The sequence below is a fragment of the Panthera uncia genome, chromosome X (assembly GCF_023721935.1).
Source record: "Panthera uncia isolate 11264 chromosome X, Puncia_PCG_1.0, whole genome shotgun sequence".
Lineage (NCBI taxonomy): Eukaryota > Metazoa > Chordata > Mammalia > Carnivora > Felidae > Panthera > Panthera uncia.
Window position 1 is genome coordinate 19,157,470 of NC_064817.1, and position 72,089 is coordinate 19,229,558.

The 72,089-nt window shown below is 38.6% G+C and overlaps 1 protein-coding gene, 1 non-coding gene and 1 pseudogene across 2 annotated transcripts; 1 reads left to right on the forward strand and 2 right to left on the reverse strand.

Annotated features, from left to right (window-relative positions):
- The first annotated feature begins 1,048 nt into the window (after window positions 1–1,048).
- Window positions 1,049–19,634, forward strand: EIF2S3 (eukaryotic translation initiation factor 2 subunit gamma). Its single transcript, XM_049643608.1, has 12 exons — window positions 1,049–1,153; window positions 1,690–1,753; window positions 3,642–3,769; window positions 3,857–3,978; window positions 5,372–5,466; window positions 6,754–6,912; window positions 8,344–8,478; window positions 9,549–9,643; window positions 10,193–10,337; window positions 11,537–11,706; window positions 12,111–12,283; window positions 18,489–19,634. Exons 1-12 carry the CDS (start codon window positions 1,085–1,087, stop codon window positions 18,550–18,552), a joined length of 1,419 nt encoding a protein of 472 aa, XP_049499565.1. The 5' UTR covers window positions 1,049–1,084; the 3' UTR covers window positions 18,553–19,634.
- A 40,952-nt stretch (window positions 19,635–60,586) lies between these two features.
- On the reverse strand, window positions 60,587–60,681 carry LOC125932454 (uncharacterized; annotated as a pseudogene).
- Window positions 60,682–68,780: 8,099 nt separating this feature from the next.
- On the reverse strand, window positions 68,781–68,882 carry LOC125932422 (U6 spliceosomal RNA). The gene has a single exon (XR_007460593.1). It is a non-coding gene; the product is annotated as a U6 spliceosomal RNA (small nuclear RNA).
- Window positions 68,883–72,089: the final 3,207 nt, after the last annotated feature.

Sequence of the window (72,089 nt, forward strand, 5' to 3'; positions counted from 1 at the left end):
ACAGAATCGGAAACAGGCTCCAGGCTCCGAGCCATCAGCCCAGAGCCTGACGCGGGGCTCGAACTCACAGACCACGAGATCGTGACCTGGCTGAAGTCGGACGCTTAACCGACTGCGCCACCCAGGCGCCCCTGGGTAATCTAGATTCTTATTCACCTCTCCTTAAATTTTTTGCTGGCTAAACATGAACACCTGTTCATGACGGAAAACTTGTAAAGTGTAGACGTGAATGGAGGTAAACAATTACTCGACTTTTTGATACACCATAAAAAAAAAAAAAAAGGAAACTCCCAAAAGTCTTTACATTTCAAAACACCGATTTAGTGGTAATCTTTCCATTAAGCAAGTGGGTTTTCCTGTTTGAGCTTAAAAAAAATAACCTCTTTGGGCGCCCTTACAATGCTGTGCAGTTTACAGCCACCACGGACCGCCTCCCAGGCCCTAGAAACCTGTGAGAACAAGTTAGGGACTTTGCTCTTGCCATCCCTGTGCCATGACCATTTCAACAAACCTCCGCGCGAGGGCGCCCTTCCCCCCACCCACCAGGTGACGCGTGGGGCCGTAAATGTGGCCAGCGTGGCCGTCACAGTAGAGCCGCACCCCCAGCCGATCTCGCCTTATTTAATTATGGAAGTCGGTAAAGAAGGACAGCCCCACTGTCTGTCCCCACACCCCAAAGAACATTCCCAGGCTCCGGGAAACTCTTCCGGCCCTCCCCCCGGGAACCGGAAATGGCTTCTCCCTCGCCAGCGCGCGCGGCGGTTACATCACCCGCCTAGCAAGGGGGGCGGGGGTGTCTTATTATGGGGCTGCCCTCAGCGTTGCCTGCACAAATATGTATCAGGTCTGCCACGAATAGATTCCGAAACTTTGCCTCCTGGTTTATAGTCAGTCGGCCGGCAGGCACTGTGTAAACCCAAGCGGAGAGAAGTCCAAGCAGCGAGGCCCCGGCGGCACTGGCCAGCCTCCTTTCCCAGGCGTGAGCCCTAGTCGGCCTTCCCGCCCCCGCTTCCCCCGCCCCTTACAAGGGGACCTGCGCTTGGTCAGGCAGCCACTGGTGCGACTTCCTTCCTCTCGGAGCAAGATGGCGGGGGGCGAGGCTGGCGTGACTCTGGGGCAGCCGCATCTTTCTCGCCAGGATCTCGCCACCTTGGTAAGGTTTCGTGCTGCAGGGATACGGAGGGAGCTCAGAAGTGAGTGATAGAGCCTCCCGGGAGGCGTTGAGATCAGGCAGTGCCGGGATGTCGGGAGCATGCATTAGGAGGGAGCCTTGGAGTCGGGCGCCCTAAGCTGAGCTCGCGCCGCCGGCTGTACCCCGGCAAGTCTGCGAGCTGTGCATGGGGGTGTAAGATTGTGGGATTTCGAGCCCCCCGAAGGATTCGGCTGGAAAGTGATGGTGTTAAATGTCACTAAGGCTTTTGCTTCTGAAGGTCTGGGGAGGGAGTATCTACATAGTCCTTAGCCCTAATACTGTCAAGTTTGGGGGGCCTCGGGCCTTCACATCTCCCATAGTGAGTGGAGTTGTCTTCTCTAACGATGAAGGACTCTTAGGGCATCCCAGCCATCAGAACAGAAGATTGCTTTTTCAGGAAAAGCGCTTTGGAAGCTCTGTGGAGCAAATGTAAAATCAAAGGAAAGTTGTGATTGGTCTTATGTACAGCGACTTAAAATAAAAATGTTTGGTTGTAGGATGTTAGCAAGTTGACGCCACTTTCACACGAAGTTATCAGCAGACAAGCCACGATTAATATAGGTAAGATAAGAGTAACTTGGTGGGGTGCTTGGGTGGCTCTGTGGTTAAGCATCCGACTCTTGACTTCGGCTCAGGTCATGATCTAGCAGTTTGTGGGTTCCAGCCCCGCATCAGGCTCTGTGCTTACAGTGCAGAGCCTGCCTGGGATTCTCCTTCCTCCTCCTCCTCCTCCTCCTCCTCCTCCTTCTTCTCCTTCTTCTCTCTCTCTCTCTCTCTCTGCCCCTCCCCCACTCACACGTGCTCTCTTTCTCAAAATAAGTAAACAAAGCCTTAGTCTTTTCGTGACCTGACTTGTTTGATCTCGACAAGTAATTTTTTAACCTCTTCCTTTGTGTGATTACCTGAATTATATGAGGACACAGACTTTCAAGAAATAGACTTTGAGCCCTTGTGAGCAAAGCACCTGTCAGATTTTGTGGGAAGCACATATTGTTCCTGCCTAGTTTACAGACTAGGTGAGAAGATACATATAAAAAGTTTAGTAGCATAAGGCAATATGTAGTCGTATGTATCAGAGGAGTTGAAAATGTGGTGGTATTTGCCACACAGGGTTATTGCAAGGGCAGAATTTTTAAAATTTTTATTTGGTATATAAGCTGTTATTAAGTAGTTTCTCTCCCTGCCCATTGCCATCTAGAACTTTAGAGGAGAAGGTATGTTGACTGAGTGTCAAGTTAGAGTATCTGACAGCCTGTACAAACAGCACAATTAAATCTAGTTGAAAGTAAAGCTCTACCATCAGGTTATTAAGAAATTATAAGATATATGTTACCTTTGCTAGCATTACCATAATTAAACCTGGGTGGTTTGCTTGTTTTCATGGATTCTTTTTGGTTGTTTCAGGTTGTTTCATACCTGTTTACTTCACTCTGGATATACTGGAAAGTTTCTTAGTATATAGAATTTTATGTTCTTGTTGAGTGTTTATTTTTGTATTTAACCTAATTTTTTTTAAGTGTTAATTTTATTTATTTATTTATTTTAAAAATTTATATCCAAATTAGTTAGCATATAGTGAAACAGTGATTTCAGGAGTAGATTCCTTAGTGCCCCTTACCCATTTATCCTATCCCCCCTCCCACAATCCCTCCCGTAAACCTCAGTTTGTTCTCCATATTTATGAGTCTCTTCTGTTATGTCCCCCTCCTTGTTTTTATATTATTTTTGTTTCCCTTCCCTTATGTTCATCTGTTTTGTCTCTTAAAGTCCTCCTATGAGTGAAGTCATGTGATTTTTGTCTTTCTCTAATTTCACTTAGCGTAATAACCTCCAGTTCTATCCACATAGTTGCAAATGGCAAAATTTCATTCTTTTTGATTGTCGAGTAATACTCCATTGTGTATATATAGCACATCTTTATCCATTCATCCATCGATGGACATTTGGGCTCTTTCCATACTTTGGCTATTATTGATAGTGCTGCTATAAACACGGGGGTGCATGTGTCCCTTTGAAACAGCACACCTGTATCCCGTGGATAAATGCCTAGTAGTGCCATTGCTGGGTCGTAGGGTAGTGCTATTTTTAGTTTTTTGAGGAACTTTCGTACTGTTTTCCACAGTGGCTGCACCAGCTTGCATTCCCAGAGTGTTTATTTCAGATGAAGGCAGTCTTTCATGTGATTAGAAACATAAAATGAATAGCTTTTACTATACTGACTGTAGTTTTTGAACAAGATTGTCTTTACATGGAAGGTTCACTTCAGACCTGTATCAGCATAAGGTTTGGGTAGAAAAGAATATGAAGGAGGAAAAACTGAAGTCACAGTTGGTTTTACATTGATATTTATAGGGAGTTACAGCTTTGGGTTTTCTCCTCTGATGCTATTTGAAAAAGTATTTGGTATAATTGAATGCATATGAATTAATTTCTTGTACTTTGTCTGTAGGTACAATTGGTCACGTAGCTCATGGGAAATCCACAGTTGTAAAAGCTATTTCTGGAGTTCACACTGTCAGGTTCAAAAATGAACTAGAAAGAAATATTACGATCAAGCTTGGATATGCTAATGCTAAGGTGAGCTGTGTATACTGTGGAACTAGAAATAACTTTGTTGAATGTGCACGTAACAAATTTGAATCTTTTTTTTGTTGGAACTTTTAGATTTATAAACTTGATGACCCAAGTTGTCCTCGGCCAGAATGTTATAGATCCTGTGGAAGTAGTACGCCCGATGAGTTTCCTACAGACATTCCAGGGACCAAAGGGAACTTCAAATTAGTCAGGTGAGCTCTTTCATGCTAAAAACACTTTATATGTCATATTCTGTTGTCTTCTAATTATCCTTTTTGAAGTATTTAACTGAGATATTAAATAATGAAACTGCTGAATGTTTTTGTTTTTATATTTTTTATTGTTTCGGTTGTCTATTATGACAGTAATTTGAAAAGTCAAGTATTTCAACCTCCATTTAGATACTTGAGTGCAAATTCTTCAAAGGAAAGGTATCATGCAAGCAGGTGGAAACACAGCTGTTTGGATTTAGGGGATGCTTTTTGCCAGGCTTCCTAAATTTCTTTTAAACAATGTTGTTTCTGTTTTTTAGATAGTGGATGAACAAAGCAATATTTAATTACCTCTCTTAAATACATGGTCTTGTTACCCATCTGTTTTCTGAATATGATTCATATCCTAGTTTTTTATCAGAGGATACAGACTTTTGCCTAGTGGTGTTAATGTGGGATTGGGAATGGCCCACAAAGAAATTTTAGATTGGGGCAAAGCTGGAACTAAGGAGAGATGAGAGTGAGGCTCTTGCTTTGGGCCCCAAATATAAGGGGGAATATCCCCCCGAACACCTCAGTAATCAGGGTAAATAGTATTTTGAGACAGTGCTTTTTGAAATTAATGCAAAGAAATCTTAATAAATAGAATGTTGTTTGTTTAAATTAGACAATTACAGATTTTTTTCTCTTCATTATCACTGTTTTTGGCTCATTGTGGCATTATTAATTTTGATACTTTGCTCATCATGGACTTTTTTGCATTAATTTTGTTTTAACAATCTTAAATTTAAATATTATTTATTTTGATTAGCGGGTTTTTTTGGCACCGTCTTAAACTTTGCACCTGAGGCAGATTCCTCCCTTGGCCTTACCCTAGTTCTGGTCCTTGATCAGAGATCACGTTTTTTTATAAATGGCCAAATTGTAAATATTTACAGCTTTGCAGACCATAGGTTCTCTGTGAAGAGGCTACTCATCTCTGCTCTTGTGTTATGAAAGCAAATACAAATAATATGTGCTTGAATGGGTATGGGCCAGGTTTGGCCTAAGGGCCTTAGTCGGCTAACCTCTGAGATCATGTCATTGTGAGCCTACACTTTTTGGATATAGTGATTCTGAATGAGTAGTATAGTTTTATTAAAATAGTACTGCTGTCTCTACTTCACATTAGCAGTTCCAGCTTTTCAAGGTGTTAGAGGAATTTTTGGCAAGTTATTCTTTCAGATGGCAGTGCCTGTTCTGTTAACACTGTTTTAGCTTTCAAATCAATGACATTTCCAGCATATACTCTGTACCATACTCTATACCCTATTCCTTTTGATTGGATTTGGGAATTTCTGTCTGCGGAAATACAGATTGATCTTAGGACTCATTGTTACTTCTTAATTATTAGACACGTGTCCTTTGTTGATTGCCCCGGCCACGATATTTTGATGGCGACTATGCTGAACGGTGCAGCAGTGATGGATGCAGCCCTTCTGCTGATAGGTAAATACATCAAAGCTGCCTTGGACAGATCAGTGTGGAACGAATCCAGGGTGGGATATTGAAACGAGAACCAAGGCCATTAAGGGCCATTTCCCTTACCCAAGGGTGACACCGACGGGAGGTAACATGTCAACTAGGATGACATCCCTGCCTACCAGCTGTCACACGATAGTAAACAAGATCTGGGGCTGACAGGTGAATCCTTACAGTAGTATATATTTTGAAAAAGTCGATAGTGCGTTTTTCCCGTCTAGATCACGTGAAATGATTTCTTATTTTAGTTTTAAATTTAGTTATAAATGTGCCTTTTTTTTTTTTTTGGTCTGTGCGTCGTCCACTGCAACATTGACACATAGTGGTTTTATTTAGATGCAGATCTCCTAATAAGTGCTAAAGTGTAGACCTCATTGGGGTTTTCAAAGCTAGGGTTTCTTATGTGAGCTCTTAAGAGATTTCATTGACATGGAACATAATTTTTAAAAGCATGCCACGTATATACAGTACAGGACATCTGAACATCACTGCTTAGGGAAAATGATCATTGGAGTGCACAACAAAACGTGCTCATTTCTATGTGATACACTGTTGGTTATCTTCACGTTTAGTGTTCTTCCCTCCCTTTGTTAGAGAGTACCCTTTGATGGTAGTTGAAATTCACAGAATGTAATAAGCGTCTTCCCTTCTGAATTACTCTCTGCCCCTCAGGAGCTGGACTGGGCCAAAACATCTCTAAGACTGAATAGAGCCAGAGGGCTATGACTTACCCTTGAACAAAAGCTAAGGGCAGACCCTAAATGCCAAACTTGTTGATTCCAAGCTTCTTGCTTAGGATCAGGGATGAGAGCCAAATGATTTGGAGGCTGTAATGAATGCAAGCACAGAGAGTGAAGCAAGGGCAAAAGGTGGACGCCTGGCAATAATAGTCAGGACTTTTGCCTTGAGTAAGGATAAGACCTGGACAAATTTTCTTTATTAGATGCCAGGTAAAAATTTTTTTGGTAGTAAAATAGACATAAAATAAAATTTACCATTTTAGCTGTTTAAACTGTACAACTCAGTGACATTAAGTACATTCACAGCGTTAGACGAGCATCACCATCTTCTAGTTCCAGAATATTTTCATTGCCCCAAAAGGAAAACCACATGCCCGTTAAACAGTCACTGTGTACCATATCCCTCCCTCTAGCTCCTGGCAACCATTTATCTGCTTTCTGTCCCTGTGGATTTGCCTGGTCTTAATATTTCCAGCTGATTCTCATGGCATCTTTCTGATTCTTTGTCATCTAGCTGGTAATGAGTCTTGTCCTCAACCTCAGACATCTGAACACCTGGCTGCCATAGAAATCATGAAACTGAAGCATATTTTGATTCTACAAAATAAAATTGATTTGGTAAAAGAAAGTCAGGCTAAAGAGCAGTATGAACAGATCCTTGCATTTGTACAAGGTAAGAAGCCGTGATACTTAATAAATCTGTGAATTGTTTAGACACGTATATAGTCCAGATACAGATGTTAAATTACCTTTTAGTATAATAGACTATCTGAAATAGAATACATTTATGGATTTTAAGCCTTCTTTCTCTCCCTAGTATTTGTTAGCCACCTAACACAACTAGTGAAATCTTTGTTTCTGAATTTAATAAACTTGGTTTTAATGTTTATTTTTGAGAGAGAGCAAGCGAGTGAGCACGGGAGAGGGGCAGGGAGAAAAGGAGAGGATCTGAAGCAGACTCTGTGCTGACAGTAGAGAGCCTCATGTGGGGCTCGAACTTACGAACCATGAGATCATGACCTGAGCCGAAGTTGGATGCTTAGCTGACTGCGTCACCCAGGCGCCCCTGAAAATTTTTTTTATTGAAGTATAGTTGACCTCCTATTACATTAGTTTCAAGCATACAACATAGTGATTCAACAGTTTCGACAATTTTATACATTATGCAATGCTCCACGTAGTAAGTGGAGTCACCAACTGTCTTCGCGCACAGTTCTTACATTATTACTGACTACATTCCCCATGCTGTACATTTCATCCCAGTGATTTTTTATTTTATAATTGGAAGGATAAACCAAAGTATATTTCTGCTGACTGAAAGTTAGAGCTGAAGTTTGTATCCTGGAAACTATCAGATTTAAAAAAAATAATAACTCACTTTAAAGAACAAAAGCATTTTTTTTTATACTTAGGTCTTATACTATTTATTCTTACCAGGTAGTTACTTTGATCATTGGAACTGACAATGATTTATTTAGCCTTTATAGTGTCTATTTCTCTAACAGCATGGTGTTTTTCATTTCACAGCAGACATGATGCATGTTGTTGACAATTCTCTCTTAGCCTTGTTGGTGGAAAGGTTGAGTTCCTGTGAACTCAGTTCTGTTGTTATGAAAAAGAATAAGTCCTTTTGATGAAAATCTAATTATGTTTGGTTCATTTCTTTGCCCAGCCTGTTTGACATATAATTAATAAGGAGGAAATATTATATGAGCCAGTAGTCTTTGATTAGCACCGAGTCTGTAATTTTACTTTGACATTTATTGGGAGGTTAATTACATATTATTAGAAATCTTTCAACTAGTAAAGTGCTCTTTCCCAGGAGTGTTAGTATTTTATTCCTTTAGACAGTGTTATCATTTTTAGTATATTAAATATATATGTTAATATATTTTAGCAGTTTTTTTCTGTAAAGGAACTAGTGTTCATTTTCAGGAATAGAACAAACAATACTGCCACCTTTCTAAACAGAATTATCACTTTTATCCTGTTGCTGGCATTTGTGGGGGGATGTTTAGGCATTTGTTTGAGCAATCTTAAGTGTTTCATGTAACACAGATGAAGTTCTGTTAAACTAAAGAATCTTAATCTGAATTTCCTATAGGTACAGTAGCAGAAGGGGCTCCTATTATTCCAATTTCCGCTCAGCTGAAATACAATATTGAAGTTGTCTGTGAGTACATAGTGAAGAAAATTCCAGTACCCCCAAGAGACTTTACTTCAGAACCCCGACTCATTGGTAAGTGACAGTATTTGTCTTTATTTTTATTTTTTTTTGATGTTTATTCATTTTAGAGAGAGAGACAAAGCATGAGCAGCGGAAGAGGGCGAGGCAGAGAGGGAGACACAGAATTGGAAGCAGGCTCCAGGCTCTGAGCTGTCAGCACAGATCCCCACATGAAGCTCGAACCCATGAACCGTGAGATCATGAACTGAGCCGAAGTCGGACACTTTAACTGACTCAGCCACCCAGGCACCCCTGTCTTTAACTCTTAATTTGATCTTTTTCACATTAGTGATTTTCCTCTAAGGGTGTTTATTAATACTTTTTCTTTCTACAGAGGTGATAATAAATTACCATCCTTATAAAAAAATTTTTTTAAGTTTATTTTGAGAGAGAATATGAGCGTGAGTGGGGAGGAGCAGAGAGGGGGAGAGAGAATCCCAAGCAGGCTCTGCGCTGTCAGCACAGAGCCCAACATGGAACTAGATTCCATGAACCGTGGGATCCCAGAACCTGAGCCAGAATCAAGAGTTGGACGCTTAACTGACGGAGCTGCCCAGGAGCTCCTTAAACATTGTTTTTTTTAATAACTGCGTGATATTCCATAGTATGGGTGTACCATCATATGCCCCCTATCAATTAACTTTTAACTTATTTCCCCTTTTTTCATCATAAGTAAGGCTGCAATAAATGTAGGAGTAATAATAATAGATTTTGTATAAAGTCACCCCTGTGTGTATAAGAATTATGTGGCTGCTGTTTTATTTATTTTTTAATTTTTTTTCTTTAAGATTTATTTATTTTTGAGAAAGAGAGGCAGAGTGCGAATGGGGGGGGGGAGGGGCAGAGAAAGGGAGACAGAATCCAAAGCAGGCTCCAGGCTCTGAGCTGTCAGCACAGAGCCGGAGGCGGGGCTTGAACTCACATATGGTGAGATCCTGACCTAAGCTAAAGTCGGTGGCTTAAGTGACTGAGCCACCCAGGCATCCCTGTGGCTGCTATTGTAGAAGTTAACTTAGAAAAGAACATTTCCTTTAAAGTTAAAACGAGCAGAATTGGCTTTAATTTGTTTTGTTTTCTTTTAGTTATTAGGTCCTTTGATGTCAACAAACCTGGCTGTGAAGTTGATGACCTTAAGGGTGGTGTAGCTGGTGGTAGTATTCTAAAAGGAGTATTAAAGGTGAACTGGATTTTTATTGTCTTTGTTTTGTTTTTCCCTTGTCTTTTTTTTTAATGTTTGTTTATTTTGAGAGAGAGATACTGAGATCTCGAGTAGGGGAAGGGCAGAGAGAGAGGGAGAGAGAATCCCAAGCAGGCTCCATGCTGTCATCGCAGAGCCTGATGTGGGCTCAGTCTCATGAATCATGAGAACATGACTTGAGCCAAAGTCCAGAGTCAGATGCTTAACTGATTGAGCTGTCCAGGAGCCCCTGTTTTTCTCTTGTTTTAATCATAAGGTGGATAGTATGGATACTCCAAACAGAAAGTACTATTTTCTGAGTATGGAGAGAGGTGTGTGTGGTATGTAGCTAGCAACAGTTGGATGAATGGTTCTGGTTTTGAAACTCTATGTCTGTTTTTTGTTTTGTTTTGTTTTTTAACAGCAGTCTTTGACATAGAAAAAGAATTGCCTTTTCAGTTATGGGGTCTTCCTGTTAGGACTTTTGATATGTAAGTGGTAATTGTATCATCCCAGGGTGATTCTAATTACAAACTTACATGTTTACAGGTGGGCCAAGAGATAGAAGTCAGACCTGGTATTGTTTCCAAAGATAGTGAAGGAAAACTCATGTGTAAACCAATCTTTTCGAAAATCGTGTCACTTTTTGCGGAGCATAATGATCTTCAGTATGCTGCTCCAGGAGGTCTTATTGGTAAGGATTTCTTTTCTTAACCTTACGTTTTTAATTTGTGGTATTTTTCGTGGGAAAAGGAGTACCCAAAAAGGTGTATTGTAGATTTTTAATTGGGTATTTTAAATGATTGGGTTGGGGGAATGTTTGTGTGGTTAAGCTGTTGATTTTAGTTCATAAGATGGTTTCATGTGTTGATAAAAATTATTTTAAGCATAAAGAAGAATACATTTTGGTTTAGTATATAAAGGAATGCCTTTTAGCAATAAAGTAAGTTTTATGACCCAGTGTTAAAACACCCAAGTATACTTTTTTGTCTACACAGTTATGGCGGTAGAGAGTGGTTGTTTTTGTGTGTGTGTTTTGCAAATGGAAAGTTACCCACAAATGTCACTTGAATCATGTCAGATCATATTTACTCTGAGGTGAGACTAAAAAAATAACTCTGATTATATAGGAATTACTGAGATGATTTATGGATTTCCTGGTCACTTATAACTTATTGTTATTACCAGATACCCAGAAAAAGATAAGATTTAGTAAGAATTAGACCTATTGTACCTTTGGATTAAAGAAGAAATTGTTGGATAAAGAAGGAGTTTGTCTTTTGGTTCTCTGGTCTTTAGGTATATAATTCATTTTTTTATCCTATCTTGTAATTAATAGTTTATTGTATATAATTTAACGATAATGCTCATGTAGCCACCACCCAGCTTGAACAGTTGTCAATACTTTATTTTGCTTCATCTTTATATCTTCTTCCCTCTCCTCATACACAGCTAAAGTATTTTGAAGTGGATCCTAGGAATCAGATAATGAAGTCATGAAGTTTTTTTTTTTTTTTTTTTTTTCTTTTGATTAGCCCTCCAGGGGAGAATTGGCAGGCAAATATTCTATAAATTACTCATTATGAATTTTGTATCTTCTTACTCTTTATTAAGTGTAGTCACACTCACTTTTGAGTTAGGCTATCATTTCTGTCCTTTGTTTAGAATTTAAATCAAACGACTGTCTTCAAAGGCCCAACAAATCCGTAGGTTTATGATTCTTTCTTCAGGTAAGACATATTTTGTCATACCTATGTAGCTATTACATGAGTGTGGAAGTGTAAATGTGTGTTAAAACGTACAGGTGTTTGCTTTACTTGTTTGACTAAGTTTTGGGTAGACAGCTTAATGGGAAATAAAAAGTTGGACTTTATGTATCTTGTTTTATATCAGGAGTAGGAACAAAAATTGACCCCACTTTGTGCCGAGCTGACAGAATGGTGGGACAGGTACTTGGTGCAGTTGGAGCTTTACCAGAGATCTTCACAGAATTGGAAATCTCCTATTTCCTACTTAGACGGCTTCTAGGTGTACGCACTGAAGGAGACAAGAAAGCAGCAAAGGTAAGTGCTCTCTGTAATTCCTGTTTCAGAAAAGTGGCAGTGATGTTAAGACCAGTTTTGAGGTTCACTCTTTGACAGTTAACATGGGATTAAGAAAAAGAAAATGTGAGTAAATTTGATTTTCTACTTTCAGAAAGTCATTTATTGAGAACTTAGATATGGTTATCAGTTTAAAGTAAAAAAGCCAAAAAAAACCCAAACAAAAATGTATGTCCCATATGTCAGTGACATGAAACTGTTACTATCCGTATGATTTTGATTTTTAAAGTTTTAGGTTAAGTCAGCAGAGATGGACAGTTGCTGACATCTCTTGTTGGCAAGGATGTAGGAGAATAATAAGCGTGCCTTTTTGGAAAGCATTTTCTTGATTTTAGGGTTTATTTTTCCCCGATTTACTTCCCTAGGTGCAAAAGCTGTCTAAGAATGAAGTGCTCATGGTGAACATAGGATCCCTGTCGACAGGAGGAAGAGTTAGTGCAGTTAAGGCCGATTTGGGCAAAATCGTTCTGACTAATCCTGTGTGCACAGAAGTAGGAGAAAAAATTGCTCTTAGCCGAAGAGTTGAGAAACACTGGCGGTAAGTTTATTAGCCTCTGTCACTAATAAAAAAGTCAATTCCCTTAAGTTCTTGGTGGTGTATGTGCACACTTTACCTTGAACATAACAGTTATTGAGGCTGTAGCTCAGCTCTTCTTTTGGATGGCTTTGAAATCTTTATCTCTAGCCCTGATCTGTGATACACACAACCTATGAAAGAAACCGGTGAATTTAGATTCAATGTTTCTCTTATCTTTAGCTTTTTAAAACATTTTATTTGGAGATAATTTCAAACTTAACAAGAAAGTTGCAAGAATTGCACATAACCTCCTGTATTCCCTTTTCCCAGATACACCGTTTATTTTTACATATGCGTGTAAGTACTCTTCTATATGTATATACTTTTTGCTCAACTGTTTGACGAGCAGGTTGTATGTATCATACCTCTTGATCTCTTAACAGTTGGTGTATATTTCCTAAAAACATGGACATTCTCTTATATAATTGCTTCAAGAAGTTAGCATTGATAAATTACTGAAATCTCCAGTCACTAATCCAGTTATACGGCTTTTCCCAATAATGTCCTCTAGTCCCTTCATTCTAGGCTCATGCATTGCATTAGTTATCATGTCTCTTTGATCTCTAATCTGAAACTTTCTTAGCTTTTCTTTGTCTTACTTGACATAGACTATTTTGAAGAATATAAGCTGGTTTTTAGACTCTTCCTCACTTTATCTGAAATTTCTTAAGATGAGATTCAGGTTATGTAGTCTTGGCTGGAATACTTTATATAGTTGGTGATGCCTCCTCAGGGAATCATAGCCAGAGGCACATGAGATCTGATTGCTCCTCGTTAAGGTTAATTTTGATTATGCACGTAAGGTTTTGTTCCCATTTTCTATATAGTTACTCTTTTTTTTTTTTAACTTTTTAAAAAATAATTTTTTTATTTTTGAGAGACAGAGTGCGAGTGGGGGAGGGGCAGAGAGAGAGAGGAAGACACAGAATCTGAAGCAGGCTCCAGGCTCCAAGCTGTTAGCACAGAGCCCAACATGGGGCTCGAACCCATGAACCGTGAGATCATGACCTGAGCCAAAGTCAGACACTCAACCTAGCTACCTAGGCGCCCCTATAGTTACTCTTTTTACCTATGCACCTCATTTTGTGGGAAGACTAGTTGAGACTATGTGATTAGTCTCCTCTTCATCCACTGATGATTCTTGTCTGAATTGAACTTGATTATGTTATTAAAATGATGACATCCCTCCCCCAAACCTGCCACTTCTCATTTATTATTCTTCCCTATTATTTACTTAAGTAGTTATAATTTAGCCTCGTGAAGTCCTATTTTATTCAGTAGGTTATGATTCATTACTGTCCTTATTTATTTTGATACCCAGATTGTTCAGGATTCATCCAGTAGAGACTCTTGAGGCTGGCTCCTGTGTCCTTTTGATACGTCCCCACCTTTTTTTTTTTTTTTTTTTTTTTTTAATAGTTCCTTACTTGCTGGCACAAAATGTTCCAAACTCCTCTCATACCTCCCATGCTCCAGTTTTAGAATTGGCCGTTTTTCCAAGCCTGGTTTCTTTTAGTGGGAAATGGTATTTAGAAATGAAGATGTAGGTGCCAGGTGTGTTCATTGTTCCTAGGGTGCTATTCCTTCTAGGTCTTTTGAGTGGATAGAGCTAGGAAACACACACACATCTTAGACTTCTCTTTGCTTTTAGTTACCTGGTTAGTTACTGCAACTACCCTTCCTATTCTTTGTGACCTCATTATATCCCTGTAGCCATTCTTTCACACCTAAAAGTTACTGCCAAAGATTCCTAATTTACCTCTTCCTTTGTTAGTTAAGAATTCGGTCAAAATTAATCTTCCTAAAACATCTTTATTATGATATGTTCAATAATTTTCAGTAGCTTCTCATTACTTTATGATATTCAGGACCTTTCTGGAAGCCTGCTTCAATGCATTTTATGTTTCTTCCTTCTTTGTCTCATATAAACCCTCTAAATTACATTGTTCTGTGTCCTCATTGTTGTCATAATTATTCATATCTTTGGCTGTCTGTTTTTTCCTCAGTACTTCCCTTATTAAGGCTTTCCTGATACCGTGCCCCATGAAGGTTTCTCATCACTTACTGTTCAGAAAATCGATCTGAATCATTATTCTCTAATTGAGACAGAGTTTAACTTTTGGTTGAATTTTAAATAAATAATCCTGCTTTGTGGTGATTTATGTCATTTGATTTTATTCTTTGGTATGATTATACTATTTGCTATTATAGACGTAATGATTTCCGGGGTATTTTAAAATAGGCTTAAATAGTAAACTTTGAAAAACTCACAGCATGGAGTGTATTAGTCTCAGAATGGTACAATTTCTAGATCAGAATAGATTTAAAATAAAAGGATTTTTTTGTGTCTGCCCGCTAATCCTTTAAGAGATCTCTGTCCAAATGAAACTTTAGATTTTGCTTAAAAATTAGCAAGACTCCACCATAAAACTGTTAAAACTAGTAATAAATGGGGGCGCCTAGGTGGCTCAGTCAGCTAAATGTCTGACTTCGGCTCCGTCATGATTTCATGGTTTGTGGGTTCGAGCCCCACCTCAGGCTCTGTGCTGATGGCTCAGAGCCTGGAGCCTGCTTCAGATTCTGTGTCTTCCTCTCTCTCTGCCCCTCCCCTGCTTGCGCTCTGTCTCTCTCTCTCTCAAAAATAAATAAACGTCGAAAAAAAAATTTAGGGGCACCTGGGTGTGTCAGTTGGTTAAGCATCTGACTTCTGCTCAGGTCATGATCTCACATCTCATGTTCGAGCCCCACATCAGGCTCTGTGCTCACAGCTCAGAACTTGGAGCTTGCTTCACATTCTCTGTCCCCATCTCTCTGCCCTCCCCTGTTCACTCTGTGTCTCTGTCTCTCAAAAATAAATAAACATTAAAATCCTATTTACAGTTGCCCCAAAAAGAATAAAATACCTGGGAATAAATTTAACCAAGGAAGACCTATACTCCTTGGTCTGTAAGACTTTGGTGAGAGAAAGTGAAGACAACACAAATAAATGGAAAGATATACCATGCTTATGAATTGGAAGAATTACTATTTACAGAAAAAATTTAACATTTATTTATTTTTTAATGTTTATTTTTGAGAGAGAGAGACAGCAGGGGAGGGGCAGAGAGAGAGGGAGACACAGAATCTGAAGCAGGCTCCAGGCTCTGAGCTGTCAGCACAGAACCCAATACGTGACTTGAACTCACAAACTGAGATCATGACCTGAGCCCAAGTCGGGCACTTAATCAACTGAGCTAACCGTGTGCCCCTGTGCTTATTTTTGAAGGAGAGAGACCATGTGTGACTGTGGGAGGGGCAGAGAGAGAGGGAGACAAAGAATCTGAAGCAGGCTCTAGGCTCTGAGCTGTCAGCACAGAGCCCGACACGGGGCTCAAACCCAGGAACCTTGAGATCATGACCTGAGCCCCAGTCAGACACTTAACCGACTGAACAACCCAGGCTTCCCTTCTTTGGATTGGAAGAATTACTATTAAAATGTCGATACTGTCCAAAGCAATCTACAGATTCAGTGCAATTCCTATCAAAATACCATAGCATTGGGTTGCCTGGGTGGCTCAGTCGGTTAAGCGTCTGACTCTTGATTTTGACTCAGGTCATAATCTCACAGTTCATGGGATCAAGCCCCATCTGTGTAGGGCTGTTAGCACAGAGCCTCCTTTGGATTCTCTCTCTCTTCCTCCCTCCCCTTGCTTGTATGCTCGTTCTCACTTTCTCAAAATACATTAAAAAAATACCATATCATTTTTCATAGAACTAGAACACACAATCCGAAGATTTGTATGGAACCACAAAAAATTCCGAATAGCCAGAGTAGTCTTGAGAAAGAAGTATAAAGCTGGAGATATCACAATTCCAGATTTCAAGCTATACTGCAAAGCTGTAGTAATCAAAACAGTATGGTACCGGCACAAAAATAGACGCATAGACGAATGGAACAAGATAGCCAAGAAATAAACCCTCACTTAAGTGGTAAATTAATCTATGACAGAGAAGGCAAGAATACACAGTGCGGAAAAAAGTGTCTCTTCAATAAATTGTGGTGGGATAACTGAATGACTACACACAAAAGAGTGAAACTGGACCACTTTTTTACACCATACACAAAGATAAATTCAAAATGGATTAAAGACCCGAAACCACAAAACTTAAAACATACTGATCTTTGATATTAGCCTTAGCAACATATTTATGGTATGTCTCCTCAGGCAAGGGAAGCAGAAGCAAAAATAAACTATTGGGACTATACCAAAATAGAAAGCTTTTGCACAATAAAAGAAATCATCAACAAAATGAAAAGACAACCTACTGATTGGGAGAAGGTATTTGCAAATGATAGCTCCAATGAAGGGTTAATATTCAAAATATATGAAGAACTTGTACAACTCAACACTGAAAAACCCCAAACAATTCAAGTAAAAAATGGGCATCTGAATAGACATTTTTCCAAAGGCATACCGATTATCAACAAACACATGAAGAATGTTCAATATCACTCATCATCAAGGAGATGCAAATCAAAACCACAATGAGATATCACCTTACATTACTCAGAATGGCTAGTATAAAAAAGACAAGTGTTTGGCAAGGATGTGGAGGAAAGGGAACCTTCATGCATGTTTGTGGGAATGTAAATTGGTGGCAAATACCGTGGAAAACATTATGGAAGTTCATCAAAAACTTAAAAATACCAGTAATTCCACTACTGGGTATTTACCCCCCCCAAAAATGAAAACACTAATTTGAAAAGGTACACCCCTATGTTCATTGCAGTGTTATTTACAGTAGCCAAGTGTCCATCCATAGATGATTGGATAAAGTAGATGTGGTATATGTACACAACAGAATATTACTCAGCCCAAAAAATATTTAATCTTGTCATTTGTGACAAAATGGATGGAGCTAGAGGCTATTACACTAAGTTAAATAAGAGAAAGACAAATATTATTACTTTTAAATGTTACTCATTTTTTGAGAGGCAGAGTGTAAGTTGGGAAAGTGCAGAGAGGGAGACCCAGAATCCAAAGCAGGCTCCAGCACAGAGCCTGATGCGGGGCTCAAACCCACGAACCGCGAGATCATGACCTGAGCCTCAGTCAGACGCTTAACCGACTGAGCCACCCCGGTGCCCTGAGAAAGACAAATATTATATGCTTTCACTTGTATGTGGAATCTAAAAAAACAAAACAAGCAGGCTCGTGAATACAGGGACAGATTGATTTCTGGTGGTGGAGTGAGGTGGGTAGGGGGATGGGTGCAATGGGTGAAGGGGATTAAGGCTTCCAGTTATAAAATAAGTAAGTTCTGGAGATGAAAAGTAACAATTGAAGGAGCATGGTCAATAATAGAATGTGTGGCACCAGATGGGGAGTACACTTTATGGTAAGCATTGAGTAATACAGAGAATTGTCCAATCGCTATATTGTATACCTGAAACCGATACAATATATACCAACTATACTTCAATAATAAAAGTATTTAAAAATCAAATTTAATTTAGCAAGTGTGTTAATATTTTTAAATGAGAACATCTGAATGATTTACATTCTTTAGAGTTGTGGTTTTACCCCATGAGATGGGTTTTGTTCTAGAAGCTATTGCTGAGGTAGCAATCCAGCCTACTCATTGATTAGAGAAAACACCAAAAGGGAGCAGAGGTTCCTCTGCTACTGAGAGTAATCTGCTACCAGACTATATATTCTACTTCCTCTCTAAGTTTTCTTTACCAGCCAAGGTCATGCTAAATCCTTTGTGATCTGTCGAGTGCTGTGAATGGTAAAAAAGCATTTTTCAATGAGGAAAGGATAGAGAATGAGATATTTTAGAAAATCAGGCTGTGGTAGATTGTGTATCAGCATGAATACTTTGGTGGACTAGACTGGTGGTTCTGGAGGGATTAGTGTATCCCTTTATTCTAAGGATAGAATAAAGACAAGCATATTTGTAGTAGCAACTTTTTGTTTGCTTTTTTTGGTCATTTATTATCGCTGGAGCCCATCTTTGTGAGCCTGAGAATCTACGAAGATAGCGTGAGCTTTCTTAATGGAGCGCAGGTTTTGGAAACATTCATAGCAGATAGGCAAGTAAAACCACTTACGTCATATGATTGTGTGGTAATGATAATGAAAGAGGTGTAAAATTCATGATTTAAAAATTTTGTTTTTTGCAGTTTAATTGGCTGGGGCCAAATAAGAAGAGGAGTGACGATCAAGCCAACAGTAGATGATGACTGAAGAATTCCAGTTAAATAATACATTTGGATGGAATCAGAATTTGTCTTTACAACCTAGGGGTATATTTTCATAGCAGTACTGGGAAATTAATTTCACAGCTCATTACCTTAGTGTCAGCTCTAAGGTTATTCTCATTTTTTGGTCATGAAAATTTAACCTCTACTGCTAAATTAGGATCTACAATAAATGTAAAAATTGGTATAATGTTGGATTGAATCTACATTTTAGCAGAAATTAATCATTCCCAAATAATGTCTAATTTATACATGATCACAGGTTTGAAATGAAATTGCTACAACCAGCCTTTGCTGTAGCACACGTACCAAGAAACCTGTTTGAAATAAAGGTTTTCTTCTTATTTTGCATGATTCATCTTTGAATAGTTCCAGGCTTGAAGAACGTTATACCAAGTAAAAACTTGAAGGCACAAATTCTTGGAAACCAGCTTTCCTTTGCCCCATATTTAATGTTGCTTTATGTTTGAAACTGTGAGTGAAAAGGAAATTAATAAAACATTACCCTTTAGATCATAGGAGCCCATTCTCCTGGACGCACCTTTCCATCCCCTTCCTCGTTTCCTTAACTGGAACACAGGAAACTAGAGCTGCTTCTCCTCATCCTCTCCCTGATGCCCTGCAGTTGTTTCTGCATTGCTTATTACCTGAAACCCTCTAGCTTTCCCCCATTGCAAAATGCTCTTACACCGGATGATTCTAGATGAGTAACAGAGATCTTTCTAGGCCTTATTTTGTTTTTTCTTAACTGATTAATCAGGCTGTAATGTAGAGTCTAGTATTAGTAACCGTTGGACCTTTCAAGATGTCATTTTCCATGTTCTGGCACTTTCCCTGTGCTGTGCTTTTTTATTTTTATTTTTATTTTTATTTTTATTTTTATTTTTATTTTTATTTTTTTGTCTCTAAGATTCTCCTAGAGCAGTAGCTCCCAACTCTGGCTGACATTAGATTTGCTGGAGAACCTTTAAAAAAAAAAAAAAAGTTGGCCTGCAGAGATTCTGATTTAATTCACTAGGGGTAGAACCCTGGCACTGATATTTTTAACTCCTCCCCCCACCCCCCACCAGTGTTAAGAAACAAGTTTAGAGTTGAGAAGTAGGCGTATCAAATAACAGAATTGACTGAGTTTTGCTGATCATAGTCTCTAGTTTGCTTTTCTTAAATTTGTACTTACCACGGGACTTGATGCCACAGTCATAATATTATGCCTTTTTAGGCATTGAAATTGCCTTGTAGAAATTGAGAAGATATGACTATGAATTACAGGTTTTGAAGAAGGATATAATGTTACATACTTGATTGACTTGGAAGGGTTTTGTTATAGCATGAAGGACACTTAAATAAAGCAAGGTTCTAATCCAGACGTATGTTTTATATTTAGAATGTCCCCATGTGTTTTATAAGCCCCTTTCACCAGAAATTCTGAAATAACATAAGACCCAAAGCTTCAATAGTTGACTAAATTTATCTTCATATCGTGTCACAATTGAAAGCACAATTGGTCATCCGCATGAATTTTCAACAAATGTGCAAAGCACTGTGCTTAGTGTACAAAGATAGACAAATAAAAAACAGTGGGCCTGACCTGATTTTCTTAAAACTTGAAGTCAGTGCATAGATTCTTAGCAAAAGCTATACCTGGTTGAGAATCTGCTTGTAACGCAGTGTTGCAGATGAAAGCACATTGTGTGTGTAAATCCTGTTGGCTCACCTGTCAGGCAGTTTTCAGAGTCTGACTAGTTCTCATCCACTCCACTGTTAACAACTTAGTTGAAGCCACCCTTAGCTTTCACCTACAATAGCCCTGTAACTCCTTCCTACTTCCACACTTGCCCCATTGCAGTCTGTTCTCAGCACAACCCTATTAACCTTTTTGTAAGAGAATGATGTATGATAAGTTGTAAAGCTAGTCTCACAGAAATGGGGGATTTGAGGGCAATCTTGCTGTGACATCACGTGATTTCCAGACTGACCTAGAAGGTTCTCATGATTTCACTCTTTGTAACCTCCAAAGATGATGATGTGTGTGTTTGGGCTTTGCAGAGGAAAAAGAATTTTCTTCTAACAAGAGTGCATATAACTGTACTCCTAAAACTTCTGAAATCTCATTTCTAGAAAAATTTAATATGCTGAAGCTTTCAGTGAAATAGATGCTTTTCTAGAATTAACAAAATTTTTATAAGTTATTGAAAATGAAGCAGATATCCTTAAAATACTTACAATCAATTAACTTGAAATATTAAAAAATTGCCTCTGCAAAAGTTTCCACAAACTCAATATATGTTTTGTCAAATTTCACAGAATAGGTAATTTTTGTTTAAGAATATGGGAAATGAAAGGACAAGAAAGGAGACCTCATAATTCAAAGTAATGTCCCTGGTGTCCAAACCTGGAGAGAATACTACCAAAAATAAAAACCACTAGAGTTTATTCTCACCCAAGTTATAAAATCCATACTAAAATATTAGTAAGTTAAGTCCAGCAGTATATTAAAAGAATAATGCGTTCTTGGGTACACTTGGATGTTAAAGAGATTGAAAGAGAAAAGCATACCTTGAAGATGTATTTAATACAATCCACAATAACTTTTTAAATGTAGGTAAGGTAGAGAAGGAAACTATTAACTTGATTACAGTGTACTTGTTAGTAGAGAACTATCAGAATCATGGTTTTGAATGATGAAATATTGGAGTACAGTAACATCCTCCATAATGCCATAAGTGGGGTAAAAAGTTTTGGTTGGGTAAAAACACGGAGTTGTAAGGTTAATGAAATAACTAGGATGACGTTCAGGGTGGGAAGCAGTTATCAGTGGCATGACACTGGAATTCACATTTTTTTTTTCTGGATATTCTTCTTATTAAGGTCTGGAACAAGTCAAGAATGCCAGCTAACACTTCAGTTCTACGACAGTGTTTTCTGAGGCTTAGCAAATGAGATACAGATATTGGGAATGGGAGCAACAGAACATTACTTACAAGGTATAAGATTGTTTAGAAATACAACCCAGAAATTGAAAAACAGGAACTGCGCAGAGAGTTCAGTGAGGTGAGAGAGTTAAAGATAAGCATGCAAAAATTACTAGTTTATTAAGTAGTTTACTAATTAGCTTAAAGCCCTCCACCCCACTTACATACAGACAGATCAGAAAATGCAATGGGTATAAACTATCCAGGTGTAAATTTAACAAGACTGCAAGATCTATATGAGTGAAACATTTGCTGAAGGACAAAAAAGGAGATAGGAATAATGAGAAAATAGGCAATATTCTTGTACGCAAATACTCAATATTGTATAGATGGCTGCCATTTTTCGTTGTAAATTCAGGGCAATCTGAATAAAAATTTCAGTGAGACTTTAAAGAACTTGTCTAGCTGATAAAGATTTGGAAAAGTAAATTCGCAAGAATGGTAAATAAACTTTAGGAAAAGAATTATTATAGGAGAATTGACTTACCATGTTTTAGAACTTTATAAAGCCACAATATCAGAAATGTGATACTGGGGCACCTGGTGGCTCAGTTGGTTGAGCATCCAACTCTGGATTTTGACTCAGGTTATGATCTCGCGGTCATCAAATTGAGCCCTGCATCAGGACTAGGATTCTCTCTCTCCCTCTGTCCCACTCCCCCACTTGAGCTCTCTCTCTCCAAAAAAAAATAAAAATAAAAATAAGTGGTAGTGATGCAGAAATAGACCATTGGAATAAACTTTACAGCCACATAAAATTTTAGTAATACATGCTATAGGTCACATTTTATGTCAGGAAAAGGAAAGATATTTTTAGTCCAAATGGCTAGGCATTTGGAGATAAAAGGTCTTTTATTTAAAATCTTACCTAAGGTTTCATTTTAATGGGACAAAATTAGGAATAAAGAAAAAAGTTTATTTTAATAATTTGTATGAGGAATGCAAAACAAACCCAAAAACCATGAAGGAGAATTTGGCAGATCTGACGTCTAAAAATTCAGAGCAAGGCCAAAGATAAGATGTAAAAGCTGATAGATTGAGAGAAAATATTTAAAACTTAAATGACCTGTGAAAGATTAATACATATCTGGAACAAATTGGTAAGATACAAAAGTAGAAATGGGACAAAATATTTATCGTGTCCCTTTAGTTGAGCTAAAGACTGGCAGGAAGAGAGGTCATGTTGATTCATGAGCACACTGATTTGACTTGGGTGAAGACTGAAGTTAGTGGCAGTCAAGTCCCACAGGTAGGAGCCAATGTGGCATCTACTCCATGGAGTTTTCTCTGTGCCTCAGACTTAACAGGAAGGGGCTGTACTGCTGCCAGTGACTCTCTCTTTAAAAATTTTTTAAATGCTTATTTATTATTTTTGAGAGAGAGAGAGAGAGACAGAGTGCAAGCAGGGGAAGGGCAGAGAGAGGGAGATACAGAATCTGAAGGAGGCTCCAGGCTCTGAGGTGTCAGCACAGAGCCATACGCAGGGCTTGAACTCACGAGCCATGAGATCATGCTCTGAGCTGAAGCTGGGCGATCAACCTACTGAGCCACCCAGGTGCTCCTCTGCCAGTGACTTTCTTAAAGGCCAGGTCTTGCTGGATCAGAGAATAATGAGTTTTGTCCTGGGCGATTGTGCTTTTATACTTAGGGATTGTGTCACTGTTCAGGAAGCACTTATACAAATACTTAACACTTTCATTTAAGGGAATGTTCACAGGGGCGCCTGGGTAGCTTAGTTAGTTTGGTGTCCAACTCTTGTTTTTGGCTCAGGTCGTGATCTCACAGGTTGTGGGTTCGGGCCCCACGTCAGGTTCTGTACTGACAGTGCAGAGCCTGCTTGGGATTCTCTCTCTCTCTGCCTATCCCTTGCCCTCTCTCTCTCTCTCTCTCTCTCTCTCTCTCTCTCTCTCTCTCTCTCAATAAATAAATAAACTTTAATAAATGTAATGGAATGTTTACAAATATCGGGCATTAGGGAAATAACACTGCATTCTGGGGGATAGAACACCACTGTTGAACAACATGTCTGACTTCAGTTTCTGGCAACAGGGAAAATCCATGTTGCAAATATGTCTGGGCTATTTATACAAGAAATACATATACCCAACACAGATTTGTAAAGTGCTGAGTCTATCTAGTAAAAAGAAATGTGCAAACAACATGATTCTTTTTCACTCATTAAAATTGGCAAAAATTGTGTCAACTATACTAAAAAAAAAATTGGCAAAAATCGAAAAGATTTATACCAGTGTTGGTGAGGATATATTGTTGGTGAAAAGTAGAAACTGGAATGTTCTTTGAAGAGGGCAGTTTAATTATACTTTTATTTTTTTAATGTTTATTTATTTTTGAAGGAGAGAGAGACAGAGCATGAGCGGGGGAGGGGCAGCGAGAGAGGGAGACAAAATCTGAAGCAGGCTGTAGGCTCTGAGCTGTCAGCACAGACCCCGCTGTGGGGCTTGAACTCACACACCGTGAGATCAACTCACAAACCGTGAGCCAAAGTTGGATGCTTCACCAACTGAGCTGTCCTGGTGCCCCCAGTTTGATTATATCTGTCAAGATTTAAAATATCTCACCCTTTGACCCAGAATTCTTTATCTGGGAAAGCCTCATAAACAAATATTTGCTCATGTTCATAAAGATCTACATAGGATGTTTATTCCAGCATTGTTTGTTGTAGCAACAATTGTAAGACACCTAAATGTTAGAAGGGAATGATTAAGTACATTTTGTGGTACATTTGTTCTGTTATGAAATAAAACCATAATCCACCTTTTGATTCAGCCCTGTTTAAAATTAAAGGTGAAAATATTGGTCCCAAAAGTGTTTTATGAAAACCCTGAGAGGAAATCATGTCTTTAACTTATAGTGCTTTGAGAATTCAAAATGCATTATTCGTTGTTCATCTTAGCAAAAAGAACAGTGTCAAAGGAACAAGCTCTATGTCAGTGTTAGCTTTGACTCTGTTAGAATCACAAGTTTGTTTTCTCTGACAAGTTGATAGGGAGAAAGCCAGGGCCAGTCTCTGGATTCATGCCACTCACACAGTAGTGAAATTATACATCAAAGTGTATCACTGTCGGACTGGTATATTTATTACAATCTATATTCCTACAATAAATACTTTCTAATAAATATGATTTTCTACTACAAGCGTACAGTGGGTAATTCTCTCAACAAGCATAAAAATGTAGCAGGATTCATAACTTTCAGTATCACATTCCAAAAGAGTTAACAATAAATCTTTCATAGATAATATGTATGTCAAGAATGTCACAGCAGGAGTTTCACCAAACAGGAACACATTTTAGTGATGGCAAGGTACTGAAAATGTGTAGCTCAAACTTAAATGAGACCTTCATCCCTTGAGAATCATCTTCAACCTTCTCCAAAGGATTGTAAAAATACAACAAAACCCATCAGTCCAGTGGTTTGCATTCTCAAACTCATTCAACAATCTCTGGCACTAATTCAAGAATCTTTTGTCTTTAACTTTCTGGTCAACTACTATCATGATTCATGGCCTGTTTTTCTTTTTGCCAAAGACCATTTTTTGGCTTTTTTAGTCTCTCGTTTTTATTTCATTGATTTCTTACCTTTGTTTCTTTCTTTCTTTTACTTTCTTTGGATTGATTGTCCTATTTTTTACTAAGTACTTCATTAATTTTCTTTCGGCTTTTCTCATTTCTAAAATATTGAAGACCAGACACTTCCCACTTGGGACTTTTATAGCAGAATCAAACAAGGTTTTATTAATTTATTTAGACATAATCTATATTCAATAAATTGCCCAAATCTTGAGTATTCAGTTTGATGAGTTTTGGTTATTTTATACACCAATGTATCTATAGCCCAGATAAGATGTAGAACATTTCCGTCACTCCAGAAAATTCCCTCATGCCTACAATATGTAGTCTTTTGGCATCTGAATTCTTCCATATAGGGTGTTTTTGAGATTCATCTATTTTGTAGCATGTATCAGTAGTTTGTTTCTTTTTATTGCTGAATAACATTCCACTGTAAAGACAGTACATTTTGTTTATCCATTCACCAGTTGATGGACATTTGGATTGTTTCCTCTTTTTGGCTATTAAGAATAATGCTGCAGTGAATATTAGCATTCAAGGACACATGTTTTCATTTCTTTCTCTTCATTTCATTTCTTTCATTCTCTTGAGTAGATTCCTAGGAGTGGGGTGAATGTTAGGTTGTATGGTAAGCCTATGTTCCACTTTTTAAGAACCTGTTAAACTGTTTCCCCCAAAGCACCATTTTATATTCCCATCAGCAATGTATGAGGGTTCCACTTTTTCCACATCCTTCTCAAAACTTTGTATTGTCTCTTTGTTTTTATTACAGCCAATTTAGTGGATATATCGTGCTATCTCGTGGTTTTCATTTGCATTTTCCTAATGACTAATGATGTTGAGCATCTTTTCATGTATTTATTAACATTAATATTTCTTTGGTGAAATGGTATTCAGATTTCTTGCCCATTTGAAAACTGGGTTATTTTGTTATGAGTTGTAGCAATTCTTTATATATCCTCAGTACAAGTCTCTTATCAGATATATGATTTTCAAATATTTTCTTCTGTTCTGTGGCTTGTCTTTTACTTTCTTAATGGTATCGTTTGAAGTGCAGTTTTTAATTATGATGAAGTCCAATTTATATATATATATATATGTGTGTGTGTGTATGTGTGTGTGTGTGTGTGTGTGTGTATATATATATATATATATTTTATGGATTACGCTTTTGGTATTCTGTCTCAAAACTCTTTCCCTGCCCCAAGGTTACAAAGATTTTTCTCCTTTGTTTTCTTCTACAAGTTTTATAGTTTTAGCTCCTGCATTTACATCTATGATCTATTTTGAGTTAATCTTTTTTATTCCAAGAAATTTTATTTTAAGTTTTTAAATTTTAATTCCAGTGTCGTTAACATACAGTGTAACATTAGTTTCAGGTGTACGGTATAGTGATTCAGCAATTCCACAACATCACCCAGTGCTCATCCCAAGTGCCCTCCTTTAATCCCCTTCACCTGTTTCACGCATCCCCCCCCCCCCACACACATCTCCCCTCTTGTAACCATCAGTTTGTTCTCTATAGTTAAGAGTCTGTTTCTTGGTTTGTCTCTCTCTTTCACTTTTCCTTTTTCTCATTTATTTGTAAATTCCACATGAGTGAAATCATATGGTATTTGTCTTTCTCTGAGTTATTTTGTGTGACATTTTACCTCTAGCTCCATCCATGTTGTTGCAAATGGAAAAATTGCATTCTTTTTTATGGCTGAATAATATTCCTGTGTGTGTGTGTGTGTGTGTGTGTGTACCACAACTTCTTTTTATTTTATTTATTTTTATTTTTTTATTTGTAAATTTACATCCAAGTAAGCATATAGTGCAAAAGTGATTTTGGGAGTAGATTCCAGTGATTCATCCCCTTTGTATAACACCCAGTGCTCATCCAGCCAAGTGTCTTCCTTAATGCCCCTTACCCATTTAGCCCATCCCCCACCCACAGTCCCTCCAACAACCCTCAGTTTGTTCCCTGTATTTAAGAGTCTCTTATGTTTTTCGTCCCTCCATGTTTTTATATTATTTTTGTTTCCCTTCCCTTATGTTTTGTATTCCCACCAGCAGTGCAAAAGAGATCCTCTTTCTCCTCATCATCACCAACATCTGTTGTTACCTGAGTTGTTAATGTTAGCCATTCTGACTGGTATGAGGTGGAATCTCATTGTGGTTTTGATTTGTATTTCCCTGATGATGACTGATGTTGAGCATTTTTTCACGTGTCTGTTAGCCATCTGGATGTCTTCTTTGGAAAAGTGTCTATTCATGTCTTTTGCCCATTTCTTCACTGGATTATTTGTTTTTTGGGTATGGAGTTTGGTAAGTTCTTTATAGATTTTGGATACTAACCCTTTATCTGATATGTCATTTGCAAATATCTTCTCCCATTCCATCAGTTGCCTTTTAGTTTTGCTGATTGTTTCCTTCACTTTGCAAAAGCTTTTTTCTTGATAAGGTCCCAATAGTTCATTTTTGTTTTTGTTTCCCTTGCCTCCAGAGACTATTGAGTAAGAAGTTGCTGTGGCCAAGGTCAAAGAAGTTGTTGCCTGATTTCTTCTCTAGGATTTTTTGATGGCTTCCTGTCTTATGTTTAGGTCTTTCATCCATTTTGAGTTTATTTTTGTGTATTGTGTAAGAAAGTGGTCCGGGTTCACTTTTCTGCATGTTGCTGTCCAGTTTTCTCAGCACCGCTTGCTGAAGAGACTGTCTTTATTCCATTGGATATTCTTTCCTGCTCTGTCAAAAGATTAGTTGGCTATACGTTTGTGGGTCCATTTCTGGGTTTTCTATTCTGTTCCATTGATTTAAGTGTCTGTTTTTGTGCCAGTGCCAAACTGTCTTGATGATTACAGCTTTGTAATACATCTTGAATTCTGGGATTGTGTTGCCTCCAGCTTTGGTTTTCTTTTTCAGGATTGCTTTGGCTATTCAGGGGTTTTTCTGGTTCTATACAAATTTTAGGATTTTTTTTTCTATCTCTGTGAAAAATCCTGGTGTTATTTTGATGGGGATTGCATTGAATATGTAGATTGCTTTGGGTAGTATCGACATTTTAACAATATTCTTCCAATCCATGAGCATGGAATGTTTTTCCATTTTCTTGTGTCTTCTTCAATTGCTTTTATAAGCTTTCTATAGTTTTCAGCGTATAGATTTTTCACCTCTCTGGTTAGATTTATTCCTAGGCATTTTATGGTTTTTGATGCAATTGTAAATGGGATCGATTTCTTGATTTCTCTTTCTGTTACTTCATTATTGGTGTATAGAAATGCAACCGATTTCTGTACATTGATTTTATATCCTGCGACTTTGCTGAATTCATGGATCAGTTCTAGCAGTTTTTTTGGTGTAATCTTTTGGGTTTTCCATATAAGTATCATGTCATCTGCGAAGAGTGAAAGTTTGACTTCCTTCTTGTTTGGTAGTCATGTTTCTACCTGTCATGTGTCTGACCTTAGTGGGAAAGCTCTCAGTTTTTCCCCATTGAGGTTGATATTAGCGGTAAGTCTTTCTTTCATATATGACTTTCATGATCTTGAGGTATGATCCTTCTGTCCCTACTTTCTTGAGGGTTTTTATCAAGAAAGGATGCTGTATTTTGTCAAATGCTTTCTCTGCATCTATTGAGAGAATCACGTGGTTCTTGTCCTTTCTTTTATTGATGTAATTATCACAATGATTGTTTTGTGGATATTGAACCAGCCCTGCATCCCAGGTAAAAATCCCACTCGGTTGTGGTGAATAATTCTTTTAATGTATTGTTGGATCCAGTTGGCTAGTACCTTGTTTGTTGAGGATTTTTTGCATCCATGTTCATCAGGGAAATGGGTCTGTAGCTCTCCTTTTTAGTGGGGTCTTTGTCTGGTTTTGGAATCAAGGTAATGCTGGCTTCATAGAATGAGTTTGGAAGTTTTCCTCCCATTTCTATTTTTTTGAACAGCTTCAAAAGCATAGGTGTTAACTCTTCTTTAAATGTTTGATAGAATTCCCCTGGAAAGCCATCCGACCCTGGACTCTTGTTTGTTGGGAGATTTTTTACTACTAATTTGATTTCTTTACTGGTTATAGCTCTGTTCAAATTTTCTATTTCTTCTTGTTTCAGTTTTGGTAGTGTGTATGTTTCTAGGAATTTGTCCATTTCTTCCAGATTGCCCAATTTATTGGCATCTATTTGCTCATAATATTCTCTTATTATTGTTTTTATTTCTGCTGTGTTCATTGTGATCTTTCCTCTTTCATTCTTGATTTTATTTATTTGGGTCCTTTCCTTTTTTCTTTTTGATCAAACTGGCTAAGGGGTTTATCAGTTTTGTTAATTCTTTCAAAGAACCAGCTCCTGCTTTCATTGATCTGTTCTAGTTTTTTTTTTTTTTATTTCAGTAGAATTGATTTCTGCTCTAATCTTTATTATTTCCCATCTTCTGCGGGTTTTGGGTTTTGTTTGCTGTTCTCTTTCCAGCTGTTTAAGGCATAAGGTTAGGTTGTGTATCTGAGACCTTTCTTCCTTCTTTAGGAAGGCATGAATTGCTATATACTTCCCTCTTATGACCACCTTTGCTGCATCCCAGAGGTTTTGGGCTGTGGTGTTATCATTTTCATTGGCTTCCATGTACTTTTTAATTTCCTCTTTAACTTCTTAGTACATTCATTCTTTAGTAGGATGTTCTTTAGTCTCCAAGTATTTGTTGTCTTGTGGTTGACTTCGAGTTTCATAGCGTTGTGACCCGAAAATATGCACAGTATGGTCTCAATTTTTGTACGTATTGAGGGCTGATCTGTGTCCCAGTATGTGATCTATTCTGGAGAATGTTCTGTGTGTACTCGAGAAGAATGTGTATTCTGCTTTAGGATGAAATGTTCTGAATATATCTGTTAAGTTCATCTGGTTCAGTGTGTCATTCAAAGTCAGTGTTTCCTTGTTGATTTTCTGTTTAGATGATCTGTCCATTGCCAAAACTGGGGTGTTGAAGTCCCTTACTATTATGGTATTATTATCAATGAGTTTCTGTATGTTTGTGATTAATTGATTTACATATTTGGGTGTTATCACGTTTGGGGCATAAATATTTACAATTGTTAGATCTTCTCGGTGGAGAGACCCCTTAATTATGATATAATGCCCTTCTTCATCTCTTGTTACAGTCCCTATTTTAAAATCTAGATTGTCTGGTATAAGTATGGCTTCTCCAACTTTCTTTTGGCGACCATTAGCATGATAGATGGTTCTCCATCCCCTTACTTTCAATCTGAAGGTGTCTTTAGGTCTAAAATGGTTCTTTTGTAAACAGCATATGGATGGATCTTGTGTTCTTATTCATTCTGTTACCCTGTGTCTTTTTTTTTTATGTTTATTTTGAGAGAAAGAGAGCATGAAGGGGAGAGGGACATAGAGAGAGGGAGACACAGAATCGGAAATAGGCTCCAGGCTCTGGGCTGTCAGCACAGAGCCTGATGCGGGGCTCAAACTCACAAACCGTGAGATCATGACCTGAGCTGAAGTTGGATGCTCAACCGACTGAGCCACCCAGGTGCCCCTACCCTGTGTCTTTTGATTGGAACATTTAGTCCATTGACATTTAGAGTGACATACTGAAAAGTATGAATCTGTTGCCATTGTGTTGCCTGTAGAGTTGGAGTTTCTGGTGGTGTTCTCTGGTCCTTTCTAGTCTTTGTTGCTTTTGGTGGTCTTGTTTTATTTTGTTTCTTCTTTTCTCCCCTCAAAGAGTCCCCCTTAAAATTTCTTGCAGGGCTGGTTTAGTGGTCACAAACTCCTTTAGTTTTGGTTTGTCTGAGACACTTTTGATCTCTCCTTGCTGGATAAAGAATTGTTGGCTGCATATTTTTCCAATTCAGCACATCGAATATATCCTGCCACTCCTTTCTGGCCTGCCAAGTTTCTGTGGATAGGTCTGCTGTGAATCTGATCTGTCTTTCCTTGCTGGTTCAGGACTTTTTTTTCCCTTGCTGCTTTCATGATTCTCTCCTTGCCTGAATATTTTGTGAATTTGACTGTGATATGCCTTGTTCATGGTCAGTTTTTGTTGAATCTAATGGGAGTTCTGTGCTTCCTGGATTTTGATGTCAGTGTCTTTTCCCAGCTTAGGAAAGTTTTCCGCTATGATTTGTTCACATAAACCTTCTTCCCCTTTCTCTCTTCATATTCTGGGACCCCTGTGATTCGGATATTATTCCTTTTTAATGAGTCACTGACTTCTCTAATTCTTATATCGTGGTCTTTTGCTTTAGTGTCCCTCTTTTTTTCTGCTTTATTATTCTCCATAAGTTTGTCTTCTATATCGCTTATTCACTGCTCTACTTCATTCACCCTTGCCACCATGGCATTCATTCAAGATTGCATCTCAGTTATAACATTTTTAATTTTGTCCTGACTAGATTTTACTTCTTTTATCTCTGCAAAAGGGATTCTTTTTTTCAATCCCAGCTAGTATTCTTATTATTGTGATTCTAAATTCTGGTTCAGACATCTTGCTTATATCTGTGTTGATTAAGTCCCTGGCTGTCATTTCTTCCTGTTCTTTCTTTTGGGGTGATTTCCTTCATCATTTTGGAGGAAGAAAAAGAATTAATAAAATAAAAATTTAAAAATTAACACAAAAAAATAAAATAAAAGATAATAGATCTTAGGCGTGTTTTGCTCTGGTTGTTGAAATAAGCTTGATAGACTAGAGAAAAAAGGGAAAGAAAAGAAAAAAAGGAAAATGTTTGAAAATTTAAAAAAATTAATAAAATATAATAAAATGAAATGATGTAAGTGAAATAGAATTTTAAAAATTTACAAAAAAAAAAGTAAAAATATGGTAGAAAAAATTAAAGAAAAATCTTTTTTATAAAAACGGAAAAGAAAAAATAATTTTTTTCTTTCTGTATTCAAGAATAAGAAAAGAAAAAGAAAGAAAAATTGAATAAATGGGCCAGCAAATTGAATGAAATATGATTGAAATTACATCCAGTTTCTCCTGGAAGTCAAACTATGAAGAACTTTATAGTCCGCAAACTAAGCAGATGAAGGGACTCTAGAGCGTGGTTGGTGCAGTTCTACTGGTCTTGGTGTAACAGCTCTGTTATCCACTAGATGGCACTGCTTAGCTTACTGGGGTGGATCGTTGTGGCGCGTGTGTGTATGTGCATGTGTGGGAGAAGTGAAAATGGCTTCACCCAGCTATCCAGGCTCTAGTATCAGAACTCTGAGCTCTTGCTGACTGGCAATCAGGCACCCCTCCTTTGTCTCCGGCTTCCATCCACTCCCCACTTTTACACCATCTGCGACCAAGCTGTCAGCCTGCCAGGCTCAGATGGGGCTGTGTTTCCAAACCCCTCATTTCTGAGGGCCCTATGGCTTTGACCTGGCCAAACCCTCTGGGGGAGAGTCTTGCGGAGCAATGGCCGGTGCCGACCCGCCCCCAGGAATGTTTGGGAGACCGTGCTGCTGCCGATGCCCAGAGACTGCTGCTGGATGCCAGCCCATTCCAGAAAAAGTTCACACAATGGTGTAGCAGCAGTGTTTCAAGGATTATGGTAAATCACAACACACATCTGGCGCCAGGATTCACTGCCCCTTAACGTCCTTGTTCCAACACCAGCAAATGTGGCTATTCTCTGGGGTCTGCTGGGACCTTTGCCTGTGCAGAGGCTGCACAGCCTCTACCAAATGTCCTCCTAGCAGGGAAACCACCTCTCCCCATGTGGCCTGAGGACCCCTTGGACCTCAGTGTCTGCTTCTGGGGATTCACCCTTCCCACTAGAGCTCTGCCAGGTATTGAGCTGCAGAGTTTCAGACTCTGTGCTCCTCTGTTCATAACATCTTAATGGTATCCAAACCCTCTTCTCTCTCCCTTTCTTGTTAATTCCCTTATAGGTGTTTCCACTCTTTCTCTTTCTCTCCAGCTGCTTTCAGGAAGGAGTGCTTTTCCTATACTCTCCCCCGTCTCTGTCCTCTCTCCACAAGCAAAAACAGCTCCCTCCCCTCCATGGCTTCTCTCTCCCAGTTCACCTCTCCACGCCATGTACCTGCCAAGGTCTGTGGTTCAAGTTATGCATATTGTTGTGCTAATCCTCAGATCAGTTTTCTAGGTGTGCAAGATGGTTTGGTGTTGATCTAGCTGCATTTCAGGGATGAGCGAAGCAAAAAATTTCCATGCTCCTCCACCATCATGGCCCCACCTAGCCCACCGCATCTTCTTTATCCATTCATCTATGGATGGACACTTGGGCTGCTTCCATAATTTGACTATTGTAAATAATGGTACAATAAGCATAAGGGTGCATGTATCCCTTTAAATTGGTGTTTTTGTATTTATTGGGTAACTACCCTGTAGTGCAATTACTGGATTGTGGAGTAATTCTATTTTTAACTTTTTGAGGAAGCTCCATACTCTTTTCCACAGTGGCTGCACCAGTTTGCATTTCCACATACAGTGCAAGAGGGCTCCTTTTTCTCCACATGTTCATCAACACTTGTTGTTTCTTGTGTTTTTGATTTTAACCATTCTGACAGACGTTAGGTGATGTCTTATTGTGGTTTGGGTTTGCATTTCCCGGATGATGAATGATGTTGAGCATCTTTTCATGTGTCTGTTGACCATCTGTATGTCTTCTTTGAAGAAATGTCTTTTCATGTTTTCTGCCCATTTTTGAACTGGATTATTTGTTTGGGAGGGTATTAAGTTGTATTTTTTGAGTTAATTTTTTAATAGTGTAGGTAAAGGCCTAACCATTTGTTGAAAAGACTACCCTTTCTCCACTGGATTGTCTTGGCACTTTTATCAAAAATAAATTGACATAGGTGTGAAGGTTAATTTCATGAATTCTTTCCTATTGATCTATATGCCACACTGTTTAGATTACTGTGGCTTTATAGTAAGTTTTTAAGTTGGATAATACAAATCCCCCAACTTTGTTTTTTTCCCCCAAAATTTTTTTGACTATTCTAAGTCCTTTGAATTTCCACAGAAGTTTTAGGTTCAGCTTGTCAATTTCTCCAAAAAAGCCTACTGAAATTTTGATAGGGATTGCATTAAATTTATAGATCTAGTTTGGAGGGAATTACTATCTTGACAATATTGATTCTTCCAATTCATAAATATGTAATGTCCCTCCATTTATTTATATTTTCTTTAATTTCTTTCAGTAATGTTTTGTTAGTTTTCAGTGTACACGCCTTGTACTTCTTTTGTTAAATTTATTCCTAACTAGTTATTTTCGATGCTATTGTGAATAGAATTGTTTTCTTAATTTCATTTTTGGATTTTTGGTTCACATGTAAAAATATAGTTGATTTTCATGTATTGCTTTTATGTCCTGTGGCCTTGATAAACTCGTTTATTGCTTCTAGTCATTTTTTTTTGCGTGAGAATTCCTTGGGATTGTTTCTATATAAGATCATGTCACCTGCAAATAAAGACAGTTTTACACCTTCCTTTCCAATTTGGTTGCCTTTAACTTTTTCATTATTTATTGTACTGAATAAAACCTCGAAAACAATGTTGATTATAAGTGTCAGTAGCAGACATCGTTGTTTTGTTCTTTTAAGAGAGAAACTATTCAGTCTATCGACTATGAAGTATGTTAACCCTGGGATTTTGGGGTTGAGGGAGTTCCCTTTGGTTCCTTGTTTGTTGAGAGTTTTTATCATGGGTGGGTGTTGAATTTTGTGAAACATTTTTTTCTGTATCTATTGAGATGAGCATGGGTTTTTCATTTATTCTATGTAAACACGGTATATTACATTATTTGATTTTTGGATGTCACATCAACCTTGTATTCCCAGGATAAATCATAGTGTATGATCCTTTTTAATATATTTTTTAATTTAGTTGGTTTATACTTTGTTAAAGATTCCTGTGTTTTTGTTAATGAAGAATATTGATTTTTAGTTTTCTTGTGTTGGCTTTGTCTGGTATTGGTATGAGGTAATACTAGTCTCATAGAATTAATTGGGCAGTGTTCTATCTTCCTTTATTTTCTGAAAGGGTTTGTGAAGGTTTGGTAATATTTCTTTAAGTATTTGATAGAATTTACCAGTTTACCAATGAAGCCACTTGTACCTGAGTTGTTCTTTTGGGGAAGATTTTAAATTACTAGTTCAATTTCTTGTTATAGATATATTCAGATTTTCTGTTGCTTATTGGGCTGATTTTTATTATTTGTGTCTTTTCAGCAATTTGTCCATTTCATCTAAGGTGTCTAATGTGTGGGCATAAAATTATTCACATAATCCCTTTTAATTATTTTAATTTCTGTAGAGTGGGTAGTAATGTCTTTTCGTTCATTCCTGATTTTGGCTATTTGTATCTTCTTTTTTGTGTGTGTGGTCAATCTAGCTAAAGGCTTGTTAGTTTTATTGATCTTTTCAAAGAACGAAGTTTTAGTTTCTTTGATTTTCTCCATTGTTTTTCTGTTTTCCGTTCCATTGGTTTCAGCTCTAATATTTATTATTTCCTTTACTTTCTTTGGATACAGTTTGCTCTTCTTTTTTAGTTTCTTAAAGTAGAAGGGTAGGTTATTTATTTTATATCTTCTTTTCTTATATAGATATTTAAAGCTACAAATTTCCCTCTAAACACCATTTTCTCTGTATCCCATCCTGTTTTTAAAATTACACTTCTTATTATGAGATCATTGTGAATTCACATGGTATTCTAAGAAATGACACAGAGAAATCCCATGTACCCTTTACACAGTATCCCCTGGTGGTAACATCTTAAAAACTATAGTAGCGTGTCACAACCAATATACTGACATTGATACAGTCAAGATACAGGACTTGTCCATCACCAGGGATCCCTTGTGTTGCCCTCATTTGGCTACACCTGGTTCCTCCTGTTCCCCTCACCCCCACCTTCCCCTCAGTCCTTAACCCCTGGAAACCACTAACCTGCTCTCCATTTCCATAATTTTGTCATTTCAAGAATGTTATATAAACAGAATCATACTTTTTGGGGTTAGTTTTTTGTTTTGTTTTGTTTTGTTTTGTTTACTCAGTGTAATTCTCTGGAGATTCATCCAAGTTGTGTGTAACAGTAGCTCAATAGTTCATTCTTTTTTATTACTAAATAGTATTCCTTGGTATGGATGTACCATAGTTCGTTTAACCATTTACCCATTGAAGGACATTTGGGTTGTTTCCGGTTATCGCTTATTACAATTAAAGTTGCTGTAAACATTCATGTATGGGTCTTTGTGTGAACTTAAGTTTTTAGTTTTTCAGAATAAATGCCTAAGAGTGCAAATGCTGAGTAGTGTGGTCATTACATGTTTAGTTTTTCAGGAAACTGCCAAACTATTTTCCAGAATGGCTATACTAATTTTACATTCTTACCAGCAAGTGGTATCCAGTTTTTTCATATCCTCACCAGTATTTGATGTTGTCACTATTTTTTATTTTAGCCATGCTGATAGATGTGTAGTGATACCTCACTGTGGTTTTAATTTGCATCTGTAATGGTTAATGATACCTAAACATCTGTTCATGGGCTTGTTTGCTATCTGTATATCCTCTTTGGTGAAATGTTTGTTCATATCTTCTCCTCATGTTGTAATGGATTATTTGCTTTTTTACAGTTGAGTTTAGAGATACTAATCCTTTGTCAGATCAATGTGATTTACAGATATTTTCTCCCAGTCTCTAGCTTGACTTTTCATCTTCCAAATAAGGTCTTTCACCTAGAGGAAGTTTATATTTTGGTGAAGTCCAACTTATCCATTTTTCCCTGAATGGTGCTTTTGGTGTTAAGTCTAAAAATACTTCGCCTGAAAAAAAAAAAAAAAAAGAATGCTTCACCTGGCTCTTTATCCTGAAGATTTTATCCTGTTTTCCTTCTAAAAATTTTATAGTTTATGTTTTACATTTAAGTCCACAATCGATTTTGAGTTGATTTTTGTATAAATTGTGAGGTTTAGGTTGGGATCCATTTTTTGGCCTATGAATGTTCAATTGATCCAGCACTATTTGACAAAAGGGCTTTCCTTCCTCCATTGAATTACTTTTTGCACCTTTGTCAAAAGTCAGTTGGGCATATTTATTGTGGGTCTGCTTCTGGGTTCTCTCATCTGTTCATTGATCTAAATAGATTTCTCTGCAACTATCACATAATCTGGATTACTGTAGCTATATAATAAATCATGAAATCAGGTAAAGTGATTCCTTCCACCTTATTCTTTTTTTTTCCAAAATTCATTTAGCTAATCTAGTTCCTTTTTCTTTCCATATAAATTTTACGATAAGCTTCTCTATATCTATAAAACAGTATTGCTATGATTTGATAGAAATTTCATTAAACCTGTGTATGAATTGGAGGAGCTTGATATGTTTTTATGGTGAGTCTTCCAGTTAATGAACACAGAATATCTCTTTATTTATTTAGAAATTCTTGTATTTCTTTAATCATTATTTTGTGGTTTTCAGCCTACAAGTCCTATCCATGTTTTATTAGATTTACACTTAAATATTTCATTTTTTTGACTGATTGTAAATGGTATTGTATTTTAAAATTTTGTGTCCTTGTGTTCATACAGTTGATTTTATATGTTTATCTTGTATCCTGCAATCTTGCTGAACTCACTTATTGGTTCTAGGAGTTCTTTCATAGATTTTTTACATACACATTCATTTCATTCACAAATAAAGGCAGTTCTATTTTATTTTTCCAATCAAGAGGCCTTTAATTTCCTTTTTTCCTTTTTGCATTGGCTATGACTTCCAACACTATGTTGAGTAAGGTGATGAGAGCAAGCATCCTTGCCTTATTCCTGTTTTTAGGAGGAAAGTAGTCTTTCATCAAAAAGTATAATGTTGGCTGTAAGGTTTTTTTGGTAGATGCTAAAAATCAAGCTGAAGTAAACTTTTACCCCTATTTTTCGGAGAAATTTTATTGGGAATGGGTGTTGAATTTTGTCAAATGCTTTATCTGAATCAATTGATGTGATTATGTGATTTTTTTTCTTCTTTAGCTTGTAGATGTGAGTTTTGAATGTTGACCTAGGTTTGTACCCAGAGAATAAACCTCATTTGGTGATGGTGTATGATTCTCTTTTTTAAAAAAAATTGTGGGGGCGCCTGGGTGGCTCAGTTGGTTGAACGTCCTACTTTGTCTCAGGTCATGATCTTGCACATCATGGGTTCAAGCCCCATGTCGGACTCTGTGCTGACATCTCAGAGCCCGGAGCTTACTTCAGGTTCTGTGTCTCCCTCTCTCTCTCTGCCCCTCCCCAACTCCTGCTCTGTCTCTCTCAAAATTAAATAAATATTAAAAAATGTTTTTAAAAATTATTGTGGTAAAACACACATAGCATATAATTTACCATTTTAGCCTTTTGAAAATGTACAATTAATTGTCATTAAGTGCATTCACAGTGTTGTGCAACCATCATCAGAACATTTTCATCACCCCAAAAGGAAACCTCATACTCATTAAGCAATCATTCCACATTCCCATTTCCCTCAGCTCCTGTCAACCACTAATCTGCTTTTTGTTTCTTTGGATTTGCCAATTCTGCATATTTCATATAAATGGAATTATACAATATGTGGCCTTTTGTGTCTGGTTTCTTTCACTTAGAATAATGTTTTCAAGGTTCATCCATGTCATAGCAGTTGTCAGTACTTCTTTCTGTGACTGAATAATATGCCATATTTTGTTTATGCATTCATCTGTTGGTGGACATTTGGGTTGTTTCCATCTTTTGGCTATTGTGAATAGTGGTGTTATGAACAAACAGGTTTTGGTTTAAACACTTGTTTTCAATTCTTTTGGATATATACCTAGAAGTGGAATTGGTGGGTCAAATGGTAATTCAGTGTTTTAACTTTTTGAGGAACTGCCAAACTCTTTTCCAAAGTGGCTCTGCCGTTTTACATTCCCACCAGGAATGTATGAGGGGTCCAGTTTCTTCATATCCTCATCAATACTTACATTTTACCTTTTGTTGCTGTTGTTATTATGGCCATCCAAGTGGGTATAAAGTGGAATTTCATTGTAGTTTTGGTTTACAAGTCCCTAATGATTAATGATGTTGAGCATCTTTTCATGTGTTTGTTGGCCATGCATATATCTTCTTTGGAGAAAGGTCATTGTTCATTTTTAAAGTAGATCGTTTGCCTTTTTGTTATTGAGTTGTAGAAATTTTTTCAAATATATATTCTGGATACTAGAACCCATATAATTCTTTTTATATACTGCTGCTTTTTATTAAGGATCTTACATCTGCATTGATGAGGGAAATTGGCTGTAGTTTTCATTTTTTGTATTGTCTCTGTTGTTTTGGTCAGGGAAATGTTAGCTTCAAAATGAATTGGGAAGTGTTCCCTCTCTGTTTTCTGGGAAAGTTTGTATATAATTGTTGTTCATTCTTCTTTAAAAGTGAAAGCCATCTGGACCTGGAGATTTCTTTTTGGGTTTTTTTTGGGGGGGGATTAAAAATTCAATCACCTTAAGAGCTATAGGGCTATTCAAATTATGTATTTCACATTGGGTGCATTGTGGTAGTTTGTGTTTTTTGAGTAAGTGGTGCATTTCATCTTAGTTGTCGAGTTTTCGTGTGTTTGCAGTGTTCCCTTATTATCCTTTCTATGTCTACAGGGTCTCTAGTGATATTTCCTGTTTCATTCCTGATAGTGGTAGTTTGTGTTCTCCTTCTCTCTCCCATCCTCCCTTTCCCCGCCTCCGTTGATTTCTAGAACATTGAAATGATTGTTTTTGTCAACTTTATAGTTACTTTTTGGGGACATAATTTGCCTTCCACCTTCCTTGAAAGTCTTGCCTCTATGTACTTGGCTTTTTTTTTTTTTTTTTCTTTTTTTTATTTTTGGGACAGAGAGAGACAGAGCATGAACGGGGGAGGGGCAGAGAGAGAGGGAGACACAGAATCGGAAACAGGCTCCAGGCTCCGAGCCATCAGCCCAGAGCCTGACGCGGGGCTCGAACTCACGGACCGCGAGATCGTGACCTGGCTGAAGTCGGACGCTTAACCGACTGCGCCACCCAGGCGCCCCGGCTTTTTTTTTTTCTTAATGGATATTTTTTTCAAGGTTAGGGAAGTTTCCCTTTAGTTCTAATTATCTTAGGAGTTTTATTTTTGTTTTGTTTTAAATAATGAATAAATGTGTATTGTCTTTTCTGTATCTTGTGTGATGATTATATTTTTTTCCTTTATAAAATATTATATTACTAGATTTTCTAATGTTGAACTCTTCCTGATGCATTTTTTTCAAAAAGTTCTACTTGATTATGTCACATTATTTATTTTAATACACTGCTTAGGGTTGTTATTTAGAAGATTTGCATGCGTATTAATAAGTGAGATTGATCTGAAATATTACTTTCTTTTACTGTTTTGTGAGTTTGTTATGAAGTTTATATTAGCTCATAAAATGGGCTGAGTAACTTTTATACTTCTGTTTCTTGAGATATATTGTTTAATATAGAGAGATTATCTTTTTTTTGGAAGATTTGGTAAAGCTTTTTAGTAAGACCATGGGCATAATGTTGTTGTTGTTTTTTTTTTTATCAGGAGCAACATTTGATTATCAGTTTCTATTTTGGTAATTTATATTTCTCTCAAAATCTTTCCATGTGTTCTTAGTTTTCATATGTACTGGAATAAATTTCTGCCCTTATTGTTTATTATATTTCCTTTTCTGTTCCTAATATTGTTCTCCCTCCCTCTCTCTTTCTCTCTTTCTCACTGTCTTTTTTCTCCTTATGTTTCTGGAGATCAGACTTACTGGAATTTTTTCTGTTTTGGTAGTTTTTTCAGAGAACAACATTTGGTTTCGTCGATTCCTGTTTTGTTTTGTTTTCTATCACTAATTTCTACTCTTCCATTTTTACACCTGTCTTTCTACTTTTGGGTTTACTTTTTTCACCCTAGGGTCCTGAAATGAGTATATAACTCATTTATTTTCAGCCTTTCCTATTTTTCTTTTTGCAACTTAAAAAAAAAAATCAATCCCTTTTTCCAGGAGCAGCTGCTGGATCCATCCTGTTTCTTAAAACTCAGGGTGTTATTTTTTATTGAGATATAATTTGCATATTATTAAACTCACCCATTTAAAATACATGATTCAGGGGTGCCTGGGTGATGCAGTTGGTTAAGTGTCCAACTCTTAATTTTGGCTCAGGTTCAGTCCATGGTGGGTTGGAGCCCCACTTCCAGCCCCATGTCGGGTTCCACCCTGTCAGTGCAGAGCCCAACTTGGGATTCTCTCTCTCTCCCCTCCCTCCCTCTGGCCCTCCCCTGCTTGTGCTCTATCTTTCTCAAAATAAATAAATAAACTTAAAAAAAATAAAGTACATGATTCAGTGGGTTTTAGTATATTCACAATATTGTGGAACCATCACCCCTATCTAATTCCAAAACCTGAAACCCCCATCTGTACCCATTAGGCAGTTATTTCCAATCCCAGCCCCTGGCAACAATTAATCTACTTTCTCTCTCTATGGATTTGGCTATTTTAGACATTTAATATATATCAAACCATACGATATATGGCATTTTATACTTGGCTTCTTTTATTTAGCATGGTGTTCTCAAGGTTCATCCATGTTGTAGCATCTGTTAGTATTCCATTCCTCTTCATTGCTGAATAATATTATATTGTATGGATATACCACATTTTGTTTATTCATTTGTCCAATGATGGACATTTGGGTTTCTACCTTTTGGTTATTATGAATAATACTGCTGTAAACATTTGTGTGCAAGTTTTTGTGAGGACATCTGTTTTCATTTCTCTTCAGTATACACCTAGGAGGAGAATTACTGGGTTTGGATGGTGACTTTATATTTAATCATTTGAAGAACTGCCAGACTGTGTTTCAAAGTGGCTGTATCATTTTAATTCCCATATGTTAGGGTTCCTGTTTCTCCACATCCCACCAACACCTGTTGTTATTATTATTTTCTCCTTTGGCTATATTCTTTTTTACTTGACATTGTTTACAACAGTTTTTTTTTTTTTAACTAAAGTTCATGATTTAGATTAGGATTCGCTCCTTGTGTTGTACATTCTCTGGGTTTTGATAATTGTATAATTACATATATTCACCATTACACTATCATACAAGATAGTTTCACTGCCCCCCAAATCCCCTTGCTCTACCTACTCATAGCTCCCTTTCTCCTTCCCCTTAAACCCCTGGCCACCACTGTTCTTTTCACTGTCTCCATTGTTTTGCCTTTTCCAGAATGTCATATAGTTGGAATCATACAATATGTAGCTTTTTCAGGTGGGCTTCTTTCACTCAGCAATATGCATTTAAAGTTCCTCAATATCTTTCTGGCTTGATAACTCATTTCTTTTTATCACTGAATAATATTTCATTGTATGAATGTATCACTGTTTGCTTATCTGAAAAAACAGCTTGATTGTTTCCAATTCTGGAAGTTTTGAATAAAGCTGTTACAAACATCATCCGTGTGCAGATTTTTCTGTGGACGTGAGTTTTCAATTCATTTGAGTAAATACTAAGGACGGTGATTGCTGGATCATATGGTAAGAAAATACATTTAGTTTTTTATGAAACTGCCAAACTGTCTTCCAAAGTGGCTGTACATTTTGCATTTTCACCAGTAATGACAGTTCCTGTTGCTTATTATGACTTTTTGATTTTAGCCATCCAAGTGTGTGTGAAGTGGTATCTCATTATCGTTTTGATTTGCATTTCCCTGTTGGTTAATGGTGTTGAACGTTTTTTTAATGTGCTTATTGGCTATTTGTACCTCTTCTTTGGAGAAATGTCTATTCAGATCCTTGACTCATTTTTAATATTGGGTTGTCTTTCTATTATTGTGTTGTAAGAATTCTTTTTTTTTTTTTTTTTTTTTTTTTTTTTTTTTTCAACGTTTATTTTATTTTTGGGACAGAGAGAGACAGAGCATGAACGGGGGAGGGACAGAGAGAGAGGGAGACACAGAATCGGAAACAGGCTCCAGGCTCCGAGCCATCAGCCCAGAGCCCGACGCGGGGCTCGAACTCACGGACCGTGAGATCGTGACCTGGCTGAAGTCGGACGCTTAACCGACTGCGCCACCCAGGTGCCCCTGTAAGAATTCTTTATATGTTCTAAATACACATCTCTTATCAGACTTGTGTTTGGCAAATCCCATTCTTTGGGTTTTCTGTGCATTTTCTTTTTTTTCTGCCTGTGCATTTTCTTGATGGTGTCCTTTGAAGCACAGGAGTTTTTCATTTTGATGAAGTCCAATATGTCTGTTTTCTTTTGTTGCTGGTGCTTTTGGTATCCTATCTAAGAATCCTTTACAAAATCATGATTTGCTCTTAAACTCATAAGTCATTAGTAGCATTTTATTGTTCTACACATTTTTTCAGCTTTACTGAAGTATAATTGACTGAACATTTATCTTTTAAAAACATCTTTTTATTCTTCTTTTCTATCAGAGAGTAAGGTCTGTTGTTATTGATTTTTTTGAAATTTGTTGAGACTGTCACTTATATCTGGTTATTTTTAATTATTGCTTTATATGTAACTGAGAAGAATGAACAAATTTTTCTTATTGGTGAGTTTATCTTGTTTTTGGTTTGCTGATCTTGACTATATAGACATATCCTTCTCCAAATTTTGGAAAATTTCAGCCATTATTTCTTCAAATATTTTTTTCTGTACTAATTTCTTTCTGCTGTCCTGGGACTCCAGTGGTGCAAATGGTTGATTCTTTGATAGTTTTTCTCAGGCCTGAGGTTCTGTTAAATTTGTTCACTCTTCTTTCTTTTCTTTAGATTGAATAATTTCTCTTGACCTATCTTCAAGCTCACAATCTCTTTTCCCTGTCATCTGTGATGGTACATTTTATTTTTTTAATGTTTATTTATTTATTTTGAGAGAGAGAGCAAGTGGGAGAAAGGCAGAGAGAGGGAGAGAGAGAATCTCAACCAGGCTCTGCACCATCATCACAGAGCCCGACGCGGGGCTTGATCCCACGAACCATGAGATAATGACCTGAGCTGAGATGAAGAGTCCTATGCCTAACTGACTGAACCACCCAGGTGCCCCTGTGATGGTTAATTTTATGTGTCAACTTGGCTAAGTTATGATACCTACTGTTTGGTCAAACACTGGTCTATATATTGCTGTGAAGGTATTTTTTAGATGTGATTAACATTTAAATTAGTAGACTTTGAGTAAAGCAGATTATCCTCCATAATGTGGTTGTGCCTTGTTGAGTCAGTCATAGGGCTTAAGAAAAAAGATTGACCTGCCCTAAGGAAGAAAGAAGTCTGTTTCCAGATTGCCTTTGGACTGAAGACTGCAACAATCAATTTTTCCCTGGGCTTCCAGCCTGCTGGCCTGCCCTGAGAAGGATTTTGAATTTTCCAACCCCTACAATCACATTATGCAAATCTTTAGAATCTCTCCCATTCTCTCTCTGTCTCTCTCTCTCTCTGTATATATATTCTCTTTATCACTGGTATTTTGCAGTTTCGCTCTAATGTGTCCCCAAAAGTCTTTGTCCCCAAGAGGCACACACAAACTTCCAAAATGCTCCCTAGAGGGCGGTGTTGTTTCTTTTACACCCATAGCACTTCAGAGACTATTGTCATCTCTTCATTAAGGTTGCTGTTTGGCCAGAGAGTGGCTGGGTAGTGAGATCTGGGCTGTAGATCTCCAGCCTCTCATGATCTTTAAGGTTAGGCTAGTTTCCTCTTTAAAGACAAAATGACATGGATTCCAAAATTTTAAAGTAAGAATTGTGCCTGCAGTCCACATAATCCTGGTATATATAGCTATATATCATATAAAATGATGGTTTTCTGTATATTATACACACATATCACATGTATACTTCTGCTATTGACTTCATCTAGTGAATTTTTTATTTAATATACTGTCATTTTATCCTCTAAAATTTCCATTTGGTTATTTTTTTGTAGTTTCTTTTTACTCTGCTGACAACTATCTTTTCTCATTTATTTAAAGGGTGTGTTTACCTCACAGGGCATAATTATAACAGCCTTGAACTCTGTAAATTTCAGTAGCTGAATCATCTTGAGTTTGGCCATCTGTTGAATGTCTTTTCCCTTGGGAATTAGTTACTTTTTCTTGATTCTTTGTATGTCAAGTAATTTTGGATTGTATACTGGATATTTTGAATCTTATGTTGCAAGAATCTGGGTCGTGTTATAAAGTCCTCCAGTGGATGTGATTTCTTTTTAAAGCAGGCAATCAACCTGGTTAGGTTCTAACTACAAATTCTAGCTCACTGTGTAGTTGGAACCTACTGAAATGTCAGTTCAGTTTTCAAAGCCTTTGCTCTGATACTTTGGGCTTATCCTAAATCTGGTCTACTTAGGGGTTAGTTTGAGTGGTGTTTTATATCATAGTTCAGTTCTCAGAGTCTTTGCTATATTGCTTTGGGTCTATCCCATGCGTACTGAGCTCAGAGGTGAGCCGGGGATGTATACTGGTTCATACACAGAATTAAAGGATCCTTTTCTCCAGCTCTCTCTTCTTTGTGACACTTTCCAGCTTTCAGGGGCCTATTTTTTCATTCCTCTGACCAGAAATATGGGGTTCCTTGGAGTTTTTCTCCTTGTGTTTCCTATAGCAACTCTGCTGGAGATTTCCCTAATCAATATTAGGAGAGAAAGTAGATACAAATGTATGGGTAACTCACCCCTGGACAAGTCACATCACATTTTTACTTCCCTTCCCAATCCACCTGCTTTTACACACTTTTCAGATTCTGAGATAACTGCTTGTTGTGTTTTTTTTCCAGAGACTTTAGTTGTTATAAGTTGGAGAGAAGAGACTGTAGTGGTCTTACTTGATCTTAGCTGGCACCAGAAACAAGTACATCCACAGTATTTCTTTGATTTTTTAACATTTTTTGAAAACATTCAACTTTGGAATTCATTCATTTGTTCAGCTAATGTTCATTAAATCTGTTTCATTTGCTAGGTACTGTGCACAAGACAACACTATCTTTGCTTGTGTCCATTCCTATTTGATAGGAGAAATGTTTTTTTTTAAGTTTATGTATTTTTGAGAGAGAGAGAGTGCACACATGTGAGTGAGAGAAGGGCAGAGAGAGAGAGAGAGAGAGAGAGAGAGAGAATCCCAAGCAGGCTCTGTGCTGTCAGCACATAGCCTGATACCGGGCTCAAACCCACAAACCGTGAGATCATGACTTGAGCCAAAATCAAGAGTCGGATGGTTAACTGATTTAGCCACCCAGGCATCCCTAGGAGAAATGTTTTTGAGGGTTTCTAGTGTAAGAGAGAGGAAGATTAAGATTGGACCCTGAGTTATGTGGGAAGCCAAGATAGGATTGGAGACTAGCTTTTTACCACATACGTGAAAGATGTGATTAGAATACAGGTTGTTAGTATTGATGCCAATAGCATACAGGTTGTTAGTATTGATGCCAATAGCAAGAAAGAAGTTTGAGTTTCTGGAAGAAACCAACTTTTGAAACAGTTTCCATTTGCAGACTCAAAGTCCTTTGCAGAATTTGCTCTCCACTTGCCCCGGTTATATACATTTTCCCCCTTTTTTAGTTCATTTTTTGAGGTCAGAAGTATAAATTCTAGCCAGATCCCTGGTCAAGCCTTTAGGGAATTCCCAACTTGAGACTATAGGAGTTGCTAATTATTGCACGGTGCCATTGTTCTACATTGCCCTAAATGGAGGGAGGGAGATTCTCCAATATTAGCATAAACTACAGCTGCATCATTTGTAGAACATTTGCCTTCTTCAAATATACTCATTCTAACAGCAACATTTTTCAAGATTTTTGTAAAAGAAAAATTGCACCGGATGAGTTAAAAAGGCAAGAAAGACTATTCAAAACTATTGCAATGAGGGAGAGAGATTGAACTCACCTCTAAAGTGTAGGCATTGAGGTGAGCTAGTGAAAAGCGCTGGACATTAGTGGGGGAGGTTGGTCTATGTGATTAGGCCAGCTGTACTTGCTAATTGGTGCTTATCAAAGTTAGGCTTCAACTCTTTCACCGAGGCTGGGAAATAGGGGTGCTATCTTTCTTGATAATTACATTTCTTTTCTATAGAGTATAATGCTTGCAAAAGAGGTCAGTCAGAGAAAGACAAATACTATATGATTTCATTCATATATAGAATTTAAGAAACAAGACAAACCAAGAAAAAAAGAAACCAAAAAGCAGACTCTTAACTATAGAGAACAAACTGATGGTTACCAGGGGGAGGGGGGGGGGGATGGGTGAAATAGGTGAAGGGGATTAAGAGTACACTTAAGATGAACTCTGAGTAATGCACAGAATTGTTGAATCACTATTTGTACACCTGAAACTAATATAACAGTGTATGTTAATTATACTGGAATTAAAAATTTTTAAACACTGTATTTCTTTTAGTGAGAGTCTGTGAGTGGTAAACTACTTCTCTTTCTGTAAATGTCTCTATTTTGTTTTTACTGTAGAATGATAATTTAACCTAAGTATAAAATCCTATGTTGCTAATAATTTCCCTTTGGAAATATTATTCCAGGGGCGCCTGGGTGGCACCGTCGGTGAAGCGTCCAACTTCGGCTCAGGTCATGATCTCGCGGTCCGTGAGTTCGAGCCCCGCGTCGGGCTCCGTGCTGACAGCTCAGAGCCTGGAGCCTGTTTCAGATTCTGTGTCTCCCTCTCTCTCTCTGACCCTCCCCTGTTCATGCTCTATCTCTCTCTGTCCCAAAAATAAATAAACGTTAAAAAAAATTGAAAATATTATTCCACTGTGTTCTGGTATCAGTTGTTAAGTGGTGTAAAGTATGGTGACAGTCTAATTTTCATTTCTTAGTGATAATGCCTTTTTTCTCTTGTGGCTTTTAAGAATCCCTTTATCATTGATGTTTTGCAGGTTTCACTCAAGTTGTGTCCAAAAAAGTACCCACAAGCTTCCAAAATGTTCCCTAGAGGGCAGTATTGTCCCTGTTACTTCAGAGTCTATTTTGACTGAGGTTGCTGTTTGGCCAAAGGCTGGCTGGATTGTGAGATCTGGCGTGTAGGGTGCTCCCCTTTTTATAGATAAAGTGAGATGGAGTCCAGAATTTAAATAGGAGTTGTACCTCCAGTCCACATAATCCTCATTCTGGGTTTATAGCCCATTAATATCTATTGCATTGAAGTTTTAAAAATAATTACTGGCATGCCTGGGTGGCTCAGTTGGTTAAGCGTCTCACGGTCATGATCTCACATCAGGCTCGCTGCTGTCAGTGCAGAGCCTGCTACAAATCCTCTGTCCCCCTCTCTCTCTGCCCCTTCCCCACTGGTTCTCTCTCTCTCTAAATAAATAAATAAACCTAAAAAATTATTATCACTATTATTTTTTATTTTTAATAGAAGTACAGTTGACATACAGTATTATATAAATGTTCCAAGTGTACAACATCCTGATTTGACAATTACATACATTATACAATGCTCACCACAATAAGTATAGTTGCCATCTGTTGCCATACTAAGTTATTACACTATTATTGACCGTATTTCCCATGATATACTTTTCATCTCCATGACTTATTTATTTGATAATTGGAAGTTTGTGCCTCTTAATCCCCTTCACTATTTCATCCTCCCACCCCCTCCCCTTTGGCAATCAACAGTTTATATTTATGAAGCTGTTTTTGGTTTTGTTTGTTCATTCGTTTTGGTTTTTAGATTTCAGGTATAGGTGAAGTCATACTATTTGTCTTTGTCTGACTGACTTCACTTAGCATAATACCTTCTAGGTCATCCATGTTGTGGTGAATGGCAAGTTTTCATTCCCTTTTATGGCTAGGTAATATTCCATCGCATATATATACTACATCTTCTTTATTCATCTATTGATGGACACTAAAGTTGCTTCCATATCTTGGCTATTATAAATAATGCTGCAATAAACACAAGGGTACATTTTCTTTGTTAGTGTTTTCTTTGGGTAAACACCCAGAAGTGGAATTACTGAATTGTATGGTATTTCTATTTCTTTTTTTTTTATGTTTTTATTTATTTTTGAGAGAGAGGGAGAGACAGAGTGCGAGTGGGGAAGGGGCAGAGAAAGAGGGAGACACAGAATCCAAAGCAGGCTCCAGGCCCTGAGCTGTCAGCACAGAGCCTGACGCAGAGCTCGAACTAATGGATCGTGAGATCATGACCTGAGCCAAAGCCGGACGCTTAACCGACTGAGCCACCCAGGTGCCCCTGGTATTTCTGTTTTTAATTTTTTAAGGAAACTCCACACTGTCTGTCACAGTGGTTGCACCAATTTACATTCCCACCAAGAGTGGACGGAGGTTCCTTTTCTCCATGTTTTCACAACACTTATTATTTCTTTTCTTTTTGATTCTAGCCATTCTGAGTGGTGTGAGGTGATATCTCATTTTGGTTTTGATTTGCATTTCCCTGATGATTGGTGATGTTGAGCATCTTTTCATGTGTTTGTTGGCTCTCTGTATGTCTTCTTTGGGAAAGTATCTATCCATGTGCTCTGCCCATTTTTTGTGTTTTTGGTATTAAAGTTCTTTATATATTTTGGATATTAACCCCTTATCAGATACATCATTTATAAATATCTTCTCCCATTCAGTTGGTTGCCTTTTCATTTTGTTCATGGTTTCATTCACTGTGCCAAAGTTTTTTAGTTTGGAGTGCCTGGCTGGCTCAGTCGGTACAGCATGCAACTCTTTTTTTGTTTGTTTGTTTTTTAAGAGAGAGGGAGAGTATGTGTGAGTAGGGTACAGGAGCAAAGGGAGAGAGGAGATCTTAAGCAGACTCCATGCTCAGTGTGGAGCCCAACACAGGGCTCAATCTCACAACTACAAGATCATGACCTGAACTAAAATCAACAGTTGGGTGCTCAACCAACTGAGCCACCCAGGTGCCCCAAGCATGCAAGTCTTGATCCTGGTGTGGTTAGTTTGAGCCCCATGTTGAGTGTAGATATTACTTTAAAAAGTGTTTTAAAATCCTTTTGAAAAAGTTTTTTAGTTTGGGGGCACCTGGGTGGCTCAGTCGGTTGAATGCCCGACTTCAGCTCAGGTCATGATCTCGCGGTTCGTGAGTTTGAGCCTTGTGTCGGGCTCTGTGCTGACGGCTAGGAGCCTGGAGCCTGCTTCGGATTCTGTGTCTCCCTCTGTCTGCTCCTCTGCCGTTTGCGCTCTGTCTCTCGCATTGTCTCAAAAATAAATAAACATTAAAAAAAAAGTTTTTTGGTTTGATGTAGTCACAGTGGTTTATTTTTCCTTTTTTTTTTTTAATGTTTATTTTTGAAAGAGAGAGTGCGAGAGGGGAAGGGGCAGAAAGAGAGGGAAGACACAGAATTAAGAGCAGGCTCCAGGCTCTGGGCTGACAGCACAGAGGCCCAATGTGGGGCTTGAACCCCCAAACTGTGAGATCATGAACTGAGCTGAAGTCGAACACTAAACTGAATGAGCCACCCAGGCACTCCTTATTTTTGTTTTTATTCCCCTTGCTTGCAGAGACAGATTCAGAAAAGAATTGCTAAGGCTGATACGCAAGAGTTTACTGCCTTTTAAGAGTTTTTGTGGTTTCAGAGCTCACATTTAGGTCTTTAATCCATTTTGAGTTTATTTTTGTGTATGGTGTAAAAGAGTGGCCCAGTTTTATTCTTTTGCACATAGCTGTACAGTTTTCTACATCATTTATTAAAGATTGTCTTTTCCCCACTTTATGTTTGCCTCCTTTGTCGCAAATTAATTAACCTTGTAAGTATGGGTTTATTTCTGGGCTCTCCTGTTCTATTGATCTATGTGTCTGTTTTTGTGCCAGTACCCATACCATTTTGATTACTATAGCTTTGTAGTATAGTTTGATCCTGAGATTGTGATACTTCCAGCTCTGTTCTTCTTTCCCAAGATTTCTTTGGCTATCCACAGTCTTTTGTGGTTCCATACAAATTTTAGGATTATTTGTTCTAGTTCTATGAAAAATGCTATGGTATTTTGGTAGGGATTGCCTTCAGTTTGTAGATTGCTTTGGGTAATATGGACATTTTAACAATATTAATTCTTCTAATCCATCAGCATGGTTTATCCTTCCATTTTTGTCATCTTCAATTTCTTTCATTAGTATCTTACAGCTTTCACTGTACAAATCTTTCACCTCTTTGGTTAACATCATTCCTAGGTATTTTATTCTTTTTGATGCAATTGTAAATGGAATTGTTTTCTTAATTTCTCTTCTTCTAGTTTGTTATCAGTGTATAGAAATGCAACAAATTTCTTTCTTTCTTTTTTTTGAGATAGAGAGTGGGGGAGGGGGGTAGAGGGAGAGACAGAGAATCTTAAGCAGGCTCCACACTCAGCATGGAGCCCAGCAGACGGCTCGATCCCACAACCCTGGGATCATGACCTGAGCCAAAATTAAGAGTCAGATGCTCAATCAACTGAACCACCCAGGCACCCCTGCAACAGATTTCTGTACGTTAATTTTGTATCCTGCACCTCCACTGAATTCATTTAATTAGTTCTTGTATTTTTTTTTTTTAGTGGAGTCTTTAGGGTTTTCTATAGATAGTATCGTGTCATTTTCAAATAGTGATAGTTTTACTTCTTTACCATTTTGGATGCCTTTCTTTTCTTTTTCTTGTCTGATTTCTGTGGCTAGGATTTCTAGTACTCTGTTAAATCAAAGTGAGGACAGTGGGCAGCCTTGTCTTCTTCCTGATTTTAGAAGTAAAGCTTTTTGCTTTTCATCATTGAGTATGATGTTAGCTGTGAGTTTGTCATATATGGCCTTTATTTTGTTTAGGCATGTTCCTTCTAAACCTACTTTGTTGAGAGTTTTTATCATGAATGGATGTTCCATTTTGTCAAATGCTTTTTATTCATCTATTGTGATGATAATATGATTTTTATACTTCATTTTGTTAATGTGGTGTATCAGGTTGATTGATTTGTGGATATTGAGCCATCCTTGCATCCTGGAATAAACTCCACTTGATCATAGTGAATGATTCCTTTAATGTATTGTTGAATTTGGTTTGCTAATAATTTGTTGAGGATATTTGCATCTATGTTTATTAGACATATTCATCTATATTTTTCTTTTTCTTTTTCTTTTTTTGTATTGTCTTTGTCTGGTTTGGCTATCAGGGTAATGGTGACCTCATAGAATGAATATGGAAGCATTCCTCCTCCTTCTGTTTTTAGAAATTTTGAGAAGGATAGGTATTAACTCTTCTTTAAATATTTGGTAGAATTAACCTGTGAATCCATCTGGTCCTGAACTTTTATTTGTTGGGAGTTTTCTGATTATTGGTTCAATTTTGTTACTAGTAATCAGTCTGTTCAGATTTTCTATGTCTTCCTGATTCAGTCTTGGAATATTGTATGTTTCTAGAGATTCATCCCTTTCTTCTAGGTTGTTCAATTTGTTAGCATATACTTTTTCATAGTAGTCTGCTATAATCCTTTGTATTTCTGTGGAATCAGTTGTAACTTCTCTTTCTTTTCTGATTTTATTTATTTAGCCCTATATCTTTTTTCTTGAGGAGTTTGGCTGATGGTTTATCTATTTTGTTTATCTTTTCAAAGAACCAGGTGTTAATTTCATGGATCTTTTCTATTGTTTTTTAAACATTTGTTTTCTATTTCATTTTATTTCTTTTTTTTAACTTTTATTTATTTTTGAGAGACAGGGTGTGAGCAGGGGAGGGGCAGAGAGAAAGGGAGACAAAGCATCTGAAGCAGGCACCACGTTCTGAGCTGTCAGCACAGAGCCTGTCATGGGGCTCGAACCCATGAACTATGAAATCATGACCTGAGCCAAAGTCAGATGCCTAACCAACTGAGCCACCCAGTGCCCCTATTTCATTTATTTTCACTCTGATCTTTATTATTTTCTTCCTTCTACTAACTTTGGGTTTTGTTTGTTCTTTTTCTAGATCCCTTAAGTGTAAAGTTAGATTGTTTATTTGAGATTTTTCTTATTTCTTGAGGTAGGCCTTTATGGCTATAAACTTCTCTCTTAGAATGGCTTTTGCTATGTCCCAAAGATTTTGAACCATTGTGTTTTTATTTTCACTTGTCTCCAGATATTTTTTTATTTCTTCATTGACCCATTGGTTGTTTAACACCATGTTGTTTAGCCTCCATGTGTTTGTGTTTTTTCCAGTTTTCTTCTTGTAATTGATTTCTAGTTTCATAGCATTGTAGTTGAAAAAGATGCTTGATATGATTTCAATTTTCTTAAATTTATTTAAACTTGTTTTATGGCCTAACATGTGATCTATCCTGGAAAATGTTCCATGTACACTTGAAAAGAACATGGATTCTGTTGTTTTTGGATGGAATATTCTGTATCTATCTGTTAAGTCCATCTGGTCTAATGTGTCATGCAAAGCCACAGTTTCATTATTGATTTTCTCCCTGATGATGTATCCATTGGTGTAAGTGGGGTGTTAAAGTCCCCACTATTATTATATTACTCTCAGTTTCTCCCTTTGTGTCTGTTGATATTTGCTTTATGTATATAGGTGGTCCTATGTTGGTACATAGATATTTATAATTGTTATATCCTCTTGTTGGATTGATCCCTTTATCATTATGTAATGCTCTTCTTTGTCTCTTGTTACAGTCTGTTTTAATGTCTGTCTTGCCTGATTTAAGTATCACTACCCCAGCCTTTTTTTTTTTTTTTTTTTTTTTTTTTTTTAGTATTTTTTCCCCCTTTTTTTTTTTTTTTTTTTTTTTTTTTTTTTTGCTTCAACTTGCTTGGAATATTTTTTTCCATCCCTTCATTTTCAGTCTGTGTGTCTCTTTAGGTCTGAAGTGAGGTTCTTTTAGGCAGTATATAGATGGGTCTTTTTTGTTGTTGTTGCTGTTGTTTTTATCCATTCAATCATCCTCTGTCTTTTGATTGCAGCGTTTAGTCCATTGACATTTAAAAGTCATTATTGGTAGGTTTATACTTACTGCCCTTTGTTAATTGTTTCTGGTTGTTTTATAGTTCTTCTCTATTTTTTTTCTTCTTCTCTTGTTCACTTCCCTTATGATTATGTGACTTTCTTTAGTGTTATACTTGGATTCCTTTCTCTTTATGTTTTGTGTACCTATTACAGGTTTTTGATTTGTGGTTACTATGAGGCTCATATATAACATCCTATGTATATAGCAGTCTTTATTCAGTGAATGGCTGTTTAAGTTTGAACACATTCTAAAAGCACTACACTTTTACTCTCCCCTCCATGCTTTAAGTATATGATGTCATATTTTATATCTTTATATTTTGTGTATCTCTTAACTAATTTTTGTAGATAGAATTGATCGTAGTTCTTTTGTATTTTAACCTTTATATTAGCTTTATAACTGATTGATCTACTACCTTTACTATATATTTGCTTTTACCAGTTAAATTTGTCCTTTTATCAGTCTGTCACTTCTAGTTATGGACTCTTCTGCTTTAACGTTTCTTTTTTTTTTAATTTTCTTTTTAATTTTTTAAAATTTACATCCAAATTAGTTAGCATATAGTGAAACAATGATTTCAGGAGTAGATTCCTTAATGCCCCTTACCCATTTAGCCCATCCCCCCTCCCATAACCTCTCCAGTAACCCTCAGTTTGTTCTCCATATTTATGAGTCTCTTCTGTTTTGTCCCCCTCTCTGTTTTTATATTATTTTTGTTTCCCTTCCCTTATGTTCATCTGTTTTGTCTCTTAAAGTCCTCCCATGAGTGAGGTCATATGATTTTTGTCTTGCTCTAATTTCACTTAGCATAATACCCTCCAGTTCCATCCACGTAGTTGCAAATGGCAAGATTTCATTCTTTTTGATTGCCAAGTAATACTCCATTGTATACATATATACCACATCTTCTTTATCCATTCATCCATTGATGGACCCTTGGGCTCTTTCCATACTTTGGCTATTGTGGATAGTGCTGCTAAAACATGGGGGTGCATGTGTCCCTTCGAATCAGCACACCTGTATCCCGTGGATAAATGCCTAGTAGTGCCATTGCTGGGTCGTAGGATAGTTCTATTTTTAGTTTTTTGAGGAACCTCCATACTGTTTTCCAAACATTTCTTATAAGGCCAGTTTAGTGGTGATAAACTCCTTTAACTTTTGTTTATCTAGGAAACTCTATCTTTCCTTCAATTCTGAATGATAACCATGCTGGTTGTATGTTTTTTTTTCCTTTTAGGACTTTGAATATATCATGCCCCTCCCTCTTGGCCTGGAAATTTTTTCCTGAAAAATCATCTGATAACCCTATAGGGTTTTTCTTATACATAACTATTTGCTTTTCCCTTGCTGCTTTTGAAATTCTTTATCTTTGATTTTTGATATTTTAATTATTATGTGTCTTGGTGTGGACCTCCTTGGGTTCATCTTGTTTGGGGTTTTCTGTGCTTTGTGGACCTGGATGTCTGATTTGTTTCCCAGGTTAGGGAAGTTTTCAGCTATTGTTTCTTCATATAAGTTTTATGCCCCTTTCTCTGTCTTCTTCTTCTGGGGCCCGTATAATGTGAATGTTAGTACAACTGATGGTGTTGTAGAGATCCCTTCATTTCTCATGATGTTTAGAAGTTACTTTTTCTTTTTGCTATTCAGCTTGGATGCTCTCCATTACCTTGTCTTCCAGATCACTGATTTGTTCCTCTGCATACTCTAATAAGCTGCTGATTCCTCGTAGTGTATTTTTCATTTCAGTTATTGTATCCTTCAGCTTTGGTTGGTTCTGTTTTATATTTTCTGTCTCTTTGTTGAAGTTATCAGTCTTCTGTCAAGTCCAGCGAGTATCTTTATGACCATTACTTGGAACTCTTTATCAGGTAGATTGCTTATCTCCATTTTGTTTTGTTCTTTTTCTGAGATTTTGTCTTGTTCTTTTGTTTGGAACGTATTCTCTGTCTCCTCATTTTGTCTGACTCTCTGTGTTTATTTCTATGTATTAAGTAGATCAGCTACATCTCCTATTCTTGGAAGTAGTGGCCTTATTTAGAAGGTACCCTGTGGTGCCGAGTAGTGCAGTCTCCCCTGGTTTCCAGAACCAGGCCACACCTGCTATGGTTGCACTGGCAGACAGGGCTGGCTCCCCCCCCCTCACTTCCTGGGGCAGGGGTCACTTTGGAGGGATGCAATACCACTGGGGCTGCCTGCCAGGTGTAGCGGGGAAGTAGTTGCTTTGGGGGGAAGCCAGTCTCAACTGAAGCTGCCCACCAGGTGTGGTGGGGTAGGAGTTGCTTTGGCAGGCATGGCAGGTCTATAGGTGAATGCCAGAGTGGGGTAATAGGTGCTAGCAAGGTAGGTAGAGACTGTCAGAACTGACCCCCACAAGCATCTGGCTAGCTAGGCTGAAGGAGGATAAGATAAATGGTGCCTGCCAAAACTTCCGTTTCCAGAGAAAGTTCCTAAAGATCTTTGCCCCTCCAGCACATGCCCTAAAGTTAGTCAACAAATCACCTTCACGTGTAACCCACGTGCTTTTCAAACTGCTGCCTCTGTGTTGGGTCTCGACCAAGTGTTATAGTGTGCCTGTGTGGCTCAGTCACTTAAGTGTCTGACTGTTGATCTCAGCTTAGATCATGATCTCACGGTCTGTGGGTTTGAGCTCTGCATCAGGCTCTGTGCTAGTGGCCCAGAGACTGCTTGGGATTCTCTCTCTCCCTCTCTCTGCCCCTCCCCTGCTCACGTGTGCACTCTTTCTCTCTCTCTCAAAAATGAATAAACTTAAAAAAAAAGAAAAAAGTTTAAAAAAATGCGCCAGGTTTTGTACTAGACCCAAGGACAGAAAAATAAATAAAACCCAGTCCCATTTTTCAAGATTCCTTCAGCCTCTTCAGTGCATTACTAATACAGAAAAAAGTTTCATGACATAGAACAGAGTTTTATTTTTTTTTTAATTTTTTTAACGTTTATTTATTTTTGAGACAGAGAGAGTCAGAGCATGAACGGGGGAGGGGCAGAGAGAGAGGGAGACACAGAATCCGAAGCAGGCTCCAGGCTCCGAGCCATCAGCCCAGAGCCCGACGCGGGGCTCGAACTCACGGACCGCGAGATCGTGACCTGAGCTGAAGTCGGACGCTTAACCGACTGAGCCACCCAGGCACCCCAGAACAGAGTTTTAAAGAACATGTGAAGCTGTACCAGAAAAGTCTTTGACTTAAATAACTTAATTTCTTTTTTAGTGGGTATGATATTTTTGGTCAAAGAACCTACCCATTATTCCTCAAGCTTCTGTAAGGCCAGCCCTGCTACCTTCTAGAAGATACATTATAGTTATACTTACTGATTCATGTGCAGGGTGGTTGTGAGAAAGTTCACAATATTTACTGTCAAGTCTCATTCAATAGAGAAATTATGACTGGAAGTAGTACTTTTGGGAAATGGCTTTTGTCAGGCTGAATTATTTGTTCTACAACATCTTATGCTAAACCTGAAAGTAATAGACAAGTATTCAAAATAAATCTGAGTGGGGTGCCTGGATGGCTCAGTTGGTTGAGCATCTGACTCTTGATTTTGGCTCAGGTCGTGATCCCACCAGGTTTGTGGGATCGAGCCACACTCAGCGTGGAGCCTGCTTGGAATTCTCCCTCTCTTTGCCCCTCTCCCCCACTTGCACTCTCTCTCTCTCAAAAACAAACAACAAAACAAAACAAATCCAAAAAAAAAAATCCCCCAAAACCAAAATGAACTTGAGTACTTTTTCTTTTATCAATATTCATAACATTACTTCCAGTAGACATTTAACAGCATTTAACTTTTTACCAGAAATAAAAGAAATACAGATTTACTTGTATAATTTTAAGAATTAAATATATGTTACTAGATATTAAAGACGAGAGTGATTGGCTTAGATTAGGGACATGTTTGTTCATCATAAGTGGTTGTCCAGAGCTTGGACTTTGAATTCTATTTCACACGTTTCTTGAAAATATGAATAATCAGGGGCACCTGGGTGGCTCAGTCAGTTAAGCATCCGACTTTGGCTCAGGTCATGATCTCGCGGTTTGTGAGTTTGAGCCCCACCTTGGGCTCTGTGCTGACAGCTCAGAACTGCTTCGAATTCTCTGTGTGTCTCTCTCTCTGTCCCTCCACTGCTCATACGTGCGTGCACAGGCTCACCGCCTTCTCTTTCTCATAAATAAATAAACATTTAAAAAATATGAAGAATCAAACTGCATTGTTTTCTTTTTTTTTCAATATATGAAATTTATTGTCAAGTTGGTTTCCATACAACACCCAGTGCTCATCCCAAAAGGTGCCCTCCTCAATACCCATCACCCACCCTCCCCCTCCCTCCCACCCCCCAAAACTGCATTGTTTTCAAAACACATTCTAAAAGCATAGATGTGCCTGGTTTGGGTAAATAAACATTGTTAGTAAGAAACAAATAATTCGTCTGGTAATTTTGCCTAAACTTCTGTTAATTGACCGCCATTCCAAAATTTATTAGAGAAACTTTGACACAAAAAAATTAGTTTTAAACCATGAAGTACTATGGGGCGCCTGGGTGGCTCAGTGGGTTAAGCGTCCAACTTCCACTCAGGTCATGATCTCACGTTTTGTGGGTTTGAGCCCCGCGTCGGGCTCTGTGCTGACAGCTCAGAGCCTGCAGGCTTTTCAGATTCTGTGTCTCCCTGTCTCTCTACCCCTTCCCGACTTGTGCTCTGTCTCTCTCTCTCTCTCTCTCTCTCTCTCTCAAAAATAATTAAAACATTAAAAAAAATTTACAAAGTGAGTTATAAAATAGCATGTGACCCGACTGTGATCCGATTTTGTGAGAAGTACACACACACACATATAATGGTACAGGAAAAGATCTGGAAGCAGTCCAGGTACCAAGGTGCTAACAAGGTGGGGGTGGGGGTGGTGAACGTTTATGAGTTTCCCATTGTTGTTGTAACAAATTACCACAAAGCTAGTGCCTAAACGAACACAAATTTCTTCTTTTACAGTTTTGGAGGTCAGATGTATAAAGAGGTTTATGAGACTAAAACCAAGGTGTCTGCAGGGCTGGTTTCTTTTGGAAGCTCTAGGAATGAATCCATTGCTTACATCTTTCTGTTTCTTGAGGCTGCTTGCATTCCTTGGTTCTGGCTGCATCACTCCAATATATGCTCTTATTATCACGTCACTTTCTCTGTCCTCTGACCCTCCTGCTTCCCTTTTATAAGGACACTCGTGGTTACATTGGGCCCACTTGGATAATCCAGGACAATCTGCCCATCTCAAGATCCTTAATTTAGTCACATCTGCAAAGTCTCTTTTACCATAACATTCACAGTTTCCGGGGATTAGGTCATGGACATCTTTGAGGGGGGCAATTATTCTGTCTACCACAGAATGTGATGTTTTTATTTTTAATTTTTGTTTATATATTTTGTATTTTTTTAAGTTTATTTATTCTGAGAGAGAGAGAGAAAGAGAGCATTCACATGAATTCCTGTGGGGGGGGGGCACAGAGAGAGAGAGAGACAGAGAGAGAGAGAGAGAAAATCCCAAGCAGGCTCCATACCATCAGCAAAGAACCCGACACTGGGCTCGTGTCATGAACCATGAGATCAGGCGCCCCTATATATTTTTGTATTTTTATATAATGTGGATGTATTACTTAAAATATATTAGTTAAAAGTAGAAAAATGTGGGGCGCCTGGGTGGCTCAGTCAGTCTGACCCTTGGTTTCAGCTCAGGTCATGATCTCACAATTCACGAGATCAAGTCACGCAAATGGCTCTGTGCTGATGGCACAGAGCCTGCTTGGGATTCTCTCTCTCTCTGCCCTCCCCCGCCCCCGCTTGTGTTCTCTCTGTCTCTGTCTGTCTGTCTCTCTCTCTCTCAAAATAAACTAAAAAAAAAAGTAGAAAAATGTTATAGTTTGATATCAAATGACACGAAATGTGGTTATTTATAAACTTTTATCTGGCTCCATGTGAAGTTTGAGCTTCACATTCCGTTATCTTCTTACTTTGTATTTATACTAAATCGGAAAATTCAAATTCACAATTATACATCACCAGAAATGGCAGTAAGTGTTTGGTAACTGACCCACAAGTTTGGATCAGAGACTTGTGTATGTTGGATTGAGCAAGAATCCATAATTTGAGAAGTAATTTCTTCCATTGAGTGTTGCCTCCAGATGCTAAGTGGATGAAGAATCAAACTCAAATTCTGCCAGGGTGAATGTTTCACCTTAGGAGAGTGGGTCTCACTAGGGGCCGTACCACACAAGGGTCTACTTTGAAAACACGTGGGGCTCCTTTGGTTGTTGCAGTGACGGACACGAATCCCCTGGCTGGGATCTTCTGTTGGTTAGTTGGACAGAAGCCAAGAATGTCATATGTCATTCAGTGCATGTGACTTTCTTACAAGGATGAATTTTCCTACATCTTACATAATTTTCAAATGTCCCCCTAGACATTCGTGTATATGAAAAACTTATTTGTCATTATCTGAACCTAAACCTGATCTCATTTTACATGTAAACTCAACATACTTTTTTCTCTTTCTGAAATGTGTTTTTAAAAATATGGAAGGCTTTTACAAACCTGCATGTCATTCTAGTGCAGGGGCCATGCCTGTCTTCTCAAGTTTAGTATATTGCTGCTGAAGTGAGCATAACTCGAAGTATTTTTTGCATGGTTTTATACCCTGGAATTTTCCAGGAATGGAACTACTGTGTAAATTGAAAGGAGTGTCTGTTGTTTTGTTTGGAGCTTTACCAAGAATGGCTTAATGTTTTAGAAAATCACGCCAGTCACATCAATGCCATTTATGGGCTGTGCTAGGTACCTTACATTTTCCCTTCCAGATTCACACCACCCTCTCTACCTGCTCTGTGCCGTAGGAAGGGACCGTGTCAATAGGTTTCCTTGCCCTCCAGCTTCTGGGTAGGTTCACTCAATGGAAAGCACGGGCAGGAAATCTGGAAGGTGAAAGGAGAGTGAGGTGTGCCTCTTGTAATGACCATCAGAAAGTGAGTGTCATCTGATCCATGGAAACATAAAATTGGATGTGACAACAGTATTCCATTAGAAAATGGTAGCGCTAGGGGCGCCTGGGTGGCTCAGTCAGTTACGTGTCTGACTTGGGCTCAGGTCATGATCGCTCGGTTTGTGAGTTCGAGCCCCACATCAGGCTCTGTGCTGAGGGCTCAGAGCCCGGAGCCTGCTTTGGGTTCTGTGTCTCCCTCTCTCTCTCTCTGCCCCTCTCCCACTTGCACTCTGTCTCTTTCTCAAAAATAAACATTAAAAAAAATAAAAATAAAGAAAATGGTAGCGCTATATAAACACAATTGAGTCCAAGCTGGTCAGGAGGCACAAGCAAACTGCAGGAAGAAGTGTTTTAAACTCTCATGGCGCTTGCTCCTACTGATTTACTTCTCCCTTAACCCACATTTAGGACTTCCCAGAGAGTTCTCTATGACTGGTTATCAGGTAAAGCACAGGCCCGGTTTACACACATTTGCTGGCACCAGCTGAAAAGTGGGTGCATTCTAGCCCCCGAAAGACAGGGGTGAAGGAAACTCTTCCTAGGAGCAAAACTTGGCTCGTACCTCTTATTGTCCACTTCCAGTGGAAGGATACACAGCCCTTTCTCTCTGGGCACACTATTTTTGCCACGTACTATCTGTCACAGCCCAGAGCGTCACTGCTTGTGCTTGTTTTACATGCCTGGAATGCGAGACTCAGACCCTCTCGCAGGAGCCGCTTCTCAGGGCTTCCTTTGTAGGGAACTGCCTTGAGGGATGAGGTGATATCTCCTTCTGAACAAATAATGGGCTTGCTGTAAAAGATGTGAGCTCCCCAAGGCCAGTTTTCCTCAGCTGCAATGCCAAAGTACTAACAGTATGTACACAGTGGGTCTATCTGGGCTCCTCTGCCTGGCCCCTGTGGGATCTGGGGAGTGGGGAACCCACACAAATAAGCTAATGAGGCTCATACTGCTTACCATGCTGCTGGCATCCAGGAAATGGTAACAGGCTAATTTGTTTGCTTATAAATAGGAGAAAAATCTCAACCCCCAACTAATACTTATTATGCACTTTGCAGTTAGTTTTATAAGCCTTTTGGCTAGTTTGTGACTTGTACCTGATTTTGCATTGAGGGGTACGACTTGCAATTATTCTTCTGTAGCTTTGGTCCCTTAGGGAAAAATTTTGCTACTTTTATGTTTGGCAGAAGTCCACTGACAGAGGTGTCACTGCACATCTGTTGGAAAAAACAAGTAAGTTTTAATGACTTCATAAAATTAATTGAAAAAGTTTCATGGCGACAGTGCTAAGGACTAGGGGTGAATGGATTGCCAATATAATCAACCAGAAATTCAGATATTGTCGGTTTTTGCTATTCACACCGTAGGATGGATAACGTTCCATGCTAATATTCCAATTGTTTATAATTCTATTTTGCCCTTTTCCTTTCCGTAGTGAGTTTTAAACTTCCTAGGTCTGTCTTTATTTCTTTCAGTTCGAAATAATGGAATTCCAGCATTTGGTCTCGAAAACCACAGGCTGTCCTAGCTGCTGGTGTAAGAAATCCCAGCAACAGGATAAGATTTTCTGGTTTCTTGATATGTCCTTGAAAATGTTATTACTAATGAAGGAGTCTTGTAACACATCTGGAACTCAGAACTTACGGCTTGTTCTGTGAACGAAACTTTGGCCTTAAAAAGCCTGTAATTCTTTTTGTTTGTATTACTTAATAATGTGTTTCCCTGGTAATGATATTTATATTGCAACCCCACGTCCTGAAAGCTATGCATACCTATGAGTTTTCTTTAATAGACAAGTTAATGGAAAATTTATGTGCACACAAAAACTTGTATGCAAATGCTTGTAGCAGCTTTATTCATCAGAAACTACCAGATGTCCTTTAACAGGTGAATGGATAAACTGGTCCATGCATACAATGGGATGCTAGGCTGTGATAAGAAGGAAAGATCTATTGATTCACTCAACAACACGAGTGAATCTTTTTTCCTAGTGGTAAAATATATGTAACATAAACACGGATGAATTGTAAATGCATTTTGCCAAGGGTAGGAAGCCAGATTCTAAGATCCAGAAGTATTGTATAATGCCATTCATAAGACATTGTGGAGAAGGCAGAATTAGAGGGAGATGTATTAGTTTCCTATTGCCGCTGTAAAAATTACCACAGACTTGGTGGCTTACAACAACACAAATTTATTCGCTTACAGTTCTCGAGGCCAGAACTCAAAAATCAGTTTCACTAGGCTAAGGTCAAGGTGTTGTAGGACTGGCTCCTTCTGGAGGATCTAAGAGAGGATTCGCTTCCATGACTTTTCTGGCTTCTGGCGGCTGCCTGTATGACTTAGCTTGCGACTCCTTCCTCACATCACGCTGTCGCCTTGCCTCCTTCCTCACGTCTCCTCCTAACTCCTTTGTCAGTCTTGCTGCTCTCTTTTAAGGACCTTTGTGATTACATTTAGGACTCACCTGGATAATATCCCCCTCACGGAATTCTTAACTTAATCACATCTGTAAAGGCCCTTTTGCCATGTGGCGTAACATTCGTGGGTTGCAGAGATTAGGGCTTGGGTATTTTTTCAGGTCATTATTCAGTCTACCACAGTATGGAAAGCAGAGCAGTCATTGCCAGGGCTTGTGGAAGAGGGAAGGATTGAGTATGTAATGGGTCGTACAAGCATGGTGGAGGATCTATGACTCTACAGTTGTCACAAACCCATAGAATGGGGGCGCCTGGCTGACTCAGTCGGTTAAGTGTCTGACTCTTGATTTCCACTCAGGTCACGATCTCAAAGTTCATGAGGTCAAGCCCCACACTGGGCTCTGCTCTGATAGCACGGAGCCTGCTTGGGATTCTCTCGCTCTCCCTTTCTCTCTCTCTCTCTCCCTCTCTCTCTCCCTCTTTCACTGACCCTTCCTCCTCTCTCTCTCTCTCTCTCAAAATAAATAAATAAATAATGAATAAATGAAAACTAAAAAAAAAAAAAACCACATAGAATGTTACATCACCAAGAATGAACTTTACTGTTTGCAAATTTTTAAAAACCATTCTGTCAGTGATCCTAGGATGGAATGCAGAGTCTGACAAAATAATCTGATTGTATTAAAAATGGATGGCATACCAGACTTCAAGATGTATTACAAAGCCGTAATCATCAAGACAATATGGTACTGGCACAAAAACAGACACTCAGATCAATGGACCAGAATAGAGAACCCAGAAATGGACCCACAAACGTACGGCCAACTAATCTTCGACAAAGCAGGAAAGAGTATCCAATGGAATAAAGACAGTCTTTTCAGCAAGTGGTGCTCGGAAAACTGGACAGCGACATGCAGAAAAATAAACCTGGACCACTGTCTTACACCATACACAAAAATAAACTCAAAATGGATGAAAGACCTAAAAGTAAGACAGGAAGCCATCAAAATCCTCGGGGAGAAAGCCGGCAAAAACCTCTTTGACCTTGGCCACAGCAACTTCTCACTCAACACAACTCCAGAGGCAAGGGAAACAAAAGCAAAAATGAACTATTGGGACCTCACCAAAATAAAAAGCTTCTGCACGGTGAAGGAAACAATCAGCAAAACTAAAAGGCAACTGATGGAATGGGAGAAGATATTTGCAAATGACATATCAGATAAAGGGTTCATATCCAAAATCTATAAAGAACTTATCAAACTCCACATCCAAAAAACAAATAATCCAGTGAAGAAATGGGCAAAAGACATGAATAGACACTTCTCCAAAGAAGACATCCAGATGGCTAACTGACACATGAAAAAATGCTCAACATCACTCAACATCAGGGAAATACAAATCATAACCACAATGAGATACAACTGGCTAAATTAACAACTCAGGCAACAACAGATGTTGGCGAGGATGCGGCTAAAGAGGATCTCTTTTGCTGGTGGGAATGCAAACTGGTGCAGCCACTCTGGAAAACAGTGTGGAGGTTCCTTAAAAAAATTAAAATAAAACTACCCTACCACCCAGCAATGGCACTACTAGGTATTTATCCAAGGGATACAGGTGTGCTGTTTTGAAGGGGCACATGCACACCCATGTTTAGAGCAGCACTATCAACAATAGCCAAAGTATGGCAAGAGCCCAAGTGTCCGTCGATGGATGAATGGATAAAGAAGATGTGGTATATATATACAATGGAATATTACTCGGCAATCAAAAAGAATGCAATCTTACCATTCGCGACTACGTGGATGGAACTGGAAGGTATTATGCTAAGCGAAATTAGTCAGAGAAAGACAAAAATCATATGGCTTCACTCATATGAGGAATTTAAGAGACAAAACAGATGAACATAAGGGAAGGGAAGCGAAAATATAAAAATAGGGAGGGGGACAAAATAGAAGAGACTCTTAAATATGGAGAACAAACAGAGGGTTACTGGAGGGGTTGTGGGAGGGGGGCTGGGCTAAATGGGTCAGGGGCATTAAGGAATCTACTCCTGAAAACATTGTTGCACTATATGCTAGCTAACTTGGATGTAAATTAAAAAATAAATAAATTAAAAAACAAAACAAAAAAATGGATGGCATAACTTCACTGAAGAAGGCAGGTGGGAAAGTTAAATAGCTTGGAAAAATTGTTTTTAAGTTTATGGACACAGAGAATAGATTGGTGGCCACCAGAGGAGAGGGGTGAGGTATGGGCAAAATGGGTGAAAGGAGTCAAAATGTGCAAACTTTTCCAGTTATGAAATACAGAAATCATGGGAATGTAATGTGCAGCATGGTGACTAGAGTTAGTAATACCATATTGCATATTTGAACATAACTGAGAGGAAGTCTTTAAAGTTCTCATCACAAGAAATGTGTGTAGTGTGGCAGATGTTAACTGGATTTATTGTGGTGATCATTTTGCAGTATATACAAATATCAAATCATTATGTTGTATACCTGTAACTGATATAATGTTGTATGTCAATTATACTTCAATTAAAAAAAAAGAAAAGAAAAAATGGTGTTTTGACCAGGGAATGGAAGACCAACAATAAAAAGAACAGTATGTAAATGTACTATAGTTGGTAGATAATATACAGAAATATAGATATGTATGTATACATAAGGTAGTATATTTAGATACATTTTCTGGCTCTGGCTCTGGCTTCTGCAGTGGTCTGGAATCAGTGATGTGCCAGCAGCAATGAGCACACCTAGCCCCCAGATCTTTGTTTCTAAATACCATTCTCCGATAAAAGAATTCAGGGCTCCTTAAAGAAATGGCTGATTCTAGGGTTGGGGCAGGGAAGATATGAGATGAATGCAGTTTGGTAGGACCACAAGAAGACCATAGGAGACTGCACCTGGCCTCACCAGGCCCTGCTGTGAGCCATATGCTGGGATGTATAGTCTGACTTCTGTGCTCTTGCTGTAACATGTCCTTCCCCTGTAATAAACTTTTTACATTTGTAAGCCTTGTCACTTTGGGTCCTGTGAATCTTCTTTAGCAATTGAACTCTGCTTACATGCCACTGTTAGTATAACTATATATTCAAGTTTTTACGAATGCTGCATGGGCACTAGGAAACAAAAACAGTATATCATCTACTATTCAATACATGTGTCTCTCCAGGAATCTATTAAAATGAGACTTATTAATCATATTGTTAAGTGAGTCTCTATCCTTCTTCATATTTTGGCTTTATAAATTTCCGTGTAATTTTATTTTATTTATTTTTTTAAGTTTATTTATTTTAGAGAGAGAAAGAGAGCATGAGCAGGAGAGGGGCAGAGAGAGAGGAGACAGAATCCCAAGCAGGCTCCACACTGGCAGCGCAGAGCTCGGTGTGGGGCTCAGACTCATGAACTGCGAGATCATGACCTGAGCCTAAATCAAGAGTTGGACACTTAACCAGCTGAGCCACCAATGCGCTCCTCAAGGTCATTTTTTTAATGTCAAATTGTACTAATGTAAGTACATCTTTGATTCCTCTAAATTTGCATTTCTTTTCTATATTTCCCCTTCCTTTACATTACTATTTTTGTTTCATTTTGTGTTTCATTTAAATAACATAAAATAGAATTCTTTTTTTTTTTTTAATTTTTTTTTCAACGTTTTTTATTTATTTTTGGGACAGAGAGAGACAGAGCATGAATGGGGGAGGGGCAGAGAGAGAGGGAGACACAGAATCTGAAGCAGCCCCCAGGCTCTGAGCTGTCAGCATAGAGTCCGACATGGGGCTCCAACCCATGTACCGCGAGATCATGACCTGAGCTGAAGTTGTATGCCTAACCGACTGAGCCACCCAGGTGCCCCAAGATTTTACTTTTATTTATTTATTTATTTATTTATTTATTTAAATTTTTTTTCAACGTTTTTTATTTATTTTTGGGACAGAGAGAGACAGAGCATGAACGGGGGAGGGGCAGAGAGAGAGGGAGACACAGAATCGGAAACATGCTCCAGGCTCCGAGCCATCAGCCCAGAGCCTGACGCGGGGCTCGAACTCACGGACCGCGAGATCGTGACCTGGCTGAAGTCGGATGCTTAACCGACTGCGCCACCCAGGCGCCCCAAGATTTTACTTTTAAATAATCTCTACACCCAACATGAGACTCAAACTTACAACCCCAAGATCAACAGTCACATGCTCTACTGACTGAGTTGCCAATCACCCCATGAATCTTAATTAAAAAATATTTTTTAAACATTTTATTTACTTTTGAGACTCAGAGAGAGACAGAGTGCAAGTGGGGGAGGGGCAGAGAGAGAGGGAGACACAGAATCCGAAGAAGGCTCCAGGCTCCAAGCTGTCAGCACAGAGCCTGATGTGAAGCTTGAACTCATGAACTGTCAGATCATGACCTGAGCCAAAGTCGGATGCTTAACCGACTGAGCCACCCAGGCGCCCCTGAATTTTAATTTTTAATAGGGGAGTAGATTCTATTATATTTATCATGATCACTAATACATTTTTTATTATAAATGTCATATATTTATGCTTTTTTAATGTTTCCTTATTTTTAAATTTTTTTTTATGAATTTTAAATTTCTTTTTCCCTTTTGAGTGTTTGCTTTTATCTTCTTCATTTCTTTGGAAGCCATATATACTCCTTTTGATACTGGTAAGTGTGACTTTTCAGTTTTTCAAAAGCATTCTGTGGGTAATGTACACAGTATGTATGTATGTATTTTGAACTCTATGTATGAACTGTATTTTAATTCCAGTATAGTTAACATACAGTTATATTAGTTTCAAGTGTACAATATAGTGATGCAACAATTCTGTACATTACTCAGTGCTCACCAAAATAAGTGTACTCTTTTTTTGTGCGTGAGAGAGAAAGAGTGTGTGCATGAGTGAGCATGTGCATGAGCTGGGGAGCAGCAGAGGTAGGGAGAGAGAGAGAGAGAGAGAGAGGGAGAGAGAGAGAAGGAGAGGGAGAGGGAGAAGGGGAGAGAGGGAGAGTCCCAAGCAGGCTCCACACCCAGCACGGAGCCTGATGCTCAGTGAGATCATGACCTGAGCCGAAATCCAGAGCTGGATGCTTAACTGACTGGGGTGCCCAGGTGCTCTCAAAATAAGTGTATTCTTAATCCCCTTCACCTATTTAACCCATCCCCTCAGCCACCTCCCCTCTAGTAACCATCAATTTGTTCTCTATAGTTAAAAGTCCATGTTTTGGCTTGTCTCTCTTTTTTTCTTTGTTCATTTGTTTTGTTTTTTAGGTTCGACTTATGACTGAAATCATGGTTTGTAAAAATATGGAATGCTTCATGAATTTGTGTGTCATCATTGCACAGGGGCCATGTTTATCTCTGTATCATTCCAATTTTAGTATTTGTACTGCCAAAGTGAACAGAAAGTACACAGTATTTTGACAGTAAGAAAGCTGTCAACAACTGTTAGGGTCATATCAAAAGGACTCAGGAGCCAACTTAAAGAAGTTCCCCCTGAACCCTCTTGCACTGTTGGTGGGAATGCAAATTGGTGCAGCCACTCTGGAAAACAGTGTGGAGGTTCCTCAAAAAATTAAAAATAGACCTACCCTATGACCCAGCAATAGCACTGCTAGGAATTTACCCAAGGGATACAGGAGTACTGATGCATAGGGGCACTTGTACCCCAATGTTTATAGCAGCACTCTTGACAATAGCCAAATTATGGAAAGAGCCTAAATGTCCATCAACTGATGAATGGATAAAGAAATTGTGGTTTATATACACAATGGAGTACTAGGTGGCAGTGAGAAGGAATGAAATACGGCCCTTTGTAGCAACATGGATGGAACTGGAGAGTGTGATGCTAAGTGAAATAAGCCATACAGAGAAAGACAGATACCATATGGTTTCACTTTTATGTGGATCCTGAGAAACTTAACAGAAACCCATGGGGGAGGGGAAGGAAAAAAAAAAGAGGTTAGAGTGGAAGAGAGCCAAAGCATAAGAGACTCTTAAAAACTGAGAACAAACTGAGGGTTGATGGGGGGTGGGAGGGAGGGGAGGGTGGGTGATGGGTATTGAGGAGGGCACCTTTTGGGATGAGCACTGGGTGTTGTATAGAAACCAATTTGACAATAAACTTCATATATTGAAAAAAAAATAGAAAAAAAAATTAAAAAAAAAATAAAGAAGTTCCCCCTAGTCATAGGATAATTTGAGCATCAATAAAAGTAATTGCAGTGTGGGGGGGGGGCATCTGGGTGGCTCAGTTGGTTGAGCATCCAACTCTTTTTTTTTAATATTCATTTATTTGGGGGGAGAGCACAAGCAGGGGAGGGGCAGAGAGAGGGGGACAGAAGATCTGAAGCAGGCTCAGCGCCGACAGGCTGACAGCAGTGAGCCGGATGTGGGGCTCAAACTCACAAACTTTGAGATCACGACCTGAGCTGAAGTCGGACTTTCAACCAACTGAGCCACCTAGGTGCCCCAAGCATCCAACTTTTGATTTTAGCTCAGGTCATGATCCCAGGGTCGTGGGATTGAGCCTCATGTCAGGCTCTGCGCTGAGCTTAGAGCTGCTTAAAATTCTCTGTCTCTCTCTCTCTCTCTTTCCCTCTGCCCCTCTCCCCTGCTTGCTCTCTCTCTCTCTCTCTCTCTAATAAAAATAAGGGCACCTGGGTGGCTCAGTTGGTTAAGCATCTCACTTCAGCTCAAGTCATGACCTTGCAGTTCATGAGTTCGAGCCCTGTGCCAGGCTCTGTGCTGACAGCTCAGAGCCTAGAGCCTGCTTCAGATTCTGTGTCTCCCTCTCTGTCTCCTTCTCCCCTGATCACACTCCATCTCTCCTCTCTCTGTCTCTCTCTCAAAAATAAAGAAACATTAAAAAAAAAAAATAAAGAAACATTAAAAAATTAAAAAAATAAAATTTAAATAAAATTTAAAAACGGCAGTGGATTGACACACATGGAATGTGTTTGACTCATGAGTTTATATAATACTATCAAATAAACTTATTTTGCACCTTAAAAAAAAACCTGATTGAGGTCCAGACTTCCACAACGGGGGGGGGGGGTGAGGTTGGTGGACACTTTCCCCAGTGAAACAACCATTTAACTGGTGAAAATTGTTTAAAAAACTCAACCATTTAAAGTCTCTGGAATTGTCCTAAGCACATATGGCAAATAGAGAAACATTTATCCAAGAAAATCTACTACTAGTAAAACTTCAGCAATGAACTTGTTACTTAATTGGGAGTCTGTGACATTTGTGCCACAAACTGTTTCCTACTTCCCAGATCAATGTGATGGAATGTCTACTTTTGTAAGATGCAGCCAAAAAGATGGGGCTCCATTTCCTCCCAGCTCCCAATCTAGGACTACGGTTTCCCTCCAGGAAAGGCGGGCCACCAGCATCTCTCATCACCTCCAACGGTGTTGCAGAACCTATATATCCAGGTAGGTTTAAGGAGAATTAGAGAGATTCCATCCCCTGTCCAGCCTCCACTGTGGGACAGAAGTTCTATTGCATGCGCCGCTGGCCGTAGTCCTGGGACCTGATCACTCCCGCTCCAGCTTGCTCACAGGGCAGAGGTTCCATATCCAGAGAAGAACGGTAAGAAGGGTACGGGCCACTATCCCTACCCAGTTACCCTCTTGCAACATGTGTCATCATCCCCTCTGGCAGATCAGGTGTAGTAATGCAGAGGCCCTCTTAAAACTTAGAAGAGTGCCTGCCAGTGTGTGCTTAGGATTTGCCAGCCATTACTGCGAAAGACCATTTGGCCGCGAGTAGGAATCCTCCGGTATAACCCTGTTCTCTAAAAACCCTAGCTGTTGGTCCATTTTCTTCCGAAGACTGATGTTGCAGAGAAGCCTGACATCAAACTGACTTTGTTGCCTTCTAGCCTAGCGGTGGAGAGCTCTGGATGTGTGACTCTGGGCAAGTTACTTGACCTCTGCAGTCCTTGCCCGCATCGTGTGTAAAGCGGGGCAAGTCCTAGGCCTCCCCGCCTTGGGCCCTTTGCACATGCTGGCCAAGCCATCCTTCCTCCCTTCCATCGGCTCGTTTTCCCTCACTCCGACCTTTTCATTCTGCCAGGGCTTCTAACCGTAGCGGCCTCAGCCTCTGGCCAGTCATCTCACTCCGGCCTCTCGGCCTCCGCCACCGACCCGAGGGCACGCACGCGGCAGAGAGACAACCGAGCGAGCGGTTCCGCGGCGAGACCGAAGACACACTCTCTTTCGTCCAGGGTGACTGGGCCGCCGGGAGCCCAGAGGCGCCCGTCTGCTCCGGCAAGGGCTGGAGGACAGCGGAGGCGGCTGGAGCGCACAGGGCTCCCGCCAGACTCGCTCAGGGTTCCCGAGGCCAGTCGACGTCAAGGCGGGCGCCGCGCGCGGCTTGGTTGGAAGCCGTGAGGTTTAGGGGAGAGAATTCAGTAGAGCCGCGAGTAGCGTGCAGAACACGGGCTGAGCCCTCAGCGAACGACGGTTTCCTCCCGCCTCAGTGGTTGCGGGGCTTTTTGTAGTTCCAAGTTGTGGTTACAGATTGTTGCCAACTGTGTCTGTGCGTGGGTAGGTGATTTTCCCCGAAGTGCGGGGAGCTCTTTCAGCCTGCACAGAGAGAGAG

Bases quoted from the DNA above. Each gene is read 5' to 3' on its own strand.
- EIF2S3 (XM_049643608.1), top strand. From the start codon at position 1,085: ATGGCGGGGGGCGAGGCTGGCGTGACTCTGGGGCAGCCGCATCTTTCT. The intron at 3,770-3,856 runs GTGAGCTGTGTA...TGGAACTTTTAG, and splicing joins TTGGATATGCTAATGCTAAG to ATTTATAAACTTGATGACCC. The intron at 9,644-10,192 runs GTGAACTGGATT...ACATGTTTACAG, and splicing joins TTCTAAAAGGAGTATTAAAG to GTGGGCCAAGAGATAGAAGT.